The sequence below is a fragment of the Procambarus clarkii genome, chromosome 37 (genome assembly GCF_040958095.1).
Source record: "Procambarus clarkii isolate CNS0578487 chromosome 37, FALCON_Pclarkii_2.0, whole genome shotgun sequence".
NCBI classification, from domain to species: domain Eukaryota; kingdom Metazoa; phylum Arthropoda; class Malacostraca; order Decapoda; family Cambaridae; genus Procambarus; species Procambarus clarkii.
In genome coordinates, this window is record NC_091186.1 from 21767418 (window position 1) to 21834917 (window position 67500).

General features: G+C 49.1%; 1 non-coding gene across 1 annotated transcript; it reads right to left on the bottom strand.

The window, feature by feature from the left end:
* Window positions 1-32890: 32890 nt before the first annotated feature.
* On the bottom strand, window positions 32891-32963 carry TRNAV-CAC (transfer RNA valine (anticodon CAC)). Its single transcript has one exon. It is a non-coding gene; the product is annotated as a tRNA-Val (tRNA).
* Window positions 32964-67500: the final 34537 nt, after the last annotated feature.

The following is a 67500-nucleotide window of genomic DNA, read 5'->3' on the forward strand; positions in this document are numbered from 1 at the left end:
TGGGACAAGACCCGAAGGAGGGTAAGAGCCTTAGAGCACTCAACACGGAGGTAAGAGATATGGGGAGACCAAGACAAACGAGTGTCAAGGAATAACCCCAAAAGCTTCGCGGAATCTTTGTATTCAAGGGGATGACCATAAAGTGACAAAGAGGGACGAAGAACAACCCGTTTCCGCGTAAAAGTCATGGCACAAGTCTTAGAAGTAGAGAACTTGAAGCCATGACCTGTGGCCCAAGACGACACGGCATCAATTGCAAGTTGAAGCCGGCGTTGAAGGAGAGGCGAATCATCACCCTGACAACAAAGGGTAAGATCATCGACATAGAGAGCGGAGAAGACACCAGAAGGAAGAGAGGAAAGAAGACCATTGAGGGCAACCAGAAAAAGAGTAGTGCTCAGAACACTACCCTGGGGCACACCTTCGTATTGCTGAAAAGAGGGAGAGAGAGCGGTACCAAGGCGCACCCGAAAGGAACGACGAGAGAGGAAGCTGCGGAGAAAGAGAGGGAGATGACCACGAAGGCCAAAAGAATGAAGTTGAGATAGGATATGATAACGCCAAGTGGTGTTGTAAGCCTTTTCTAGGTCAAAAAGGACGGCAACAACGGAGGTCTTCGCAGCAAAAGCAGTACGAATATAGACCTCCAAGTTCACCAGGACATCTGTCGTGCTGCGGCACTTGCGGAAACCAAATTGAGAAGGGGAGAGGAGGTGATGGTGTTCCAGGAACCACATCAGACGAACGTTAACCATACGTTCAAAGAGTTTGCAGACACAACTTGTGAGAGCAATAGGGCGAAAGTCCTTAGGGGAAGTACCCAGAGACCCCGGTTTGCGAACAGGGAGGACAACGGCATCGAGCCAGTCCTCAGGGACTGACGACGACTCCCAGATCCGATTATACAGACTCAGTAAATACTGAGACGTGCTCGGAGGGAGATGGCGAAGCATCTCATAATGAATACCATCGGAGCCCGCCGCCGTAGAACCGCAGAGGGCCAGGGCAGAACGAAGTTCAGAGAGAGAGAAGGGATCATTATAGGGAAGCTGAAGATGAGTGCAGAAATCTAAAGGACGAGACTCAAGGACAGGTTTACGAAGAAGGAAAGATTGGGGAAGATGAAGACCAGAGCTAACAGAAGAAAAGTGGGAACCCAGTTCGGAAGCGACCTGCAACGGGTCCGCCACAAGAGTATCATGGAGGTGAAGGACCGGTGAAACATCGGGAACGAACTTACCCGCTATCTTGCGAATACGCTTCCAGATCTGGGCCAGAGGGGTTTCGGACGTAATTGTTGAGACATAAGATGCCCAACATTCACGTTTAGCCGTACGGATGGCCCTACGGGCCACCGCACTCGCTCTCCGAAAGAAAAGAAAAGAATCGGTCGTCTGCCTACGGCGGTGCCTCTTCCAGGCTGCACGCTTACAGCGGACAGCCCGAGCACAGTCCGCATTCCACCAGGGAACGCACTTCCGTGGACCCCGAGAGGAAGAGCAAGGAATAGAGCGGAGGGCAGCGTTGAAGACAGTGTCATGAAAAAGGAGGAGAGCGCGAGAGAGGGGCAGAAGGGAGAGGTCAGAGAGAGTAGCACTGAGGGAAAATAGGGTCCAGTCCGCCTTAGCAAACTGCCACCTAGGGAAAGAGAGGGAAGGGCGAAAAGAGAAAAAGGAAACAAGGATGGGGAAATGATCACTTCCATGGAGGTCATCAAGAACCTGCCACGTGAAATCTAAGTAAAGAGAAGAAGAGCAGAGAGAAAGATCAAGACAAGAAAGGGTGCGAGTCCGAGAGTCCAAATGAGTGGGCTCACCAGAATTCAGAAGAGACAGGGAAGAAGAGAGGAGAAACGGCTCAAGGAGGCGACCCCGGGTATTCGTCAGAACGTCACCCCAAAGAGAATGACGACAATTGAAGTCACCCAGCAGGAGCACAGGCTCCGGCAAGGAGTCTAGGAGGTGTTTCAAATCAGGAAGAGAGAGCGGGACACTCGGGGGGAGATAAATGGAACAAACTGTGTACCATTTCCCCACAAAGATACGAGCAGCAGAACAATGGAGAGGCGAAGGAAAAAGTAAAGGAACAAAGGGAACATCAGCCCGAATCAAGAGAGCAGAAGAATTAGAAGCCCCAGCAATGGCTGGGGGGGGGGGAGAGAAAGGAATAGCCACGAAAACGACCAGGACGAGCACCAAGCATTGGCTCCTGGAGACAGACACAAAGGGGCGAAAACCGCGAAATCAGAAGTTGGAGTTCGAGGAAATTGGCGTAATAACCTCGAACGTTCCATTGAAGAATGGACAACGACGAGAAGAGAAAGGACAAAAACAGAGAACAAGGAAGAAACAAAGGCGAAAGAGCAACAGAGCACGTTAAAGAATATCAGGGTCGGGATCAGGGTCAGCAAAGTCAGGGTTAGGAGGCATGGGTAAACTGAGCAAAGACGGAGGGAAGGAAACGGGAGAACAGATCAGAGGTGGGCGGGCAGGGTCCGGAGGAGGAGGAAGAAGAGGAGGAGACAACGGAGAGGAGCAGTCAAGGACAGCAGCAGGAAGAGGGGGAGTAGAAAGAGGGGAGCGCACCCCAGCAAGAGCAGCAACCGAAAGGGAAGCAGGGGCCAAAGAAACCTCCATAGCAGGAACAGGGGGCGCAAGCACTGAAACGGGAGGGGAAGGAGCAACAGAGCCAGAAGGAGGAGCTGAGGAAGAAAGCGAAGCCTTCTTACCCGCCGGGGAAGAGGAAGGAGAGGAGCCAGGCTTACGCTTCTGACTTAAAGAGACCGGTGTCCCAGCAACTACGTACCGGGCAACGGATTCCAGTGTCTCAACAGGAGAAGCCGAACGAGAGCACACACGACGGCCGTTAGGAGAGCGATGGACATCCGCCCGCACCGACAGGCGGTGGGGAGAGCCGATAGATGGAGGAAGAGGATGGGAAGGAGGATCGGAGGGGGACGAGGAAGAAGACACAGAAGACACGACAGACCGGGTAGAAGGAAGGGGAACCCCAGACAGAGGACCAGGAGGAGGATCCTTTGGGAGAGAACCCAAAGGGACAGAGGAGGGGGCAGTGGGCGCATCAGGGTCCAAGGCCCGGAAACGGTTGTGAGTCTGAGGAAGGCGGAAAGGACGAGGAGAGGAAGAGCGCAACACGCGAGCATAAGAGATATTAGCATAAGGCAGGAGCCGGCGAACCTGGCGCCTCGCCTCAGGAAAAGATAAACGCTCCCGGTGCTTCAAGTTGAGGACGGCTGCCTCAAGCTTGTAATGGACACACGCACGGGAGAAGGTAGGATGGGCCTCACCGCAGTTGAGGCAACGAGCCTGGGAAGAAGCGCACTCCGACTTAGAGTGACCTTCGCCACCACACAAAGGACAGAGAGAGACAGTTCCGGAGCAGCGGAGGGCACCATGCCCAAACCGCCAGCACTTGTTGCAGAGCCGAGGAGAAGGAATGTACTCCTGGACAGAGCACCTGGCACCAGCAAGAATGACAGAGGGTGGAAGGGTCCTACCATCAAAGGTAATCTTCACAACCCGGAGGGGTTGACGGCGACTACCACGAGGGGGACGAGTAAACGTGTCCACCTGGAGAATAGAATGGCCCTGGGCAGCGAGGATATGCCGAATATCGTCGTGGCAGTCGCGCAGGTCCCGAACACCGGTCGCAACATGGGGCAGGAGCAAAATAGTGCCAACACTGGCATTCAACTGAGCGTTCTTCGAGACCCGAACGGGGGTCTCGCCAAGGCAGGATAAGGCAGCCAAGCGGGAAGCAGCATCCTGAGAAGGAGCAGCAACGACACGTGTACCGAGACGAGTGGGGTTGAAAGTAATGGAGGCATCCACGGAATCAATGAGATGTCGATGGAGGGAGAAATCGTCAGGAGGCGCAGAATCAAGAGGGAGGAGATCAAAATATTTGGCCCACGAAGCGGGACCAAACAAGGCTTGATAGGTAGCAGAACTGGAAGGAATCGAGCGAGGGCGGCCGTGACGAGGACAGCGGTGAGAACCCCCAGAGAGAGAGGGGTTAAAAGGCGCAGTAGTTACAACTAGAGAAGGAGCCGCGCCAGGGGACGAGGTAGTCACCACTGGGGGCTTGGGGCTCGACCCAACCACAGAGGAGGGAGGGGAGCCAGGGGAAGGAGTCAGAGAGGCCAAAGGAGGAGCAAGGTCGGGGCCCAATGCAGCGGAGGCTACAGAGCCCGGTCTTCCAATACGGACCGACTCGGGGGCTTGGTCGCCCACCCCACGAGCCTGAGAAGGTAAACCAGAAGAAGCCGAAACAGGGGTTATCATCTTGACGAAAAGAAGAATTCATTCACGAATGTGCCCCCACACCCACCATGGAGCCACAATTAGAGGCAGGACACCCAACAAGAAGCTATCGCCGATCTTGTCGGGGCCTCCTAGGGGTGCGTCGTGAGTATACGCCCCACAAACGCCACCTTAAGAAACCGACAGTCCGTCGAGATTGGGTTCAGTGACGAAGTGGGGATTGACAATAAAAGGTTCCCCTCGCTCTTGACGTCGGGTACTGCAGTTCTACGGGTGGAAGAGTATGCCTCCTCAAGCACACGGCGTCAAAATAGAAGAAGTCCAAGGGAAGAACCATAACAAGCAAAAGGTCGGCAGGAAACGGCAAGCAGATAGGAGAAGAGGGGGGAGAAAAACGAAACAGAAGGAAAAGGAAAAGGTGCCCAGCAGAATTGGAGAGGACAGCAGCAGGAGCACATGGCTAAAAAAGGGCAGAGGACTGTCCCAAGGAGCATCACACTTCGGCAGCCGCCCACTAAGCCCCCACACGGTGACAACGAGCTGAGCGGGGAGGGGGTTAATATCTAAAATATTCAATGATTTAGATTTAAGAAAGGGGGGGGGGCAGAATGCTGTCTGTGGCTTCAGTTTGTTATTGTTCTAATTGATGATTTGTCTTGAATAATTAGAGATCATAGATAATTTAGGGAGAACCCCAGGCAATGATACCAAAATTGTGATAAGGACAAACGAGAGGCCAGTAAAGCTTAACCAAGGTAGAGGGTGACGTACATAATATCTGATTTAGAAAAGAATGCCACGTGATTTTAAAATATTTTTTAGCTATAATTTGTATGTGACACTGGAATTTCAGCTTTTTATCAATGAGAACATCATGGAATTTACCATCTACTTTATTACCAATCTGGATACTGCCAATTCTTAGGATTGGAGAAAATGAGGGTTGTGTAAACAGCCAATAAAACTGGCTTGAGGTATTGAGAGGTATTTGGAATGTCATTAATGTAGATGAGAAAGAGTACGCAAGTAATTATCAAAAGAGGGCACCAAGCCCGGAAGGCTACGAAGCACCATCAACTGTGTGGGATATAAAAAAATGGTATATATCACTAAGGATGCCAATTCGAGAACAAAAGTGCATAAAGCAGACAATATCAAAGGTATCTGATTCCTCAAGGATTCTATCGAGGAACAAGTGACCACGAGGGACAGTCAGGAAACAAGACACACACACCTCCTGGAAGTCAGGACATTCAACAAGGATATGCACGACCGTAAGAGGGACAATGCAGTTTGAAAAATAAAGAGCAGGGCGGCGCTTCATTAAGTGCCTATGAATTAAACATTTATGGATAATACGTAATCTCATCAGAGCCATTTCTCACCACCAATTATGGTGATGGGAGGAGGGCCATGGGGACACACTACCTTCAAGAGTATGCTGTTTGTCACGAGTAACAGAAGACCAACAATCCTGCCAATGGGTAAGGATGGAGGAATGAATAACTGGGTAGAAGTCAGAATAAGGAACACCTTTAAGGGAGATGGGGGCAAGTGCAGATAGCCTCCTTAGTGACAAGAGTCCGCACGCTCATTTAAGGACACACAAATATGGCTGGGAAACCGGCAAAATTCCACTGTCTTAAACCTATTGGAGATAAGAAACAGCCAATGTTGAATTTTGACTACAACTGAATGAACTGGATTAAAGGCTCCAGAGCCATGAGGGCACTGTGAGAGTCAACTACAACAATAAAGGAAAATTGACAACAAGAAAGCTGTTGACAAAGAGCATACAAAAAAAGCACAAAGTTCTGCTGTGGAGATGCTAGTCTCTGGATGCAGGCGACACATAGGTGTGGTCAGGAAAAACAACAGAGTAGGCTACACCATCTGCAGACTTTGACCCCATCTGTGAAGACGGAAATGGAGCGGAAGTGTGAAGAAAAGTGTGCAAGGAAAAGTACGACATAAGCGAGAGTGAGGAGGGTGTTGTAGGGACTGTGCAATGTAGTAAAGACAGTAGTGATCATGGCGATCCTGTAGATACAGTATGCCTGTTTCATCATACCGGCTTAGGGTAGAAGTCAAATGCAAGGCACCAGAGCTGAGGTATAACCCATTATGGTGCAGAGCATCAAGACACCATAGAGTAGAAGGAGAGGCAGACGAGTAAGCAAGACAACCATACTTGAGTTTAGACAGTACGAAGGTGGAGTGTGCTCGTATCAGCTCCCCAGGAAGTATAACTTACCTTAAGTAAGTTAAGGACCTTAGAGCATTCAACTCAGAGGTTAGAGATATGGGGAGACCAAAACAAACGAGTTTCAAAGATTAACTCCATAAGTTTAGCAAAACCTTTGCACAAAAGGGGATTACCATAAAGCGACAAAGGGGGATGAAGAACGACCTACTTCCGAGTAAAAGTCATCACAAAAGTTTTAGTTGTAGAGAACTTGATGCCATGATTGGTGTCCCAGGATGACACGGCATCAATTGCAAGTTGAAGTCGTCGTTGAAGGAAAGGCAAGTCATCACCTTGACAGCAATGGGTAAGATTGTCAACATAGAGAGCTGATGAGATTCCAGAGGGAAGGGAGTAAAGAAGACCACTGAGGGCAACCAGGAAAATTAGTAAGTGCTCAGAACACTACTGTGAGGTACACCTTCATATTGCCGTAAAGAGGCAGAATGGTACAAACCATCACTAAAGGAATGATTAGAGCGGAAGCTTCGTAGGAAGAGGAAGAGATTACCACGAATGGAGTTGGGACAAAATATGTTATCTCCAGGTGGTGTCATATGCCTTTTCCAGGTCAAAAAAAGGACAGCAACAACAGAGGTCTTTGCAGCAAAAGCAGTACATATATAGACCATGTTCACCAAGACATCAGTCATGACATTTGTAAAAGCCAAATTGAGAAGGTAAGTGGTGGCGATAGTGTTCTAAGAACAACATCATAAGGACATTGAACATACGTTCAAAGAGTTTGCAGACGCAACTCGTGAGGGCAATGGGGCAGATGTCCTTAGCAGCTATCCCTGGAGACCCTGGATTCTGAATAGGAAAAACCACCACCTGAAGCCAGTTCTCAGGGACAGATGATGACTGCCAGATAAAGTTAAACAGATTCAGTATATACTGAAACCATGCATTGAGAGAGGTGACATTCATTAGGAGATGTTTCGCTTTCTGAGCCCGCTGCCATAGAACCGCAGAGAGTCAGGGCAGACTGGTGTTCGGAGAGAGAGATCATTATAGAGAAGCTGGAGACGCATGCGAAAATCTATAGGACAAGATTCATGAAGGTGCTTATGAATAAGGAAAGATGGAGGAAGACTAGAACTGGAGCCACCAGTCGAAAAAGGGGAACACAGTTCAGTAGTGACTGACACAGGATCCGCCACAATAGAATCATGGAAGTGAAGGACTGGTGAGACATCTGGAACAAACTTACCCACAATCTTATGGGTTTTCTTCCAGATCTGGGGCAGAGGAATATCAGACGTAATGGTGGAGACAAAAGATTTCCAACTCTCAAGTTTAACCGTACGGACCGCAGTTACCTTATAAAACAAAAGAAAACAGCCGTCTGTCTGCATCTGTCTTTCTTCCAGGCTGCACTCTTACAGAGGACAGTCGAAACACCCAGCATTCCACCTGGGAACGCACTTCCGCATGCCCCTGGAGGTAGAGCAAGGAATAGAGTGGAGGGCAGCGTCTAATATGGTGTAATGAAAAAGGAGTAGGGCTCGACGGTGAGGCAGATAGGAGAGGTCAGAAAGAGTAGCATGTAGAGTGAATAGATTCCAGTCAGCCTTGGCAAACTGCCACTTAGGGAAGGAGAGAGAAGGGTGAAAAGAGAAAAAGGTGACAAGGATGGGGAAATGGTCACTGTTATGGAGTCACGAAAAACCCACCACGTGAAATCTAAATAAAGAGAAGACGAAAAAGAGGGAGGTGGTGATGAAGAAGAGGAACTACAGGAGGGGTAAAAGTCAAAGCATGACAAGAGGCGAGAGGAAGGATGTTGCAAGGACCGCGCAAGATATCAAAGACAGTAGTGATCACGGCGATCCTGGAAAGATAGGAAGGCAGTATCAACATATAAGTTGAGGGTGGGAGTCGAACGAAAGGCACCAGAACTGAGGCACAACCCAGTACGGTGCAAAGCATCAAGACGACGAAGAGTAGGAGACGAGTAAGCAGGGCAACCATAATCGAGTTTAGACAGGACGAGAGACGAATGTAAAGAGAGGAGTGTGTGGCTATCAGCTCCCCAAGAAGTATGGGACAAAACCTTAAGGATGGTAAGGGTCTTGGAGCATTCAACTTGGAGGTAAGAGATATGAGGCGACCAAGACAAACGAGTGTCAAAGATTAACCCCAAAAGCTTAGTGGACTCCCTGAACACAAGGGGATGACCATAAAGCAAAAGAGGGACAAAGAATGACATGCTTTTGAGTAAAAGTCATAGCACAAGTCTTAGACATAGAGAACTTGAAGCCATGATCAGTGGCCCAAGATGACATGGCATCAATCACAAGTTGAAGCCACCGTTGAAGGAGAGGCGAATCATCATCCTGACAGCAAAGGGTAAGATTGTCGACATAGAGAGCGAAGAAAACGCCTGAAGGGAGGAAAAAAGACCATTGAGGGCAACTAGAAAAAGAGTAGTGCTCAGAACACTACCTTGGGGTACACCCTCATATTGCCTAAAAGGGGCAGAGAGAGTGGCACTAAGCCTAACTCGAAAGAAACGAGAGATAAAGCTTTGGAGGAAGAGAGGGAGATTACCACGAAGGCAAGATGAATGAAGTTGTGACAGAATATGATATCTCCAGGTGGTGCCGTAAGCCTTTTCCAGGTCAAAGAAGACGGCAACAACAGAGGTCTTCGCAGCAACAGCAGTACAAATATAGACCTCCAAGTTTGCCAGGACATCTGTTGTGCTGTGGCACTTGTGAAAACCAAATTAAGAAGGGGAGAGGTGGTGAGTGTTCTAAAAACCACATCAGACAAACATTAACCATACGTTCAAAAGAGTTTGCAGACAACTCATGAGGGCAATAGGGTGGAAGTCCTTAGGGAATGTTCTGAGAGACCCTGGAAACATAACAGGGAGGACGGGGAGGACAACGGCATCGAGCCAGTCCTCAGGTACTGAAGATGACTCTCAGGCCCGATTATACAGACTCAGTAAATACCGAGACATGCACAGATGGAGATGGCGAAGCATCTCATAATGAATGCCATCGAACCCACTGCCATAGAACCACAGAGGGACCGGGCAGACTTAAGTTCAGAGAGAGAGAAGGGATCGTTATAAGGAAGGCTGAGATGAGTGCAGAAATCTAAAGGACGAGATTCAAGAACAGGCTTACGAAGAAGGAAAGAATGAGGAAGATGAGAACCAGAGCTAACAGACAAAAAGTGGGAGCCCAGTTTGGTCGCGACCTGCAACAGGTCCACCACAAGAGTATCACGGAGGTGGAGGACCGGCGAGACATCGGAAGCAAACTTACCAAACTTAAGAGGGGGCCTCATAGCCTGGTGGATAGCGCGCAGGACTCGTAATTCTGTGGCGCGGGTTCGATTCCCGCACGAGGCAGAAACAAATGGGCAAAGTTTCTTTCACCCTAAATGCCCCTGTTACCTAGCAGTAAATAGGTACCTGGGAGTTAGTCAGCTGTCACGGGCTGCTTCCTGGGGGTGGAGGCCTGGTCGAGGACCGGGCCGTGGGGACACTAAAAAAAGCCCCGAAATCATCTCAAGATAACCTCAAGATAACCCACTATCTTGCGGATACCCCTCCAGATCTGCAGCAAAGTATTTTCGGACGTAATGGTGGAAACATAAGACTTCCAACACTCACGTTTACCTGTACAGATGGTCCTATGGACCACTGAACTCGCCTTCCGAAACAAAAGACAAAAATCAGCCATCTGCTGGCGGCGGTGTCTCTTCCAGGCTGCACGCTTATAGCAGACAGCCCAAGCACAGTCCACATTCCACCAGGGAACGCACTTCCATGTTTCCTGAGAGGTAGAGCGAGGAATAGAGTGGAGGACAGCATTGAAGATGGTGTCATGAAAAAGGAGGAGGGCACGAGGGAGAAGCAAAATGGAGAGGTCGGAGAGAGTAGCACAGAGGGTAAATTGATGCCAGTCAGCCTCGGCAAACTGCCACCTAGGGAAGGAGAGGGGAGGGTGAAAAGAAAAAGGTAACAAGGATGGGGAAATGGTCACTGCCATGGAAGTCATCAAGAACCCGAAATGTGAAATTCAAGTAAAGAGACGACGAGCAAAGAAAAAAATCAAGACAGGAAAGGGTGCAGTCCAAGAGTCCAAATGAGTGGACTCATCAGAATTCAGAAGAGACAGGGAAGAAGAGAGGATGAACGGTTCGAGAAGGCGACCCCGGCTGTTTGTCAGAACATCACCCCAGAGGGTATGCGAACATCACCCCAAAGGGTATGTCGACAACTGAAATCACCCAGCAGGAGCACAGACTCTGGCAAGGAGTCTACTAGGTGTTTAAGATCGGGAAGAGAAAGCGGCACATTTGGGGGGAGATAAATGGAACAAACTGTGTACCATTTACGCACAAATACACGGGCAACAGAACATTGGAGAGGTGATGGAAAAAGTAAGGGGATGAAGGGAACATCAGAACGAATCAAAAGCAGAAAAGTTATTGGCCCCAGCAAAAGCTGAAGGGGGGCGGGGGTCAGGGAGAGAGAAAGGAATAATCACGGAAGCGACCAGGATGAGCACCAAGCATCGGCTCCTGGAGACGGACACAAAGGAGTGAAAACTGTGAAATCAAAAGTTGGAATTCATGGAAATTGGCGTAATATCCATGAATATTCCATTGAAGAATAGACATAGACAAAAAGAGAAAGGACAGAAACAAAGAACAATGAAGAAACAAAGGTTAAAAAGGAACACAGCATGTCAAAGAAGTGCAGGATCAGGATCAGGGTCAGCGAAGTCAGGGATAGTGGGCATGGGTAAACTGAGTAAGGATGGAGGGAAGGGAGTGGGAGGACAGACCAGAGGCAGATGAGCAGGGTCCAGAGGAGGAGGCAACCGAGAGGGACTGTCAAGGACAGCAGGAGAGGCAGAAACCAGGAAGCACACCTCAGCAAGGGCAGGAACCAAGAGGGTAGCGGGGGCCAAAGAAACCTCCAAAGCAGGAACAGGGGGCTCGACCACCGAAATGGGAGAGGTGGAGCGATAGAGTCAGAGGTAGGGGGGCGAGGATGAAAGTGAAGCTTTCTTACCAGCCGGGGAGGAGGAAGGAGATAAGCCAGGCTTTTGCTTCTGATTCAGAGAGACAGGTGTTCCAGCAGCAACGTACTGGGCAACAGGCTCAAACGTCTCAACAGAAGAAGAACGAGAGCAAACAACACGATGATCGCTAGGAGAAGGATGGATATCAGCCCACTCAGAGAGGCAGCATGGAGAGCTAAGAGATGGAAGAGAAGGATGGGAAGGAGGATCAAAGGGAGTTGAGAAAGAAGACACAGGAGACATGACAGACTGGGTAGAAAGAAGGGGAATCCCAGACAGAGAACCAGGAGGTGGATCCTTCGGGTCAAGGAACAGGGGAGCAGGCGATGGGCGTATCTGGGTCTAAGGCCTGGAAACTGTTGAGACTGAGGAAGGTGGGAAGGACGAGGAGAGGAAGAGTGCAACACGTGAGCGTAAGAAACCCCAGCGAAAGGGGAAGGAGGGGGATGGTGAACTTGGCGCCTCGCCTCAGGAAAAGACAAACGTTCCCAGTGCTTCAAGTTGAGGACGGCTGCCTCATGTTTGTAATGGATACATGTGCGAGAGAAGGTAGGGTGGGCATCACCGTAATTGAGGCAGCGAGCCTGGGGAGAAGTGCACTCCGACTTAAAGTGACCTTCGTTCCCACACATAGGGCAGAGAGAGAGAGAATACTGGAGCATTTGAGGGCACCATGTCCGAACTTCCAGCATTTATTACAAAGCCGAGAAGAGGGTATGTACTCCTGAATGGAGCATCTGGCACCAGCAAGAATAACAGAGGGCGGAAGTGTCCAACCATCAAAGGTAATTTTCACAAGCCGAAGGGACAGACGGCGACGGCCACGAGGGGGTCGTGAACGTGTAAACCTGGAGAACAGAATGGTCTTGGGCCTCGAGGACATGTTTAATATCCTCGTGGCAGTCCATGAGGTTCCTAATACCGGTTTTAACATGGGAGGAGGAGAACAGTTCCAAAACTGGCACTTAACTGAGCATTCTTGGAGACCCGAACAGGGGGGTCACCTCAATGTAGGACAAAGTCGCCAAGTGGACAGCTGCATCCCGAAAAGAAGCAGCAACAACATGCGTACCGAGATGGGTGGGGTTAAAAGTAACAGAGGCATCTACTGAACCAACAAGGTCCCTATGGAGGGAGAAATTGTCAGGAGTAGAATCTAAATGATGGAGGTCAAAGTGCTTAGTCCACGTAGCAAGATCAAACAAGGCATGGTACGAATTGGTATGGGAAGGAAGAATGCGAGAGCGGCCATGGCGGGGACGGTGGTGAGAACCCCCTTGAGAGAGAGGGGGGTCATAGGGTGCAGTAGTCACAATGAGAGATGGAGTCATACTAGGGGACGAGGTAGTCACCACAGGGGGCTTGGGGCTCGACCCAACCACAGAAGAGGAAGGGGAGCGGGGAAGTAGTCCAGTCTGGGCCCAATGTAGCGGGAGCTACAGAGCCCAGTCTTCCAGCACAGTCCGACTTGGGGGCCTGGCCACCTACCCCCCATGAGCCTGGGAAAGAGAAGTCGTTTCATTATCCACGCAGCAGTCTTTCTAAAAGTTTGGGGCCTGGATCCAAGAGATGCCACCTACCAGGGCAGCCAGGAAGGCCGAGCGCGGGCCAGTGCAGGAAGGGTGCATCGTCCCCAGCGGTGCCCCCCCCCCCCCCCATTTTTAACAAGGAGTCCTACTGCATAGTTCATTCTCCCACACTGGTGCAAAGACCCCACTCCCCCTATTGCCCCAGCCTGGACACCCAGCCAGCCACTCAGGGCTACCCCTCCAGCGGGCGGTCCGATGGCTCACAAAGCCCCTACGTGGTGCCCATCTGCATGTACAACACACACAGAGGGGACAGGAGAGGGGGCAAAGGCAACCCTCACTAGTCCCAGGGTGGTGTACGTGAGCCCCTCACCACGACAAGGTGACACCACAGAGGGAAGAGGCGAGAAGAGCAGATCCTGAACAGAGCATCTGGCACCAAGAGTTACAGAAGACGGAAGGAACCTATCAAAAGTAATTTTCATTACACAAAGAGACTGGCCATGACGACCACGAGGGAGGGCGAGTAACATATTAATATGGAGGATAGAATGGCCTTGGGCCTGAAGGACATGTTTATTATGGTAGTCTTTAAGTTCCTTATCACCAGTCGCTACATGGTATGGAAGAATAACTGTGCCAATCATGGCATTTAATTAATCAGGTATTTTTTGATATTCGAACCGGTGTCTCCCCAATGCAGGACAACGAGGATAAGTGGACAGCTGCTTCCCGAGAAGGAGCTGCAACAACACGTGTACCAGTATGGGTGGGGTTAAAAGTGACAAAGGTATCCACCAAATCAACTATAGTAAGAGTAATTAGGTCAAGTGGAGGCGTAGGTCTGTATATTAAAGAGGAGCTGGAATGCACAGAGCTCCTGAACTTGACCAATGAGGTGGTAGAGGTACTTGGAATCATGGTAGGGAATATAGATCTAATTATTATTCTAATATACAAACCGCCAGATGCAACAGTTGAGGAATTCACTGACCAGATCCACAAAATAGAAAATAGCCTTGATAACCTAGCAAACCCAGTACTAGATTTTATCTTCCTTGGAGACTTCAATCTACCCAGTTTACAATGGAGAATAGTAAACAATAATACTATAGCATGAAATCAACTTGGAAATAATGAATCACAGGTCAAAGAACTACTGAGATTCTGTGACAAATTCTCTCTCAGTCAGCAGATTACAGAACCGACTAGGAATGAGAACACACTAGACCTCATATTCACCAACAATGATGATAGCTAATCAGAGACATTACTGTCTCGGACACTACGTACTCGGACCACAAGCTCATTGAAGTGCAAACTAACATTAATAACGGTAGTAGGCCCAAGAGAAACAACAAGCGAGAAGGGCTATTCAATAAATTAAATTTTAATAATAAAAGGATAGACTCGGAGAAAATAAACAGGGAACTTACAACATTCAATGGGAAAATGTTTAAGTAATAAAAATCCTACACAAGGTCCAACGTTTAAAGAGAACGCAGACGACATTACAGAAGAAAAAATTTAACAGAAATGCTGAAGCAGACACGACTTTCCATACAAAGAAGGAATAATTTAAACAGGGAGATTGAAGAAATCGAACAGAGACTGAAGCATTCATATCAGATTGAAGAACGGCAACTAAAACAGAAAGCAATTCAAGAAATAAAGAAAAACACAAAATATTTCTTCACATATGCTAAATCAAAAGCAAAAACCACTGCCAGTATTGGACCTATTCATACTAGTGAAGGTTCATACACGGAGGATGACAAAGAAATTAGTGAAATCCTTAAAAGCAATATGAGGACATGTTTAGCACCCCGATACACAGCATGAAAGTGGAAGATCCGGACACCTTCTTTATGTGTGATATACAAACCCCTGTAAATATAACTGATATCAACACGAGCATGGCAGGTTTTGAAAGAGAAATTGACAATATGCCCATGCACTCAGCCTTGGGTTCAGACTCATGGAATTCAATATTTATAACGAAATTCAAAGTGCCAGTAGCACAGGCATTCAGTATAGTGTGGAGGAAGAGCTTGGACACGGGGGAGATACCAGATGCGCTTAAAGCAGCAGACATAGCCCCTCCACACAAGGGAGGTAGCAAAGCATTGGCAAAGAATTATAGACCAGTTGCACTAACGTCCCACATAATAAAAGTACTGTATTTGAGAGTGACCAGGAGTCAGGTCACTAGTTTAATGGAGAACAATGACATCCACAATTCAGGCCAACATGGATTTGGAGCAGGAAGGTCATGCCTCTCACAGCTACTTGACCATTACGACAAAATCACTGAGGCATTAAAAGAAAAACAGAGTTCAGATGTAGTATACACGGATTTTGCAAAGGCATTCGATAAATGTGACCATGAAGTGATAGCACACAAAATGAGGTCACTGGGAATAACTGGTAAAGTAGGACGCTGGATACTCAGTTTTCTGTCGAACAGAACACAGAGAGAGTAACGGTTAACCATATAAAATCGAGTCCAAGAGCAGTTAAAAGCTGCAGTACCTCAAGGTAGTCCTTGCACCACTGCTTTTCCTTATTCTCATATCAGATATAGACTCAAATACAAGGCTCAGCTTCGTATCATCCTTTGCAGATGACACAAAAATCAGCATGAAAATTACCTCTGCTGAAGATATTGAAAAACTACAAGCAGATATTAATAAAGTTTTCGACTTGGCAACAGAAAATAACGTGATGTTTAACAGCGATAAATTCCAGGTACTCGGATACGGTAAAAGTGAGAACCTTAAACATAATACAGGGTACAAAATACAATCAAATTTGCCCATAGCAGGAAAGAAACATGTAAAGGATTTGGGAATAATGATGTCTGATGACCTAAATTTTAGGGAGCATAACCAAGCAAATATTGAGGCAGACAGGAAAATGATAGGATGGATTACGAGAACTTTCAAATCCAGGGATCCCATCACAATGGTTGTACTCTTGAAATCACTTGTGCTGTCCCATCTTGAGTACTGCTCAGTACTCACTTCCCCATTTAGAGCAGGAGAGATTGCTGAAATAGAGGAGTACAGAAAACATTTACGGGATACATAAACGAGATAAAGCATCTAAATTATTGGGATCGTCTCAAAGCTCTCCGAATGTACTCGCTAGAAAGACGATGGGAGAAATATCAAATAATATACAAGTGGGAAAATACTGGAGGGCCATGTCCCAAATCTGCACAGTAAAATAACAACATACTGGAGTGAACAATATGGTAGAAAATGCAGAGTACTGTACAACCAGTGAAGAGCAGGGGTGCCATAGGCACAATTAGAGAGAACTATATAAACATCAGAGGTCCATGGTTGTTCTACATCCTCCCAGCGAGCATAAGAAATATTGCCTGAACAACCGTGGACATATTCAAGAGGAAACTAGATAGTTTCCTCCAACGAGTGCCGGACCAACCGGGCCGCGGTGGGTATGTGGGCCTGCGGGCTGCTGCAAGCAACAGCCTAGTGGACCAAACTCTCACAAGTCAAGCCTGGCCTCGGGCCGGCCTTAGGGAGTAGAAGAACTCCCAAAACCCCATCAACCAGGTATCAACTAGGTGTTTATGGATGAATAAACCATCAGGACGAGTAGAATTAACATGACCGAGATTAAAATACTTAGTCCATGTAGCAGGACCAAACAAAGCTTGGAAGGTATTAGAACCGGAAGGAATCGTGCGTGTGACTGCAGAGAGGACGGCACCGAGCACCCCCAGTAAGAGAGGGAGGGGGGGGGGGGTAAAAGGCGCAGTTGTTACAATGAGAGATGAAGCCACTCCATGTGATGAGGTGGTCATCACTGGGGGCTTGGGGCTCAACCCTGCCACAGAGGTAGAAGGGGAGCAGAGAGGGGTAGTCGGGACCTGGTAGACCAAGCTCTCACAAGTCAAGTCTGGCCTCGGGGACTAGAAACTCCCAAAACGCCATCAAGCGGGTATCAAGCAGGGAAAGTCTGGAGTTGCTTGGTTTGGGACCAAAGTAGCAGGGGGCTACAGAGCCCGGCTTTCCATCACAGTCCGACTCGGGGCCCTGGTCTCCCACCCAACATCTGAGAAGTTAAAAATAAGGGTCAGATATCAGCATGTAAATGAACAGGTAAACATTTCATCAACAAACAAGCCCCCATACCCACCATGGCGACACAATTAGAGGATAGGACACCTGATAAGACGTGGGCCCCCCAAGGGGTGCATCATGGATATATGCCCTGCAATCACCACTTTAAGAACCATCAGTCCATCAAGGTTGCGCTCAGCAACAAAGGAAAAGAGTGACAATAAAAGTGTCCCTTTGCTCAACAATTTCGGGTACCACAGTTTTACGGGCGAGAGACTGTGCCTCACCTAACACCCAGTGTTAAAACAGAAGACGACATCTAAAAGAATGATCAAGAACAGCAAAAAGTCGCTGGGAAATAGCAATTAAAAAGAAGAATTGGGAAGGAAAATTAAACTCAGTAGGAAAAAGCATTCACCACAATTAGTGAAGAAGGCAGCAGGAGCATAAGGCTTCAAAAGGACAGAGGACACTGTCCCATGGAGCATCACACTCTAGCATCCGCCAACCAAGCCCCCTCACGATGGCAACAGGCTGGAAAGGGAGGGAGAGATGAAAAAGATGAGAGGGTGAAGAATACTGCTCGGTGAGACACCAGTGTTAATGGGTAGAGTGGGAAAATTGGAATCATTCACAGAGATATACTGGAGCCTGTCACTGAGGTAAGATTGTAGGTACTGGAGGGAGTGACCTCTTACTCCGTAATGTTGCAATTTAAGAAAGTTAATGTGTTTACAGTGTCAAAACGTCTTATGTAGGTCAACAAATAAATGAATAAGGTACTCATTTTTTCCAAGAGCTGCATAAATTAAATTAATCATACTAACTGGGCATGATTGGTCCTTTTTTGGTCCTGAAGCCATTATGGCAAGAACTAAGTATAAATAGGAGTAAGGCTGCATGTAAATTAACTCTTTAAAATATTTTAGACAAAATCGGCAGAATTGATATTGGTCTATAATTGTTGACTTCAGTGAGATTGCTGCTTTTATGGACTAAGGTTACTCTTGCTTTTTTTCTCAAAATATCAGGAAAGGTTTAGAGTTTAAATAATTTGTTGTAGAGCAATGCAATGGCTGGAGCTAAAAATCTAGAGGCTTTTTTTGTAAATTAGGGTTGGTATCTCAACATACAGTATCTATGCATGGGGTTCATTCATCCACTACAAACTACCTCAAGCCCATCATCACCCAATGAAAATCTGCTATCAGAACAATAAAACTGTCTTCAAACAACACACAATCTCTCTGTTTAAATCCCTGAACATGTTACATATACACTCGCTCTACACATTCTCTTGTGCTATTTACAAGCACAAAACCGTGTTCCTAAATGCTAACCCTGATCTGAAGTAAGTAAGTAATTATCAAAAGAAGGCACCAAACCGGGAAGGCTATGTAGCACCATCAAATACGCAAAATAATCAGAGGGCGCTAAATATCACCAAGGATGCCAATACGAGAACAGAAAAGCATAAGGCGAATGATATCAAAAGTATCCGAGTCACCAAGAATTCTATCGAGGGACAGGTGACCGCGAGGGGCGGTCGGAAAGCAAGACACACGCTCGTCCTGGAAGTCAGGACATTCAAGAAGGACATGCACAACCGTAAGAGGGACAATGCAACTAGGACAATAAGGAGCAGGGCGGCGCTCCATCAAGTGACCATGGGTTAAGCGAGTATGGCCAATACGCAACCTCGCCAGAGCTGTTTCCCACCGCCGGTTACGGTGGAGGGAGGACGGCCACGAGGAAACACAACATTTAAGAGTACGTAGCTTGTTACCAGTAACAGACAACCAAGAAGCCTGCCAATGGGTAAGGACTGAGGAATGGATAACCGGGTAAAAGTCGGAATACGGAATGCCTTTACGAGAGATGGGACAGGAGCGGACAGCTTCCTTAGCGGCAGCATCCGCACGCTCATTTAAAGACACACCAATATGGCTGGGAACCCAACAAAACTCAACCGACTTAAATTTACTGTGAACGAGAAACAGCCAATGCTGGATCTCGACAACTACTCGATGAACCGGATTAAAGGACCCGAGAGCCATGAGGGCACTACGAGAGTCAACAACAACCACAAAGGAAGACTGACAACGAGAAAGCAGGAGACGAAGAGCATAGAGAATAGCATAAAGTTCCGCTGTAAAGATGCTAGTCTCCGGAGGCAAGCGACACATATAAGTGCGATCAGGAAAAACAACAGAGTAGCCAACACTGTCCGCTGACTTAGACACATCAGTGAAGACAGAAACGGAGCGGGAGTGAGAAGAAAAGTGCTCGAGGAAAAGGCGTTTTAGAACTGTAGGAGGGGTAAAAGCTTTAGTGATACGGGTCAAGGAAGTACAAAACCGCGGAAGAGGGACCCTCCACGGGGGCAAAGAAGGAACATCACGAGGAGAAACATCAGAAATATGAACGGAGAGAGAATCCTGTAGGCGAGATAACCGGACAGAAAGAGGGAGGTGGTGAAGAGGAACAGGAACCGCAGGAGGGGTAAAAGTTAAAGCACGACAGAGACAGAGGCGAGAGGAAGGATGTTGCAAGGACCGCGCAAGATAGCGAAGACAGTAGCGATCACGGCGGTCCTGGAGAGACAGGAAGCCAGTGTCAACATACAAGCTAAGGATGGGAGTCGAACGAAAGGCACCAGAACTGAGGCGCAACCCAGTATGGTGCAAAGCATCAAGACGGCGAAGAGTAGAAGGAGAAGCAGACGAGTAAGCAGGGCAACCATAATCGAGCTTAGACAGGACGAGAGAGGAATGTAAAGCAAGGAGAGTGCGCCTATCTGCCCCCCAAGAAGTATGGGACAAGACCTGAAGGAGGGTAAGGGCCTTAGAGCACTCAACACGGAGGTAAGAGATATGGGGAGACCAAGACAAACGAGTGTCGAGGAATATCCCCAAAAGCTTAGCGGAATCTTTGTATTCAAGGGGATGACCATAAAGTGACAAAGAGGGACGAAGAACAACTCGTTTCCGCGTAAAAGTCATGGCACAAGTCTTAGAAGTAGAGAACTTGAAGCCATGACCTGTGGCCCAAGACGACACTGCATCAATTGCAAGTTGAAGCCGGCGTTGAAGGAGAGGCGAATCATCACCCTGACAACAAAGGGTAAGATCATCCACATAGAGAGCGGAGAAGACACCAGAAGGATGAGAGGAAAGAAGACCATTGAGGGCAACCAGAAAAAGAGTAGTGCTCAGAACACTACCCTGGGGCACACCTTCGTATTGCTGAAAATAGGGAGAGAGAGCGGTACCAAGGCGCACCCGAAAGGAACGACGAGAGAGGAAGCTGCGGAGAAAGAGAGGGAGATGACCACGAAGGCCAAAAGAATGAAGTTGAGATAGGATATGATAACGCCAAGTGGTGTCGTAAGCCTTTTCTAGGTCAAAAAGGACGGCAACAACGGAGGTCTTCGCAGCAAAAGCAGTACGAATATAGACATCCAAGTTCACCAGGACATCTGTCGTGCTGCGGCACTTGCGGAAACCAAATTGAGAAGGGGAGAGGAGGTGATGGTGTTCCAGGAACCACATCAGACGAACGTTAACCATACGTTCAAAGAGTTTGCAGACACAACTTGTGAGAGCAATAGAGCGAAAGTCCTTAGGGGAAGTACCCAGAGACCCCGGTTTGCGAACAGGGAGGACAACGGCATCGAGCCAGTCCTCAGGGACTGACGACGACTCCCAGATCCGATTATACAGACTCAGTAAATACTGAGACGTACTCGGAGGGAGATGGCGAAGCATCTCATAATGAATACCATCGGAGCCCGCCGCCGTAGAACCACAGAGGGCCAGGGCAAAACGAAGTTCAGAGAGAGAGAAGGGATCATTATAGGGAAGCTGAAGATGAGTGCAGAAATCTAAAGGACGAGACTCAAGGACAGGTTTACGAAGAAGGAAAGATTGGGGAAGATGAAGACCAGAGCTAACAGAAGAAAAGTGGGAACCCAGTTCGGAAGCGACCTGCAACGGGTCCGCCACAAGAGTATCACGGAGGTGAAGGACCGGTGAAACATCGGGAACGAACTTACCCGCTATCTTGCGGATACGCTTCCAGATCTGGGCCAGAGGGGTCTCGGACGTAATTGTTGAGACATAAGATGCCCAACATTCACGTTTAGCCGTACGGATGGCCCTACGGGCCACCGCACTCGCTTTCCGAAAGAAAAGAAAAGAATCGGACGTCGCATTCCACCAGGGAACGCACTTCTGTGAACCCCGAGAGGAAGAGCGAGGAATAGAGCGGAGGGCAGCGTTGAAGACAGTGTCATGAAAAAGGAGGAGAGCGCGAGAGAGAGGCAGAAGGGAGAGGTCAGAGAGAGCAGCACTGAGGGTAAATAGGGTCCAGCCTGCCTTAGCAAACTGCCACCTAGGGAAAGAGAGGGAAGGGCGAAAAGAGAAAAAGGAAACAAGGATGGGGAAATGATCACTTCCATGGAGGTCATCAAGAACCTGCCACGTGAAATCTAAGTAAAGAGAAGAAGAGCAGAGAGAAAGATCAAGACAAGAAAGGGTGCGAGTCCGAGAGTCCAAATGAGTGGGCTCACCAGAATTCAGAAGAGACAGGGAAGAAGAGAGGAGAAACGGCTCAAGGAGGCGACCCCGGGTATTCGTCAGAACGTCACCCCAAAGAGAATGACGACAATTGAAGTCACCCAGCAGGAGCACAGGCTCCGGCAAGGAGTCTAGGAGGTGTTTCAAATCAGGAAGAGAGAGCGAGACACTCGGGGGGAGATAAATGGAACAAACTGTGTACCATTTCCCCACAAAGATACGAGCAGCAGAACAATGGAGAGGCGAAGGAAAAAGTAAAGGAACAAAGGGAACATCAGCCCGAATCAAGAGAGCAGAAGAATTAGAAGCCCCAGCATTGGCTGGGGGGGGGGGGAGAGAAAGGAATAGCCACGAAAACGACCAGGACGAGCACCAAGCATTGGCTCCTGGAGACAGACACAAAGGGGCGAAAAACGCGAAATCAGAAGTTGGAGTTCGAGGAAATTGGCGTAATAACCTCGAACGTTCCATTGAAGAATGGACAACGACGAGAAGAGAAAGGACAAAAACAGAGAACAAGGAAGAAACAAAGGCGAAAGAGCAACAGAGCACGTTAAAGAATATCAGGGTCCGGATCAGGGTCAGCAAAGTCAGGGTTAGGGGGCATGGGTAAACTGAGCAAAGACGGAGGGAAGGAAACGGGAGAACAGATCAGAGGTGGGCGGGCAGGGTCCGGAGGAGGAGGAGGAAGAGGAGGAGACAACGGAGAGGAGCAGTCAAGGACAGCAGCAGGAAGAGGGGGAGTAGAAAGAGGGGAGCGCACCCCAGCAAGAGCAGCAACCGAAAGGGAAGCAGGGGCCAAAGAAACCTCCATAGCAGGAACAGGGGGCGCAAGCACTGAAACGGGAGGGGAAGGAGCAACAGAGCCAGAAGGAGGAGCTGAGGAAGAAAGCGAAGCCTTCTTACCTGCCGGGGAAGAGGAAGGAGAGGAGCCAGGCTTTCGCTTCTGACTTAAAGAGACCGGTCGGTGTCCCAGCAACTACGTACCGGGCAACGGATTCCAGTGTCTCAACAGGAGAAGCCGAACGAGAGCACACACGACGGCCGTTAGGAGAGCGATGGACATCCGCCCGCACTGACAGGCGGTGGGGAGAGCCGATAGATGGAGGAAGAGGATGGGGAGGAGGATCGGAGGGGGACGAGGAAGAAGACACGACAGACCGGGTAGAAGGAAGGGGAACCCCAGACAGAGGACCAGGAGGAGGATCCTTCGGGAGAGAACCCAAAGGAACAGAGGAGGGGGCAGTGGGCGCATCAGGGTCCAAGGCCCGGAACTGGTTGTGAGTCTGAGGAAGGCGGGAAGGACGAGGAGAGGAAGAGCGCAACACGCGAGCATAAGAGATATTAGCATAAGGCGGGAGCCGGCGAACCTGGCGCCTCGCCTCAGGAAAAGATAAATGCTCCCGGTGCTTCAGGTTGAGGACGGCTGCCTCAAGCTTGTAATGGACACACGCACGGGAGAAGGTAGGATGGGCCTCACCGCAGTTGAGGCAACGAGCCTGGGGAGAAGTGCACTCCGACTTAGAGTGACCTTCGCCACCACACAAAGGACAGAGAGAGACAGTCCCGGAGCAGCGGAGGGCACCATGCCCAAACCTCCAGCACTTGTTGCAGAGCCGAGGAGAAGGAATGTACTCCTGGACAGAGCACCTGGCACCAGCAAGAATGACAGAGGGTGGAAGGGTCCTACCATCAAAGGTAATCTTCACAACCCGGAGGGGTTGACGGCGACTACCACGAGGGGGACGAGTAAACGTGTCCACCTGGAGAATAGAATGGCCCTGGGCAGCGAGGATATGTCGAATATCGTCGTGGCAGTCGCGCAGGTCCCGAACACCGGTCGCAACATGGGGCGGGAGCAAAATAGTGCCAACACTAGCATTCAACTGAGTGTTCTTCGAGACCCGAACGGGGGTCTCGCCAAGGCAGGATAAGGCAGCCAAGCGGGAAGCAGCATCCTGAGAAGGAGCAGCAACGACACGTGTACCAAGACGAGTGGGGTTGAAAGTAATGGAGGCATCCACGGAATCAATGAGATGTCGATGGAGGGAGAAATCGTCAGGAGGCGCAGAATCAAGAGGGAGGAGATCAAAATATTTGGCCCACGAAGCGGGACCAAACATGGCTTGATAGGTAGCAGAACTGGAAGGAATCGAGCGAGGGTGGCCGTGACGAGGACGGCGGTGAGAACCCCCAGAGAGAGAGGGGTTAAAAGGCGCAGTAGTTACAACTAGAGAAGGAGCCGCGCCAGGGGACGAGGTAGTCACCACTGGGGGCTTGGGGCTCGACCCAACCACAGAGGAGGGAGGGGAGCCAGGGGAAGGAGTCAGAGAGGCCAAAGGAGGAGCAAGGTCGGGGCCCAATGCAGCGGAGGCTACAGAGCCCGGTCTTCCAATACGGACCGACTCGGGGGCTTGGTCGCCCACCCCACGAGCCTGAGAAGGTAAGCCAGAAGCAGCCAAAACAGGGGTTATCATCTTGACGAAAAGAAGAATTCATTCACGAATGTGCCCCCACACCCACCATGGAGCCACAATTAGAGGCAGGACACCCAACAAGAAGCTATCGCCGATCTTGTCGGGGCCTCCTAGGGGTGCGTCGTGAGTATACGCCCCACAAACGCCACCTTAAGAAACCGACAGTCCATCGAGATCGGGTTCAGTGACGAAAGGGGGATTGACAATAAAAGGTTCCCCTCGCTCTCGACGGCGGGTACTACAGTTCTACGGGTGCAAGAGTATGCCTCCTCAAGCACCCGGGCGTCAAAATAGAAGAAGTCCAAGGGAAGAACCAGAACGAGCAAAAGGTCGGCAGGAAACGGCAAGCAGATAGGAGAAGAGGGGGGAGAAAAACGAAACAGAAGGAAAAGGAAAAGATGCCCAGCAGAATTGGAGAGGACGGCAGCAGGAGCACAAGGCTAGAAAAGGACAGAGGACTGTCCCAAGGAGCATCATACTCCGGCAGCCGCCCACGAAGCCCCCACACGGCGACAATGAGCTGAGCGGGGAGGGGGACCCTGATCTGAAACTCTCCATTGATAGATGTAATAGAACCCACAAGCACCACAACATATATATCTCTTTGATATAATTTTTTTATATTAATTGACAGTCAGGATAATATAATTGCCAATCAGACTAATATAACTTTGAATCAGGCTTTTTCACCCACAGGGTTATTGATCACTGGAACTGCCGACCCACCAAACCCATAACTGCCAAAACTGTGCTGAATTTCAAAATATACCTGGAAAAAATCATGAAGACAAACTGGGAGGGGGAAGGGAACCGTCAACAAGCCTATGACTTCCTGTTCTCATCGAGGCCACTCGGGTTAGTGGCCCTCAGGTAAATCAGGTAAAATATTATTCCCAGACAATTACAGCATAACTGATAAAGTTAGGCTAGAGTAATAAATTTCTGGTAAATTTAGAGTGATAAATTTCTAGAGTAATATAAATTTAAATTTCATATTAACTTGACTGACAGCTATAAATGCCAGTCAGCCTTCAATATGCTCTTCGGTGAAATATTTATAATCAAGAATAGAACTCATAAATAGGCCTAAACAAAAAATAAAAAATGGACATCAGTTTGCATATGAATCTCCTGAGAAGATTCCTCGATTAATATACATTTCCTTACCAATCAAATGGTCTCACCTTAAGTACGTCTCAGATTGTCTTCTTTACCAACTCCAATGCTAAATAATATTACAACAAAAATGTCCATAACTTAGCTACAGAGTATATTACATTTTAAATAAATTTCCACAGGAAGCAAAAAAAGGAAGCACATTATTTACATAAATATGAAGAAAAACATTTAAAGCTTTGTTTTACCTTTGCTAAATTAAAGAGATATTTCTATACTTATAAGCAATTTTGAGTTTTCCTAGCGACAGCTTCTCTAGTTCTTGCTTGGTCATCTAACTTTCATAAAAGAACAATATAATAAAATATCTTCATATCTTTACCTTTTCATTGTGTATCTTTACCTTTTCATTGTGAAGTGTATTTCTGAAACAAAATGTAATTACCTCTGAAGAACATCCAACTGACATTGTGATAGCACACTGTTAGATTAAAGGTAAGATAATATACCATTGTGTGCCTCATTATCCTTCAACATTCTTTTAATTATCTTTCACACTCAAAGTGTTTAGCCTATTATCTGCATGTATCATCTTATGCCTCTTCATACTTCCGCGCTGCCTGAATCTCTTCCCGCACTCTGGACATTCATAAGGTTTGTCACCTGAATGCACTAACATGTGAGTCTTCATATGTCCAAGATGACTGAATCTCTTCCCACACTCTGGACATGCATGAGGTTTGTCACCTGAATGCACTAACATGTGCTCTATTATAGTTCCACGTTCTCTAAATTTTTTGCCACACTCGGCACATTGAAAAGGTCTCTCATCCGCATGTATCATCCTGTGTCTCTTCATATATCCAAGCAGACTGAATCTCTTCCCACACTCTGGACACTCGTGAGGTTTGTCACCTGAATGCACCAACATGTGCTCTATTATAGTTCCACGTTCTCTAAATTTTTTGCCACACTCGGCACATTGAAAAGGTCTCTGATCCGCATGCACCATCCTGTGCCTCTTCATATTTCCACGCCAACTGAATCTCTTCCCACACTCTGTACATTCATAAGGTTTGTCACCTGAATGCACTAACATGTGCTCTATTATAGTTCCACGTTCTCTAAATTTTTTGCCACACTCGGCACATTGAAAAGGTCTCTCATCCGCATGTATCATCCTGTGTCTCTTCATATGTCCAAGCAGACTGAATCTCTTCCCACACTCTGGACACTCGTGAGGTTTGTCACCTGAATGCAATAACATGTGTGTCTTCATATTTCCACGCCGACTGAATCTCTTCCCACACTCTGGACACTCATGAAGTTTATCACCTGAATGCTCTAACATGTGCTCTATTATAGTTCCACGTTCTCTAAATTTTTTGCCACACTCGGCACATTGAAAAGGTCTCTGATCCGCATGCACCATCCTGTGCCTCTTCATATTTCCACGCCAACTGAATCTCTTCCCACACTCTGGACATTCATAAGGTTTGTCACCTGAATGCACTAACATGTGCTCTATTATAGTTCCACGTTCTCTAAATTTTTTGCCACACTCGGCACATTGAAAAGGTCTCTCATCCGCATGTATCATCCTGTGTCTCTTCATATATCCAAGCAGACTGAATCTCTTCCCACACTCTGGACACTCGTGAGGTTTGTCACCTGAATGCACCAACATGTGCTCTATTATAGTTCCACGTTCTCTAAATTTTTTGCCACACTCGGCACATTGAAAAGGTCTCTGATCCGCATGCACCATCCTGTGCCTCTTCATATTTCCACGCCAACTGAATCTCTTCCCACACTCTGTACATTCATAAGGTTTGTCACCTGAATGCACTAACATGTGCTCTATTATAGTTCCACGTTCTCTAAATTTTTTGCCACACTCGGCACATTGAAAAGGTCTCTCATCCGCATGTATCATCCTGTGTCTCTTCATATATCCAAGCAGACTGAATCTCTTCCCACACTCTGGACACTCGTGAAGTTTGTCACCTGAATGCACCAACATATGAGTCTTCATACCTCCCCGCTGACTGAATCTCTTCCCACACTCTGGACACTCGTGAAGTTTGTCACCTGAATGCACTACCATGTGACGCTTCACATCTCTATAACGGGTGAATACCTTCGGACACTGTGGACACTGGTGAGTCTTCATCTTCTTTATGACAGGTGCAGTTTGTGTGAAGGTTTTCTCCCCCGGATGTTGGGAGAAGCGTCAAGGCTTGAGTGTTGTTTCTTAGAGTTAGACTTGATGTGAGCACTTGGCGGTCAATGGTGGTGCTTCTTCTTTATGATAGATACAGTTTATGTCAAGATTTTCCCTTATTGCTCGTGCTTGACCTCACCGGCGGGCGCTACTAAAATGGCGGCGGTTGTTTACTCTCTCATAACCTAAGCGTTCCAATGTTTTGGTCTGGTTCCACATATCATTTTTCCAACCACTTATTTTTGTTTATATCTAGTCATTTGAAATTAACACTTGTATTTATTCTCATGTTTTTTAATCAAAGAATGTACTTGGAATTGTTTCTTTAAACATAAGGCCACACGATTATACTTTTTGAAGGAAACAGTTCTCCCAAAGGGATGCAAGATACTACTTACATTGACAACACTAATTTTTTTGCCATTTCGGAAACCAGTTTTGGACGTTTCGCTTATGTGCACGTGTTCAATATTAAATCGACTATATAATGCTATTAATAATTAAATTATTATAAATTAAATAATTAAATTATTTGTTATAAATAAATACTTTTGGTCTCACATCACTCATCACAAAACTACATCACTCGGTACCCCTACTCAAATCTCTGAATATGTTAGACATTAAGTCACTGCACATTCTCTCATGTGTATTATACATATATAAAACGCTAAACTGTAATGCCAATCCTGACCTCAAAAGCTTCATTGAAGGTTGTACCCATGAGCACCACACCAGAAATAAATACAGTTTTGATATTCCTAGAGTACGACTTAATCAAACTAGAAATGCTCACCAAATCAAGGGGCCCAGAATGTGGAATGACCTTCCCAACCATGTTAAGGACTGTACCTCTCTCAACCAGTTTAAGACAAAAACGAAGCTATACCTAATAAATTCCCTGTAACCTACCTTACCCCTCTATTGTCAACCAATGTCTTTTTTTTTTTTAAAGAGCGCTGTTTGTCGACAGAATTGTATTTGTGCTGCTTTTTCAGCCATGTTTTCATTTCATGTTTTCATTTTACTCTTTATGCTCAATTAGTATTAAGCTATAGTCATTTAAGTTTTTCATGCCCGAAACGTTTTGCGTAATAGTGGCTTTAGGCATTGTATGTACTAGCTCTACCTATAAGTCCACCAATCTTTGTAAAAATTTCTTGTATGTATGTACCTTACCTAAATAAACATTTATTTATTTATTTATTTTATTTACTTAAAAAATGTATTATGTATGTTGTATTAAAAATTAAAAATACGGATGTACACTATTTCACTCGGAGATATTTGCATAATACGAATTATAATCTGAAAATATATACATATAACAATGTATAATCATGAATGAAAAATCAAACAGGAAATTACTTAAGCACTTACGTGATAATCAATTCAATTTCTTTCTTTATTATGCACCCCATACCCATCTCGTGTGCGGTGGGGTAAAGGATTACACAGACACATAATCGGTTCAGGAACTGCACGAACCCTCTAGTTCGTTTAGCTAAGCAAATAACAATGTTTGACGCTAGTTACAAAATTATCAATGTTGCATACACATGTACACACCCTCATATATACATGTATATATATATATATATATATATATATATATATATATATATATATATATATATATATATATATATATATATATATATATATATATATATATATATATATATATATATTTATATATATATATATATATATTTCATATATATATATATATATATATATATATATATATATATATATATATATATATATATATATATATATATATATATATATATATATATATATATTATTAAATATGACCAAAAAAGTAAGATTAATAATTCTAACACGAATTTTCTCAATCTTTCGTACATTTCTTTTCACTGTTGGAGGTAAATCAAAAATCAATTCTCCAAAATTCATTTTTATTTCTAGTCTGACGCGACACGAGCCCGTTTCGTAAAACTTATTACATCTTCAAAGACTTTAGTTTACAAATACACAACTGAATAGAACTGATTGATGAAGATTAAGCCACCCAAAAGGTGGCACGGGCATGAATAGCCCGTAAGTGGTGGCCCTTTTGAGCCATCACCAGTATCAAATAGATGATACTGGAGATCTGTGGAGGTGCAACTGCACCCTGCGTGACGGGAGATGTCTCCCATGAAAAAGGAGAAGGATTGATTGATGAAGATGAAGCCACCCAAAAGGTGGCACGGGCATGAATAGCTCGTAAGTGGTGGCCCTTTTGAGCCATCACCAGTATCAATAGATAATACTGGAGATCAAAAGTGAATAGAACTGATTGATGAAGATTAAGCCACCCAAAAGGTGGCACGGGCATGAATAGCCCGTAAGTGGTGGCCCTTTTAAGCCATTTTCCAGAAGGAAAAGTCTCTGAGGAAGCGAGGTAAGGTAAGGTAATTATGAGGTGAAAGTACTAGGCCAGTATGATTATATAGCACTTGGAAGGGATATTAAGATCATCTGGGATATGTAAGGACGAAGTGAAGGAATGGAAAGCTACCACTTGGATCATCGGGGATCGAACGTGGATCTTGCAAGAAGCGAGAGGACGGAGTGGAGTAACGGTGCCCAAGCACTGGGACCATCGGGGATCGAACACAAACGTATTTCATAAGCAACACAGCTCTAATAAATTTCAGCAAACTGAAGTGTACACAGTTGTTCTCACCAGTTCTTTAAGGTTTATCAGTTAGTTATTGAACTTAGTTAATGAATCAATATTAAAGTTATGTTTATCAGTTAGTTATTGAACTACGCGTGGAACCCGTAGGTGCGGGACTCTGAAGTCCTCCATGGGCTCTAGCAGCCCCAGGCTCTGCTTCAGGAGGCTGGGGTCGTTCTTGCCCTTGCTGGGGTGGTTCTTCTCCGGCCCCGACCACGGCGGTCTCCGGGTTATGAGTCCCTTCACCAACTTCCAGGTCAACTCCGGAGCTCACAGTTCCTGCGACGGCGCTGGAACCAATCGTATTGGCGTACGTTTGCCTTTCCATTGGAGACTTTCGGCGCCGTGGAGAGGGGGGGGACCTGCTGCATGGGTGACAGCTTCTCCCCCGTATCACCCTACCCTGGCTTTGTGCCCTGGAGAGGCCACTCCAGACCGACAACCAGAGCACAACTCCATAGTCTCCTGAGACTGATGAATGCCTGCTACTACTACGACTAGAAGATATAGGTAATAATATATATGTAATAGTATTAGTTAACACAAAAACTATATATTGGAGGAACTCTACAACCTGTAATAAGAAGTCTTCTACTTTGAATGTAACCAATGTTGTAACCCTTTTTGTGTAATGACATTTTAAATAAAACAAAATGACAAAAAAGGGGGGATGGTATGAGAAGACAATATGTAAGTGTACGCGGGTGCCCCACAAGGGTTCCCCGGATGCTGCATGTCGTCTTCTACGAGGTCGAGGGTCCTACAAACGCAACCAAAGATGGTACCCCCTATATATTTATATAACCTATATCTATAAAATAGAATGTTTATCCGAGGATGGTGACCAGACACTTGGTGGGACCAGCCTCGCCCAGCTTTCCCAGATGAGTCATGTTGGGTAGGGGAGCGTCATAGCCTAGTCGGTGTCCGCCGAATTGTAATACTTTAAGAAATATCGGCATTTATATTAATAGCCTAAGACAACCGTGCAGTAATAACATCTATGTAGGAGAAATCCACAAGGGCCGTGACGAGGGTTCGAACCTACGTACGAGAGGATCCTAGAAAATGAAGTAAGGGCGAAGAGGTAGAACGGCTTATTGACAGAGCTCGGGTGCATGGGGGGAAATGTGTAAAATCCTGGTTTGTGTCTCGGAGAGGCTGCAGGATCCAAGTAAGGTCAGTAGAACTTCTGGTTGCAATTCTTTTACCATGTCGCAGCTCAGTCGATTAAGGCAGCGTCTGGGATCCTCTCGGACGTAAGTTTGAACCCTCGTCACGGCCCTTGTGGATTTGTTCATTTGATGCATCAGGCTATTGTGATTTCTGTGTGTAATCTATGTAGGAGCTTATGATATATTATTAGCAGTGCTTATAAGCAACACATCCATGCTCCATCGTACATATATTGATGTAATGGACAATTGGATAGTAGAATTTGGTATTATTGAATTTGTATAAACCGGCAAAGGTTTTGTCAAATCAAATGTTTATTCAGGTAAAGTATATACATACAAGGTCAGATACAAACATGTTGTTGGATTTATAGATAGAGCTTGTAAATACAATGTCTAAAGCCACTATTACGCCAAGCGTTTCGGGCAAGGTTGGCCCGAACCTTTGTATTTGTTTCTCATAAAACCTAACCTAACTTACCATCCAAGGTCTAATACATGCTAACTGAGGCCAAATATAGTACATATATATGTTATACTAGGCCTAGGAATATATATGTTTGGTTTTAGCTGTATTTTTTCCGGACTATAAGGTGAATAGTACCAAATTCTACTATGTTATTGTCTATTACGTCAATATTTAATTTATATGTACGATGCTCTTCATAGTTACAAAATGTACAGGAGGATGGATTGCATTACCTTACCTTGAGGTTACCTTGACGTGCTTCCGGGGCTTAGCGTCCCCGCGGCCCGGTCGTCGACCAGGCCTCCTGGTTGCTGGACTGATCAACCAGGCTGTTGGACGCGGCTGCTCGCAGCCTGACGTATGAGTCACAGCCTGGTTGATCAGGTATCCTTTGGAGGTGCTTATCCAGTTCTCTCTTGAACACTATGAGGGGTCGGCCAGTTATGCCCCTTATGTGTAGAGGAAGCGTGTTGAACAGTCTCGGGCCTCTGATGTTGATAGAGTTCTCTCTCAGAGTACCTGTTGCACCTCCGCTTTTCAACGAGGGTATTCTGCACATTCATTAAAGATAAAAACATTTTTTTTTATGGCAGGAGAAAATTAGACTGTAGCAGAGCGTAGTTTCGATCTATGGACCTCTAGTTGGATTATGGGTCCAGCACGCTTCCACTGCGCCAGTCTGCTCCACAATACATAGTTATATGACTCTCAATATTAATAATTAGTATAATGTAGCATTAGCAAATTACAAAATGGTATAAGTTTTATGATTTAATAAATATTGTCAATATACTTTGTTATTAATTTTAGCTCTTTGAAGGGAAGGGAACTTTGAAGGGAAGGTCGAGGATTGAACGCCGACCTGCAAGAAGCGAGACCGTCGCTCTACCGTTCGACCCAAGTGGTTGGACACTCTGAGTTTATTTCAATGGGTTATGAAAACAAACATTTAAAAGTCAAATGTTTCCGCCCGGGATCGAACCGGGGACCTTGCGCGTGTGAGGCGCACGTGATAACCACTACACTACGGAAACCTGATGAATAGTGACCTGTTATTATATGGACCAAATCCGGTTAATTGCTACCGAAGATGCACATAGTTTTTCTTCAGCGATATAATATGATCAAAACACATTGCTTGAGTAATAATATAAATTATAAAAGGTTTAATAACGAAAATAGAGAGAAAATCCTGTTTTATGTGTGTACGGGGTGTGTGACGTCACGATAACATGAGAGGTTAAGTTTAGTTTAGTTCACTTATTATGCACCCCATACCCATCTTGGGGGCGGTAGTGGAAGGGGTTACAGGGGCACATAATGGGCTCAGGGACTGAACCCCACAATTCACTTAGCTAAGCAAGTTACAATCTTGATGAGCGAGTTACAAAATTCAGTATAAGTCGTCACATCATAAACGGGTTCGTGATTGACCACAAGTACGGTTTTTAAATTATGCAACTGACATGTGGAGAGCTAGTGTCACAATTGATATGTTTGTCCTGCACACCGCCCCCCATCCAGTGGGCAGCGGTGGATAGCTTACAATCACTTTGGTACTACCTACAGTTAGCAAACTGGGGATATTTGGCCAAAAATTTCTGGTAGCAGATCATTTTGAATTAAATATTTACACATCTCTGGAACATTTGTTATAGGAAGCAGGAGGAAGTGTTATTAGGGCTTCAGAGTGCGGGAGTAGGTGTTTTTAAGGCTTCAGAGAACAGGAGCGAGCGGGAAAAAGCAGGAGAAAGTGATTTTAGGGCTTCAGAAAGGGGAAGGAAGCAGGATGAAGTGTTTTTAAGGCTACAGAGAGCGGGATGAGACAGGAGGAAGTATTTTTATGGATTTGGAGAGCGCGGAAGATATTGTTGTTAGGGCTTCAAAGAGCGGGAGCGAGTTGCAGGAAGCAGGATAAACAATTTGTAAGGCTTCAGAGAGCGGGATCGAACGGGAGGAAGCAGGAGGAAATGATTTTAGGGCTTCAGAGAGCAGGAGCCAGTGGTAGGAAGCAGTAGAAAGTATTTGTAAGGTATGTGCTTCATGAGGAAACAGGATCCAGGTGGTGTTATTAGGGCTTCAGAGAGCGGGAGAAAGTGGGAGGTAGCAGGAGGAAGTGTTTTTAGGGCTTTCGATGGCGGGAGCGAGCGGTAAGAAGCAGGAGGAAATATTTGTAAGGTTTTAAAGAGCGTAGCCTCCGTAACACAGTTGGTTAGCATACAAATGTTTCTCGCTGTAGGGCTCTCCACATGTCAGTTGCTTAATTTAGAAACTGTACTTGTTGGCGGTCTCGAGCCCATTGTTGATGTGATGATGTGCATTGAATTTTGTAACTCTCTCAGCAAAATTAACTTACTCAGGTAAATGAATTGTGGTGTTCAGTCCCTGAGCCCATTATGTGCCTCTGTAACTCTTTTCACTACCGCCCACAGGACGGGTATGGGGTGCATATTAAATGAACTATACTATAAACTAAGGTTATCCCATGGAATTGTCTAACCGGCGAAGTCGTTAAATACCAAGATATTACCTCAGTTCAAAATCCAAATACAAACAATCCTCATGAACCATGGGGGGGGGGGGATCTTTGACAAGCCGATGGCTTCCACTATCCGTCGAGGACACTAGGGACAGGTAAATTCAGGTACAAATCTCCCACGTTCGTTATTGTTTCTTTATTTTGTAACATATAGCTAGCTCAACCTGTACTTTGTAATTACTTATATTGAAGGGGGTAGCAAGACTCTGTTATGTACCTACATTTGTAATGAAAAAGATTATTAATACATTAAAACAATATCGTAGCAGAGCGTAGTTACGATCTACGGACCTCTGGGTTATGGGCCCAGCACGCTTCCACTGCGCCACTCTGCTGCTCATATTATTTGGATGATACATTTTATACATCTTTTATAATATTATAATTGGTAATATTTTCTTCATAAATAAAAGTATCAGTGTTTCTGCGCAGTAACGCACCAGTACGTACTGATCTTGCGCATGTGATGCGCACATCATGGCTACTGTGCACAGCCAGCTGCGTATGACATACATGATAGCATGGGTATGTGATCACTGCTGCACACGATGGGTATGGGTTCACTACCACTCATGAACAGGACAAGTATTGGAGGCACTAACGCTCACAGGATAGGTATACATGGGGTCTACAGGATAAGTATGGGATCCACTCAGCCCTGGAGGCTGATCTGTCGTGTTTGTTGAGGTCTATAGCAACTCTTCTTGCATGTAAACATTCCAAGCATAAGAATTATATTTAGTGTCTGGACCGAGATTCATCAGTCAGTTACGCAAGTACTTACGAACATGTTATCTCAATCTTTGGCGACTTTACACATATTAAACAGTTGATGAGCTCCAAAGGACTGGGAGGCAGTTTATAATTATATATTATTTTCTAAATTGTTGTGTTATGCCGCCAAAACTCGGTATGTAGATGTTCATCCCGTCCTCCTAATAGAACGGCGCCTTTTGACGAATACTCTTCCCAAGACCAACAATTGTCGTACTAGAAAATGGTAGCGGCTCGTGAAACTGCAGCCCATCCTCTTGTGTTGGTAGTACTTATAGTAACGGTGAGGACCAAAGTTAATATATCGACGAACAACGCTATTAGAAAGTAGAAATCTGTACTGTACACGCTATCTGAGACCCAATATCGTACTTATGTGTGCTATACTAGAGCAAGGAATATATACATTTCTTTAGCTTTATTTTTTCAGACTATAAAGTGATTAGTACTATATACTTCACTTCCGACTATAAAGCGTCTATAATTAAGACTATAATTAAGAATTCAGACAATAAAGTGATTAGTAAGTACTATTATGTAATGACATAGTACGTCAACGTTTGTACTATGGAGCATATACAACAACTACTGTGTAAACAGGAGGATGGGTCGCGACGTTGACATACTGTGCCGTTCTCTGTTGTGTTAGGATAAGGTCACTTACGCGCGAGAGTTTGTTGACGTTGGCAGACTTGAGGAGGACGGGCTGGATCACGGGGCCAAGTTTTATTTATTTATTTTATTTATTTATTTATTTATTTATGCATATACAAGAATGTACATAAGGAATGTGAGGATACAATTATGGTAATTACAGTCTTGTAAAGCCACTAGCACGCGCAGCGTTTCGGGCAGGTCCTTAATCTAAGAAAATTTTAAGGAGGTAAATACTTGCAAAATTTATAGACAAAAAAATGATAACAGATTACATGGAATGAAAAAAAAAAAAAAGATGAGAGAAAATTATAGGTACAGTATATTAAAGCACATAGGTAGCTATGATTGATTGCAATGACAGCTTAAAATGGTAGTTGACAACAAATTGGTAGGCACAATACAGCAGAAACAATATAAGATTGATTGCAATGACAGCTTGAATGGTAGTTGACAAAAATTGGTAGTCACAATACAGCATATGGCTAGCACATAAAAGAAGACAGCAATGAACACAATGATAAGGTTTGATATCACATAAAAATTAGGAGATTGGGTACCACTAGGTACAGAGCAAATTTAAAGCTCAGTGTAGGAAACTAAATAGATGAAGTTAGGTACTTTTTGGCTTTGCTTTTAAATAAGGCAAAAGTTTTACAGTTTTTCAATTCACTAGGGAGTGAGTTCCATAGACTAGGTCCCTTAATTTGCATAGAGTGTTTACACAGATTAAGTTTGACCCTGGGGATATCAAAGAGATATTTATTTCTGGTGTGGTGATAATGGGTCCTATTACATCTGTCCAGGGAGAGTTTCAGAGCATGGTTTGCATTTAAGAACAGGGTTTTGTAAATGTAGTTGACACAAGAGAATGTGTGGAGGGAGTTAATATTTAGCAAGTTTAGAGATTTAAACAAGGGAGCTGAGTGTTGTCTGAAAGCAGAGTTAGTTATTATTCTGATAGCAGATTTTTGCTGTGTGATGATGGGCTTAAGGTGGTTTGCAGTGGTAGACCCCCATGCACAGATACCATAATTAAGATAGGGGTAGATTAGTGCATAATATAGTGAGAGGAGAGCAGAGTTAGGAACATAATATCTGATTTTGGAGAGTATACCAACTGTCTTAGAGACTTTCTTAGTTATGTGTTGAATGTGGGTGCTGAAGTTGAGTCTCTTGTCTAGGAATAGGCCAAGAAACTTGCCATCATTTTTATTACTGATGTTAATGTTGTCTATCTGTAGCTGAATTGCATTTGATGATTTGCTTCCAAATAAGATGTAGTAAGTCTTTTCGATGTTTAATGTTAGTTTGTTCGTTGACATCCATAAGTGGACTTTTTTTAATTCATTATTCACAACATTATTTAGTGTATGTGGGTTGAGGTTTGAGTAGATAAGGGTAGTATCGTCAGCAAACAATATAGGTTTGAGAATATTAGAGACATTAGGCAGATCGTTTATATATATAAGAAATAGAACAGGTCCTAAGATGCTGCCCTGTGGCACTCCAACGGTAATTGGTAGAGTGGAAGAAGTTGTATCATTGATGGTTACATATTGGTGTCTGTCACTAAGATAGGATCGGATGTAGTCAAGGGCAAGGCCTCGGATTCCATAATGCTGGAGTTTAAGTAAGAGGTAGTTGTGATTAACAGTATCAAAGGCTTTTCTTAGGTCAATGAAGAGTCCAATCGGAAACTCATTTTTGTCAAGGGCTGAGTAGATAATGTCAAGGAGACTAATGATTGCATCATTGGTACTCTTTTGGGACCGGAAGCCAAACTGGCAGGGGCTGAGTATGTCGAATTTTACGAGGTAGGAATAGAGCTGTTTGTAAATAATTTTTTCAAATATTTTTGATAGAATGGGTAGATTTGATATTGGTCTATAATTGTTTATGTCCGCCGGATTGCCTCCTTTATGGACTGGCGTTACTCTTGCTTTTTTGAGGATATCAGGGAAGGTGTGACACTCTATAGATTTGTTGAACAGTAGTGCTATGGGTGGGGCAAGGGCATGGGAGGCTCTCTTGTACACAATGGACGGAATTTCACTGGTGTTCCCTGCCTTGGTTTTTAGAGAGTGTATGATGGACACAACATCTGCCGGGCTGATTGGTGAAAGGAGAAGAGAGTTTGGATAGCTGCCTGAGAGATATGTGTTAATATGTGTCTGAGTCTGTGGGATTTTACTGGCAAGATTAGCACCAACCGATGAAAAGAAACTATTAAATTCATTTGCCATTTCTAAATCAGTTGACGGTATATCCCCATCCTTGTAGAGTTTTATTTGGTTATGTGAGTGTTGTTTAGTTCCTAGGATACTAGAGATAGTTTTCCAAGTGTTTTTCATGTTGCCTTTTGCTTCATTGAATCTATTCACATAATATGCAAGTTTTGCCTTTCTTATGATACTGGTAAGCATTGATGAGTACCTTTTAGCTACTTCCTTTGAAACTAGGCCAATCCTAACTTTCTTTTCATATTCATGTTTCTTGTTGATTGAGTTGAGAATGCCACTTGTGAGCCATGGATTGTTTAATCTTTTGTCAGTTACTTGCTTTGTAAGAAGGGGACAATGAAGGTTGTAGAGGCTTAGAGTTTTGGAGAGGAAGAGGTTAGCTAATGAATTTATATCATGGGTATTATTGAATTCAGAATCCCAGTTAATATTGTGAAGTGCCTCTGTAAGATTGTCTAAAGCTGATTCACTGTGTAGCCTAAATGAAAGTTTCTTGCTTTTTGGTGGTGTTATGTCCATGTTCGCTATGAGAAAGGTAGGATAGTGGTCAGTTGTTCTGTCGTAGATTATACCAGATACAAGGGGAGCTGTTATGTTTGTCCATATGTGGTCCAAGGTAGTGGCTGATGTTTGAGTGACTCGGGTAGGTTTGGTGATAGTGGGGATTAGCATACAGGAGTTCATGCTGTTAAGGAAATAGTCAACTTGAGAGCAGTTTTGTTGACCCAGGTCAATATTAAAGTCTCCTCCCAGAATGAAGTGGTTTTTGTTGAGATTGTTGTTTATAATAAGATTCCTTAGGTTGTCTGAGAAAGAAGCTATGTTAGTATTAGGAAATCTATAGATGGCTCCAATAGTCAAAGAGGATTTAATTGTAAACTGAGCAAAAGTATATTCACAGTAGTCATCTCTGTCACTAATAACACTGTTGCAGATAAATGTATCTCGGTAATATATAGCTGTGCCACCACCTTTTTTATTAGGCCTACAGTTATGAATGGCTTTATAACCAGCTAAGTTGTAGAGTTGGGTATAGTCTTTATTTAGCCAAGTTTCTGTTAAAATAATGAACGATAGGTTAGTACCTAGTGCTGTGAGTAGTGCATTTAAATCGTCAAAATGTTTACCAAGTGATCTAACATTTTGGTTATAAACTGATAGACAGGTGCTATTTTGGAGTTTGTTTTTAGCCTGGTGTGCTGTGAAATACTTGCAATAATGATGATCAATGTGCTGGTTGGTATAGATATGAGACAGAAGATTTTGATCAGGATCAATATCAGTGTGCATAGAGATGCAGAGGGATCACGATACAAGATACACGATAAAGCAAAACACAAGAATAAGAGCAGATACAATAAAATAGTAACAATTTAGAAGTAAAATAAAGATCCAATAGATAGCCAGGGAGGACACAGAAGTTACATAAAATAAAACTCAAAAAATCAGTAGAGACTGACAATATAAATGTAAAATAAAAAAAAATAAGAAAAATAATAATCATAAAAAAAAATGATCTTGAAGATAATTAGCTTAGTAATGGTTAATTAACAGGGAAATAAAAAGCCCTAGGTTTAGTGACAAGGGGATTAACTAAGAACAAATAATTAAGAGTATAAAACAGGCAAAGATGACAAACAAAAAATAAAGTAAAAATTAAAATAAAAATAAAAATAAACACCTTTGGAAAGGAAAGGCAGAGCTTAAGTACACTTTGGTTGTATGTGAGACTACAAATTATGTTCTGGTTATTCAGCTGATATCCCACAGTCAAGTGTGACATCGCTGTCAAGTGTGTTATGTCGGTCTTGTCTGAGGTCAACCCCAAGAGTTGGCCTAAATAATCGCCCCCGGGTGGGCTCGAACCACCAACCTTTCGGTTAACAGCCGAACGCGCTAACCAATTGTGCCACAGAGGCATGAGAAAAATTCTCAACAAATTTGTAATAAGGCGGAATTACTTAGATATCGAAGTGTAATAATTATCTGAGTTTACTTGAGAGCTACTTATAGTTGCCTCGATGAGGACAGGAGGCCGGCGGCTTGTCGACGGTCCCCCATTTGCTTTGATGATATTTTCCTGATGATGATAATTCCAATAGTGTCCTAATGCCTAAAGTAACCTTGTGTCTAGTGGCCACGATGGAGACGGGAAGCCGGCAGCTTGTCAATGGTTCCCCCATTTTTCCTAAGTTTCCTCCTTTTCTTTCTTCCCTAATTTTCCTCCTTTCCCCCCACAAAAAAGAGTAACAACAACAAAAAAGACTCTGGGGTTGGAGTCCCTGTGCCTTCTTTTACCAACTTCGAGGTTAACTCCGGAGCTGGAGCCCCCTGGGGGCAGTTCCTTGTTGCCTTCAACCTCGTCCTGACAGTTCCTGTGACGGCGCTGGAACCTGTCTTAGTGGCGTTTACCTTTCCAATTGAGACGTTCTGTGCTGTGGAGTGGGGGACCTGCTGCATGGGTGACAGCTTCTCCCCGTATCAACCTACCCTGGCTTAGCACCCTGGAGAGGCCACTCCAGACCGACAACCAGAACGGAACTCCATAGTCTCCTGAGACAGATGGACGCCTACTACTTGGATGGTCCAACAGTTTTTACATTCTTGTAAAGCCACTAGCACGCATAGCGATTCGGGCAGGTCCTTTATCCTAATACGCCTAAGTCCTAAGATTAATATTAATCTTAATTAATAACTCCGGAATACGACCCGCCAAATCGTTTCACTGCTGGGTGAAGAGAGGCGTAATGTTAAGGATTGGAACCCAGTCAATCCTCCCCGGCCAGGATACGAACCCAGACTAAAATGTTCGCGAAGTGCGGGGGCTAGTGTTTCACCACTGCTCAACGGGGACCAGTCATTGAAAGTTGCAAAAAAATTGGGAACTCTAATAAGAAAGTCAACTTTATTTTCAAGGAAAATAAAGTTATTGAACTGTAAACATCTCTGGTGCGGCCACATTTGGACTGCTGTATCAAGCATAGAGGCCTCAGCTTCACAACATATCTGCTGTGGAGAAAGTACAACACAGAGCGACAACAAGCATCTCAGAACTATATCGGCTCCCATACCAGGAACGGTTGAGGGCCCCAGGACTAACACAGCAAGCCAGACGGGGCATGGTGGCTCCCATACCAGGAACGGTTGAGGGCCCCAGGACTAACACTGCAAGCCAGACGGGGCATGGTGGCTCCCATACCAGGAACGGTTGAGGGCCCCAGGACTAACACAGCAAGCCAGACGGGGCATGGTGGCTCCTATACCAGGAACGGTTGAGGGCCCCAGGACTAACACAGCAAGCCAGATGGGGCATGGTGGCTCCCATACCAGGAACGGTTGAGGGCCCCAGGACTAACACAGCAAGCCAGACGGGGCATGGTGGCTCCCATACCAGGAACGGTTGAGGGCCCCAGGACTAACACAGCAAGCCAGACGTGGCATGGCGGCTCCCATACCAGGAACGGTTGAGGGGCCCAGGACTAACACAGCAAGCCAGACGCAGCATGGTGGCTCCGATAGAAACTTATAAAATACTGAACAAATTGGAGGATTTAGTGAATCCAGACCACTTTTAAAGGTCGCATGTAACATATACATGATGCAACAGCTTAATGAAGCTCAACAGGTCACAGTCACACCCCGCCATCCATCCACACAGCTCTAGTATCAGCTAAATATTGGTACTGGTAATGGCTCGAAAGAGCCTCCTCTTACGGGCTATTCATGCCCGAGCCACCTTTAGGAAGGCTTAATCTTTATCAATCAATCAAGTCAAAATATAGGAAAAAAAAAGGTTTTCCCCCCAAAGAGCTATAGACCCCTGGAACAGCCTACCTGCCAATACCTTAAACCCCACCACTCACGTTGGGTGTATTATAGGCGATTTTTTTATTTATAAAATAAACACAAAATGTACAAAAAAAAAGACAGAATAATATTATATAAACATGGAGCATGAAACAGACATGAAGGAGAAAAACACATAGCGCAGAGAACCCAGAACCCCGTACAGTATACAGAACCCCCGTACTGTATACAGAACCCCCGTACTGTATACAGAACCCCCGTACTGTATACAGAACCCCCGTACTGTATACAGAAACCCATACAGTATACAGAACCCCATACTGTATACAGAAACCTGTACAGTATACAGAACCCTGTACAGTATACAGAACCCCGTACTGTATACAGAACCCCATACAGTACACAGAGCCCCATACAGTATACAGAACCCCATACTGTATGCAGAAACCTGTACAGTATACAGAACAGCGTACAGTATACAGAATCCCATGCAGTATTCAGAACAGTGTACAGTAAACAGAACCCCGTACAGTATACAGAACCCCGTACAGTAGATAAGGGAGTACTTAAGCAACAGGAAACAGCGAGTAACGGTGAGAGGGAGACATCAGAGTGGCGAGATGACACCAGCGGAGTCCCACACGGCTCAGTACTTGGACCCATCCTGTTTCTAATATATGTGAACGATCTTCCGGAGGGTATAGACTCGTTCCTCTCAATGTTTGCTGATGATGCAAAAATTATGAGAAGAATCAAGACGGATGAAGATAGACAGAGACTACAGGATGACCTAGACAAACTGGAGGAATGGTCTAGAAAATTGCTGCTAAAGTTCAACTCAGGAAAGTGTAAGGTAATGAAATTAGGCAAAGGGAGCAGGAGGCTAAACACAAGGTACCATCTGGGAGGTAAAATCCTGCAATAGTCAAATAGAGAGAAAGATCTAGGGGTTGATATCACACCGAACCTGTCCCAAGAGGCCCACATCAAAAGGATATCATCAGTGGCATATGCTAGACTGGCCAACATAAGAACTGCCTTTAGAAACTTGTGTAAGGAATCGTTCAGGACCCCGTATACCACTTATGTCAGACCAATCCTGGAATATGCAGCTCCAGTCTGGAGTCCATACCTAGTTAAACACAAGACAAAGTTAGAGAAGGTTCAGCGGTATGCCGCCAGGCTCGCCCCGGAACTGAGAGGTATGAGCTACGAGGAAAGGCTAAAGGAGCTGAACCTCACGTCCTTGGAAAACAGAAGAGTATGGGGAGACATGATAACCGCCTACAAAATTCTCAGGGGAATTAACAGGGTGAACAAAGACAAACTCTTCACCACAGGTGGGACACGAACAAGGGGATACAGGTAGAAACTTAGTACCCAGATGAGCCACAGAGACGTTAGAAAGAATTTTGTCAGTGTCAGTGTAGTTAATAAATGGAATGCACTAGGAAGTGATGTGGTGGAGGCTGACTCCATACACAGTTTTAAATGTAGATATGATAGAGCCCAATAGGCTCAGGAATCTGTACATCAGTTGATTGACAGTTTAGAGGCGGGACCAAAGAGCCAAAGCTCAACCCCTGCAAGCACAATTAGGTGAGTACAGTTAGGTGAGTACAGACAGCACAGTTTCGCCTCCTTCTCCGGGGCGAGACAGCATGCTTCACCCTTGTGTTTTGAGCTGAACAAATACCTGCGTTCTCAGTTCATCCTCGTCGCCAATGTGATGTTGTGTGTTGCTGAGGAAGTCTTGGTTGTAGGGTTTATATAAAGCCAATGCCAGGGTTGATATAAAGCCAAAGCCAGGGTTTATATAAAGCCAATGCCAGGGTTGATATAAAGCCAATGCCAGGGTTGATATAAAGCCAAAGCCAGGGTTGATATAAAGCCAATTCCAAGAGTACGACTTAGTCAAACTAGAAATGCTTTACAAATCAAGGGACCTCGAATGTCGAATGACCTTCCCAATTATGTTAAAGACTGTACCTCTCCCAACCAGTTTAAGATAAAAACTAAGTACTACATAATTAACTCAATGTAACCTACCTCACCCCCAAAATGTCAACCCATGTCTTCTATTTTAAACAATGCTGTTTTGTTGACCAAATTGTATATTTGCTTTTTTTCTGCCATGTTCCCCCTTTTTATATTTTTTTCTTATTTTTCTCAACACAATTTATACTTTAATCTCAATTAGTATTAAGTTTTAGTCTTAGTGTTTTTCCTGCCCGAAACGCTTTGCGTAATGGTGGCTTTAGGCATTGTATGTACCAGCTCTATCTATAAATCCATCAACTTTTGTATCTCACCTTGTATGTATGTACTTTACCTGAATAAACATTTATTTATTTATTTATTTATAATGCTTGGCTACTGACTTTAATACTTATAAAGATACATGACTAGCAGCATCCAAGCCTGGCGGGCGTCCTGTACGCTCTCTGTTGTTAGCATACTGCTGGCGTATGAAACAGCGCATACAAATGGATGGTGCCTTTTGCTATGAACATAACATCGTCCAATCTCAGTTAGGCGCTAGAGAAACTTACAAGGAAACGTCTCTTGGAACACTTAAAAAATGAAGATTTCTCTCAAAGCACCAGCATGGATTTAGTTAAGGTTGATAATGCCATACGATTTTCTAAAGGTTATGATTAAATACAAATGATAAAACTAATGGAAGAAGGGTTAGCTGCCATTATTTTCATTGTTAATCAACAAATGAGAAGGCACCAGGAATAGTACAGGCTGGAAAGCTATTTCTTGATTCTGTTAACACAACAAGGTTGTTATAACTGAAAAATGCTGCAATGGGGGATCTAGTGTTACTCTGATGTAGGGGCAGTTAGAATTAAGATGTATCTCTAGTTGTGGAGATCAGTAAGGCCCGGCCCCCAATAAAAATATAAATCATGATAAATAATTGACTACAAGGCAATGTCAGTTTAGAGGTAGATCATAGTTCTCCTACCCAGGAAGAATGGATACTCCTTTAAAACTAACTTATTTATTAACCCCTTAACAACCCCCCATATACATCCACACCAATAACAATAATAATAATTACTTTACCACCCTACCTTACGTTAAAAGCCTTGGTCCACATAAGCAGGATGCAAGGTTTTACACTGAGAACAAGCTAGGGTAAAGTTTACTTGGGAAGCACTTGAAGCTTGAGGCAGCTTAGGGGTAGTGAGCCCACGTGGTACCTTAACACAACACAACACTAATGGGTACCCAAAACACTGGCAAATACTACCCCAAGGCCTATGCCAATCTTACAATCCCACAGTAGGCAAACTTAAATATACCATACTAAACTTAGTACACTTAGACTAGAAATAGGTAAGGAAGAGCAGAAGGAAGAAGGGGAGAGAGGTGCAGAGCCCCATAGTCCAGATGTTTACACCTCGAACGCCACCAGAGAAGACCGCATCCAGCGACCAGATCAGGGCTCCCGAGTTGTGTGGTGCCGGGAAGAGCCTAATTGATCGTGCAGCTATACACATTACAAATCCTCACCAATGTACAATATTGTTTACTTTATTCATTCTAAGGATAGTTAATAATTACTACAAAGTTATACTTAATCCACAACAAGCTCAAGAGTCTGAATGCTTGTGAGCAACAATTAAGATTCGTCTTACGTCTGGCAAGGAAGATACGAACAAATACACCTCGCCATGCGTCCCAAATAATATAAAGTAGTTTATTTAGCTCAATTTGACCTTTGGTTTCCACTGTTGAACCCAGGGTCGTAACAAAGGTGAAGACTGCTAGGATGGTACACACGCACATGGACATATAATTTACATCAAAGTTGTGAGAAACGTTTAGGCGACCAAAAGACTATTATCTAGGCAACGCAGTGTCCCAGACTTACTAATGTTCCATAGTCACATCCATATTGATTGAATTATTTATTTATTTATTTATTTAATTAATTTTTTATTTAAGGTAAGGTAATTATCAAAAGAAGGCACCAAACCAGGATGGCTATGTAGCACTATCAAAGCGTGAAATAATCAGAGGGCACTAAATATCACCAAGGATGCCAATACGAGAACAAAAACGCATAAGGCGAACGATATCAAAAGTATCCGATTCACCTAGAATTCTATCGAGGGACAAGTGACCGCGAGGGACAGTCGGAAAGCAAGACACACGCTCGACCTGGAAGTCAGGACATTCAACAAGGATATGCACAACTGTAAGAGGGACAACGCAATTTGGACAATAAGGAGCAGGGCGGTGCTCCATTAAGTGACCGTGGGTTAAGCAGGTATGACCAACCTGCAGCCGTGCCAAAGCAGTTTCCCACCGCCGGTTACGGTGGCAGGGGGAAGGCCACGGGGACACACTATGTTTGAGAGTACGCAGCTTGTTACCAACCACAGAGGACCAACAACCCTGCCAACGGGCAAGAATGGAAGAATGAATAACAGGATAAAAGTCGGAATAGGGAATACCTTTACGCGAGATGGGACAAGAACGGAAAGCTTCCTTAGCGGAAGCATCCGCACGCTCATTGAAAGAAACACCAATATGGCTGGGAACCCAGCAAAACTCTACTGATTTAAATTTACTAGAAATAAGAAACAGCCAATGTTGAATCTCGATGACCACCGGGTGGACAGGATTAAAGGACCCTAGAGCCATGAGGGCACTACGAGAATCAACTACAACCACAAAGGAGGAATGAGAATGAGAAAGCAAGAGACGAAGAGCATAGAGAATAGCATAAAGTTCTGCCGTAAAGACGCTAGCCTCCGAAGGGAGGCGACACATATAAGTACAGTCAGGAAAAACAACAGAGTAGCCCACACCATCCGCATACTTAGACCCATCAGTGAAGATGGAAATAGAGTGAGAGTGCGAAGAAAAGTGCTCAAGGAAGAGGCTTTTCAGAATTGTATGAGGGGTAAAGGCTTTAGTAATACAAGTCAAGGACGTACAAAACTTGGGAAGGGGGACTCTCCACGGAGGTAAGGAAGGAACAATACGAGGAGAAACATTAGAAATATGAACAGAAAGAGAATCCTGTAAGCGAGATAACCGGACAAAAAGTGGGAGACAATGAAGAGGAACAGGAACACAAGGAGGAGGAAAAGTCAATGCACGACAGAGGCGAGAGGAAGGATGTTGGAAGGACCGCGCAAGATAGCGAAGACAGTAGCAATCACGGCGGTCCTGAAGAGAGAGAAAGCCAGTGTCAACATATAAACTAAGGGCGGGAGTCGAACGAAAGGCACCAGAGCCGAGACGCAACCCAGTATGGTGCAAAGCATCAAGACGGCGAAGAGTAGAAGGAGAAGCAGAAGAGTAAGCAGGGCAACCATAATCGAGTTTAGACAGGACGAGAGAGGAGTGCAAATAGAGGAGCGTGCACCTATCCGCTCCCCAAGAAGTATGGGACAAAACCTTAAGGAGGTTAAGGGCCTTAGAGCATTCAACTCGGAGGTAAGAGATATGGGTTGACCAAGACAAACGAGTGTCAAAGACTAACCCCGAAAGCTTCGCGGAATCCCTATACACAATGGGATGACCATAAAGCGACAAAGAGGGATGAAGAACGACATGCCTCCGAGTAAAAGTCATAGCACAAGTCTTAGACGCAGAGAACTTGAAGCCATGATCGGTGGCCCAAGACGACACGGCATCAATCGCAAGTTGAAGCCGCTGTTGAAGGAGAGGCGAATCATCACCCCGACAGCAAAGGGTAAGATCATCAACGTAGAGAGTAGAGAAGACGCCAGAAGGAAGAGAGGAAAGAAGACCGTTGACGGCAACTAGAAAAAGAGTAGTGCTCAGAACACTACCCTGGGGTACACCCTCATACTGCTGAAAAGGGGCAGAGAAAGCAGTACCAAGCCGCACACGAAAGGAACGACGAGAGAGGAAGCTCCGGAGGAAGAGAGGGAGGTTCCCACGAAGGCCAAAAGAATGAAGTTGAGACAGAATATGATACTGCCAGGTAGTGTCGTAAGCCTTTTCCAGGTCAAAAAGGACGGCAACAACGGAGGTCTTCGCAGCAAAAGCAGTACGAATATAGACCTCCAAGTTCACCAGGATATCCGTTGTGCTGCGGCACTTGCGAAAACCAAATTGAGAAGGGGAGAGGTGGCGATAGTGTTCTAAGAACCACATCATACGAACGTTGGCCATACGTTCAAAGAGCTTGCAGACACAACTCGTGAGAGCAATAGGGAGGAAGTCCTTGGGGGATGACCCGAGAGACACTGGTTTCCGAACAGGGAGGACAACAGCATCGAGCTAGTCTTCAGGGACTGACGACGACTCCCAGACCCGATTGTACACTCAGTAAATACTGAGACTTGCATGGAGGGAGATGGCGAAGCATTTCATAATGAATGCCATCGGAGCCCGCTGCCGTAGAACCACAAAGGGCTAGGGCAGATTGAAGTTCAGAGAGAGAGAAGGGATCATTATTGGGAAGGTGAAGATAAGTACAGAAATTTAAAGGACGAGATTCAAGGAGAGGCTTACGAAGAAGGAAGGATTGGGGGAGATGAGAACCAGAACTAACAGAGGAGAAATGGGAACCCAGTTCGGTCGCAACCTGCAACGGGTCCGCCACAAGAGCACCATGAAGGCGAAGGACCGGTGAGACATCGGGAACGAACTTACCAGCAATCTTGCGGATACGCTTCCAGACCAGTGGAAGAGGAGTTTCGGACATAATGGTGGAGACATAAGACTCCCAGCAAGCACATTTAGCCGCACGGATGGTCCTACGGGCCACCGCACTCGCGTTCCGAAACAAAAGAAAAGACTCAACCGTCTGCCGGCGGCGATGTCTCTTCCAGGCTGCACGCTTACAGCGGACAGCCCGAGCACAGTCCAAACTCCACCAGGGAACCCACTTCCGCGTTCCCCGAGAGGAAGAGCGAGGAATAGAGTGGAAGGCAGCGTCAAAGACAGTGTCATGAAAAAGAAGGAGGGCGCGAGGGAGAGGTAAAACGGAGAGGTCGGAAATAGTAGCACAGAGAGTAAAGAGGCGCCAGTCAGCCTCGGCAAACCGCCACCTAGGGAAGGAGAGAGGAGGGCGAAAGGAGAAAAAAGTGACAAGGATAGGAAAATGGTAACTGCCATGGAGGTAATCAAGGACTCGCCACCCGAAATCTAAGGAAAGGGATGACGAGCACAGAGAAAGATCGAGACAAGAAAAGGAGCGAGTCCGAGAGTCCAAATGAGTGGGCTCACCAGAATTAAGAAGGGACACGGAAGAAGAGAGGATGAAAGGTTCAAGGAGGTGACCCTGGGTGTTTGTCAGCACATCACCCCAAAGGGCATGACGACAATTGAAATCACCCAGCAGGAGCACAGGCTCCGGCAAGGAGTCTAGGAGGTGTTTAAGATCGGGAAGAGAAAGTGGGACAGTGGGGGGTAGATAAATAGAACAAACCGTGTACCATCTACGCACAAAGATACGGGGGGCAGAACACTGGAGAGGCGAGGAAAAAAAGTAAGGGGACAAAGGGAACATCGGAACGAATCAAGAGAGCAAAAGAATTATGGACCCCAGCGGGAGGGGAGAGAAAAGAATAGCCACGGAAGCGACCAGGACGAGAACCAAGCATCGGCTCCTGGAGACAGACACAAAGGGGCGAAAACTGTGAAATGAGAAGTTGGAGGTCAAGGAAATTGGCGCAAAATCCACGGATGTTCCACTGGAGAAAAGACATCAGCAAAGAGAGAGAGGGGAGCAACAGAGAGCAAAGAAGAAACAAAGGTGAAGAAGGAACACAGCACACTAAAAAAACACAGAGTCAGGATCAGGGTAAGCAAAGTCAGGGTTAGGGGGCATGGGTAAACTGAGTAAAGAAGGAGGGCCAAAAGCGGGAGGACGGACCAGAGGTGGACGAGCAGGGTCTGGAGGAGAAGGAAGGGTAGGAGGGGGGGCAGAAAGAGGGGAGCGCACCTCAGCAAAGGCAGTAACCGAGATGGAACCAGGGGCTAAAGAAACCCCCACAGTAGGAACAGGGGGCACCACCACCGAAACGGGAGGGGAAGGAATGATAGAATCAGAGAGAGGGGGTGAAGAAGAAAGCGAAGCTTTTTTACCGACAGGGGAGGAGGAAGGAGAGGAGCCAGGTTTCCGCTTCTGACTCAAAGATACAGGCGTCCCAGCAGCAACATACTGGGCAACAGACTCCAGTGTCTCGATAGGAGAAGAAGATCGAGAGCGAGCAACACAACCATCAGGAGAGTGATGGACGTCGGCCCGCACAGTCAGGCGGCATGGAGAGCCAAGAGACGGAGGAGAAGGACGGGAAGGAGGACTAGAAGGAGAGGAAATAGAAGACACAGGAGACGTGACAGACTGGGTAGAAAGGAGGGGAGCCCTAGACAGAGAACCAGGAGGGGGGACCCTTCGGGACAGAACGGAGGGAAACAGAAGAGGTGGTGGTGGGCGTGTCCGGGTCTAAGGCTCGGAAACGGTTGTGAGACTGAGGAAGGCGGAAAGGACGAGGAGAGGAAGAGCGCACCACGCGAGCATAGGAAACACCAGCGAAAGAGGGGAGACGATGAACTTGGCGCCGAGCCTCAGGAAAAGACAAACGGTCCCGGTGCTTCAAGTTGAGGACAGCCGCCTCAATTTGTAACGAATACACGCATGGGAGAAGGTAGGGTGGGCCTCACCGTAATTGAGGCAACAGGCCTGGGGAGAAGTGCACTCCAACTTAGAGTGACCCTCGCTTCCACACAGGGGACAGAGAGAGACATGACTAGAGCATTTGAGGGTACCATGCCCAAACTTCCAGCACTTACCGCAGAGCCTCGGAGAGGGAATATATTCCTGAACGGAGCATCTGGCACCAGCAAGAATAACAGAGGATGGAAGGGTCCTACCATCAAAGGTAACCTTCACAACCCGAAGAGGCAGACGGCGATGACCACGAGGGGGACGAGTAAATGTATCCACCTGGAGGATCCAAATGATCCAGGATCATTTGGATCCACCAGGATCCAAATGATCCTGGGCCTCGAGGACATGCTTGATATCCTCGTGGCAGTCCCTGAGATCCCTAACACCGGTCGCAACATGGTGCAGGGGGAGAACAGTGCCAACACTGGTATTCAACCGGGCGTTCTTCGAGACCCGAACAGGGGTTTCACCAAGGCAGGATAAGGCGGCCAAGCGAGTGGCCGCATCCTGAGAAGGAGCAGCAACAACACGGGTACCAAGACGAGTGGGGTTGAAGGTGACAGAGGCATCCACGGAGTCGACAAGATGCCTATGAAGGAAAAAATCATCAGGAGGAGTTGAGTCCAAAGGTTGGAGATCAAAGTATTTAGTCCATGTAGCAGGACCAAACAAAGCATGGAACGAAGGCGGATGGGAAGGGAGGATACGAGAGCGGCAGTGGCGGGTACGGCGATGAGAACCCGTAGAGAGAGACGGGTTGAAAGGTTCAGTAGTCGCAAGAAGAGATGGAGCCGTGCAAGGGGACGAGACGGTCACCACAGCAGGCTTGGGGCTCGAACCAACCACAGAGTAGGAAGAGTCCAGTCTGGGCCTAAACCGGGCTCTGTAGCAGAGGCTACAGATCCCGGTCTTCCAGGACGGTCCGACTCAGGGGCCTGGTCGCCCACCCCATGAGCCCGGTTAGGAGTAGTCAAGTCGTCATCCATATAGCAAACCAACACAAAAGTTTGGGACCTGGAACCAAGAGATGCCACCTACCAGGGCAGCCAGCGAGGCCGAGCGCGGGCCAGTGCAGGAAGGCTGTGTCGTCCCCAGCGGTGCTCCCCCTTTTCAACAGGGGAGTCCTACTACTTCGTTCATTCTCCCACACTGGTGCTAAGACCCCAGTCCCCCTATCGCCCCAGCCTGGATACCCAACCATCCACTCAGGGCGGCATCTCACAAGCGACCCCTCCAGCGGGTGGTCCAATGGCTCACAAGGCCCCTACATGGTGCCCTTCAGCACGTACACCACCCAAAGAGGGGGCAGGAGAGGGGGCACAGGCAACCCACACCGGTCCCAGGAAGGTATACGTGAGCCCCTCACCACGGCAAGGAGGCACCACGGAGGGGATTTTTTTTTTATTTATTTAATAATAAATAAATAAACATTGAGTTTATAAGAGTATATTGCATTGATGCTTTTACATTCATGTAAAACCACTAACATGCAAAGTGTTTCAGGCAGGTCCTGTTTTAATAGATTGTTTTATGTAGGTAATTTGTAGGAAAAATTTAAGATTTTATATATTTATTTGCTCTGCAATGTTCTCTTCAATTTGTCTGATAATTAAAATCTGATAAAAATTAATTAAACTAATTAAAGTCTGATAATTAAAAAATCACAATTAATACTTAAGTCTTAGGAATAAAAGAAACAAAAAAAAAAGATTTATTGCTTGAACAGTAAAAGAAGCTTTTTGTCCTCCGTGGGTAGAACTCCGGACTGTGAGGCCGCGGAGGACGCTCCCACAGCTGGACTGTGAGGCCGTGGAGGACGCTCCCACAGCTGGGCTACGAGGCCGCGGAGGACGCTCCCACAGCTGGACTGTGAGGTCGAGGAGGACGCTCCCACAGCTGGGCTACGAGGCCGCGGAGGACGCTCCCACAGCTGGGCTACGAGGCCGCGGAGGACGCTCCCACAGCTGGGCTACGAGGCCGCGGAGGATGCTCCCACAGCTGGGCTACGAGGCCGCGGAGGACGCTCCCACAGCTGGGCTACGAGGCCGCGGAGGACGCTCCCACAGCTGGGCTACAAGGCCGCGGAGGACGCTCCCACAGCTGGACTACGAGGCCGCGGAGGACGCTCCCACAGCTGGACTACGAGGCCGCGGAGAACGCTCCCACAGCTGGGCTACGAGGCCGCGGAGGACGCTCCCACAGCTGGGCTACGAGGCCGCCGAGGACGCTCCCACAGCTGGGCTACGAGGCCGCCGAGGACGCTCCCACAGCTGGGCTACGAGGCCGCGGAGGACCCTCCCACAGCTGGGCTACGAGGCCGTGGAGGACGCTCCCACAATTGGGCTACGAGGCCGCGGAGGACGCTCCCACAGCTGGGCTACAAGGCCGCGGAGGACGCTCCCACAGCTGGACTACGAGGCCGCGGAGAACGCTCCCACAGCTGGGCTACGAGGCCGCGGAGGACGCTCCCACAGCTGGGCTACGAGGCCGCCGAGGACGCTCCCACAGCTGGGCTACGAGGCCGCCGAGGACGCTCCCACAGCTGGGCTACGAGGCCGCGGAGGACCCTCCCACAGCTGGGCTACGAGGCCGTGGAGGACGCTCCCACAATTGGGCTACGAGGCCGCGGAGGACGCTCCCACAGCTGGGCAACGAGGCCGCGGAGGACGCTCCCACAGCTGGGCTACGAGGCCGCGGAGGACGCTCCCACAGCTGGGCTACGAGGCCGCGGAGGATGCTCCCACAGCTGGGCTACGAGGCCGCGCAGGACGCTCCCACAGCTGGGCTACGAGGCCGCGGAGGACGCTCCCACAGCTGGGCTACGAGGCCGCGGAGGACGCTCCCACAGCTGGACTACGAGGCCGCGGAGGACGCTCCCACAGCTGGATTACGAGGCCGCGGAGGACGCTCCCACAGCTGGGCTACGAAGCCGCGGAGGACGCTCCCACAGCTGGGCTACGAGGCCGCGGAGGACGCTCCCACGGCTGGACTACGAGGCCGCGGAGGACGCTCCCACAGCTGGGCTACGAGGCCGCGGAGGACGCTCCCACAGCTGGACTGTGAGGCCGCGGAGGACGCTCCCACAGTTGGACTGTGAGACCGTTTAGGACGCTCCCACAGCTGGACTGTGAGGCCGCGAAGGACGCTCCCACAGCTGGACTACGAGGCCGCGGAGGACGCTCCCACAGCTGGACTGTGAGGCCGGGGAGGACGCTCCCACAGCTGGACTACGAAGCCGCGGAGGACGCTCCCACAGCTGGGCTACGAGGCCGCGGAGGACGCTCCCACAGCTGGGCTACAAGGCCGCGGAGTACGCTCCCACAGCTGGACTACGAGGCCGCGGAGGACGCTCCCACAGCTGGACTACGAGGCCGCGGAGAACGCTCCCACAGCTGGGCTACGAGGCCGCGGAGGACGCTCCCACAGCTGGGCTACGAGGCCGCCGAGGACGCTCCCACAGCTGGGCTACGAGGCCGCCGAGGACGCTCCCACAGCTGGGCTACGAGGCCGCGGAGGACCCTCCCACAGCTGGGCTACGAGGCCGTGGAGGACGCTCCCACAATTGGGCTACGAGGCCGCGGAGGACGCTCCCACAGCTGGGCTACAAGGCCGCGGAGGACGCTCCCACAGCTGGACTACGAGGCCGCGGAGAACGCTCCCACAGCTGGGCTACGAGGCCGCGAAGGACGCTCCCACAGCTGGGCTACGAGGCCGCCGAGGACGCTCCCACAGCTGGGCTACGAGGCCGCCGAGGACGCTCCCACAGCTGGGCTACGAGGCCGCGAAGGACCCTCCCACAGCTGGGCTACGAGGCCGTGGAGGACGCTCCCACAATTGGGCTACGAGGCCGCGGAGGACGCTCCCACAGCTGGGCAACGAGGCCGCGGAGGACGCTCCCACAGCTGGGCTACGAGGCCGCGGAGGACGCTCCCACAGCTGGGCTACGAGGCCGCGGAGGATGCTCCCACAGCTGGGCTACGAGGCCGCGCAGGACGCTCCCACAGCTGGGCTACGAGGCCGCGGAGGACGCTCCCACAGCTGGGCTACGAGGCCGCGGAGGACCCTCCCACAGCTGGGCTACGAGGCCGTGGAGGACGCTCCCACAATTGGGCTACGAGGCCGCGGAGGACGCTCCCACAGCTGGGCTACAAGGCCGCGGAGGACGCTCCCACAGCTGGACTACGAGGCCGCGGAGAACGCTCCCACAGCTGGGCTACGAGGCCGCGGAGGACGCTCCCACAGCTGGGCTACGAGGCCGCCGAGGACGCTCCCACAGCTGGGCTACGAGGCCGCCGAGGACGCTCCCACAGCTGGGCTACGAGGCCGCGAAGGACCCTCCCACAGCTGGGCTACGAGGCCGTGGAGGACGCTCCCACAATTGGGCTACGAGGCCGCGGAGGACGCTCCCACAGCTGGGCAACGAGGCCGCGGAGGACGCTCCCACAGCTGGGCTACGAGGCCGCGGAGGACGCTCCCACAGCTGGACTACGAGGCCGCGGAGGACGCTCCCACAGCTGGATTACGAGGCCGCGGAGGACGCTCCCACAGCTGGGCTACGAAGCCGCGGAGGACGCTCCCACAGCTGGGCTACGAGGCCGCGGAGGACGCTCCCACGGCTGGACTACGAGGCCGCGGAGGACGCTCCCACAGCTGGGCTACGAGGCCGCGGAGGACGCTCCCACAGCTGGACTGTGAGGCCGCGGAGGACGCTCCCACAGTTGGACTGTGAGACCGTTTAGGACGCTCCCACAGCTGGACTGTGAGGCCGCGAAGGACGCTCCCACAGCTGGACTACGAGGCCGCGGAGGACGCTCCCACAGCTGGACTGTGAGGCCGGGGAGGACGCTCCCACAGCTGGACTACGAGGCCGCGGAGGACGCTCCCACAGCTGGGCTACGAGGCCGCGGAGGACGCTCCCACAGCTGGGCTACGAGGCCGCGGAGGACGCTCCCACAGCTGGGCTACGAGGCCGCGGAGAACGCTCCCACAGCTGGGCTACGAGGCCGCGGAGGACGCTCCCACAGCTGGACTGTGAGGCCGCGGAGGACGCTCCCACAGCTGGGCTACGAGGCCGCGGAGGACGCTCCCACAGCTGGACTACGAGGCCGCGGAGGACGCTCCCACAGCTGGGCTACGAGGCCACGGAGGACGCTCCCACAGCTGGACTACGAGGCCGCGGAGGACACTCCCACAGCTGAGCTACGAGGCCGCGGAGGACGCTCCCACAGCTGGGCTACGAGGCCGCGGAGGACGCTCCCACAGCTGGGCTACGAGGCCGCGGAGGACGCTCCCACAGCTGGACTCTGAGGCCGCGGAGGACGCTCCCACAGCTGGGTTACGAGGCCGTGGAGGACGCTCCCACAGCTGGGCTACGAGGCCGCGGAGGACGCTCCCACAGCTGGACTGTGAGGCCGCGGAGGACGCTCCCACAGCTGGACTACGAGGCCGCGGAGGACACTCCCACAGCTGGACTACGAGGCCGAAGAGGACGCTCCCACAGCTGGACTGTGAGGCCGCGGAGGACGCTCCCACAGCTGGGCTACGAGGCCGCGGAGGACGCTCCCACAGCTGGGCTACGAGGCTGCGGAGGACGCTCCCACAGCTGGACTGTGAGGCCGCGGAGGACGCTCCCACAGCTGGACTGTGAGGCCGCGGAGGACGCTCCCACAGCTGGGCTACGAGGCCGCGGAGGACGCTCTCACAGCTGGACTGTGAGGCCACGGAGGACGCTCCCACAGCTGGACTGTGAGACCGTGGAGGACGCTCCAACAGCTAGACTGTGAGGCCGCGGAGCACGCTCCCACAGCTGGACTACGAGGCCGCGGAGGACGCTCCCACAGCTGGACTGTGAGGCCACGGAGGACGCTCCCACAGCTGGGCTACGAGGCCGCGGAGGACGCTCCCACAGCTTGGCTACGAGGCCGGGGAGGACGCTCCCACAGCTGGACTACGAGGCCACGGAGGACGCTCCCACAGCTGGGCTACGAGGCCACGGAGGACGCTCCCACAGCTGGACTACGAGGCCGCGGAGGACGCTCCCACAGCTGGGCTACGAGGCCGCGGAGGACGCTCCCACAGCTGGGCTACGAGGCCGCGGAGGACGCTCCCACAGCTGGACTACGAGGCCGCGGAGGACGCTCCTACAGCTGGGCTACGAGGCCGCGGAGGACGCTCCCACAGCTGGGCTACGAGGCCGCGGAGGACGCTCCCACAGCTGGACTACGAGGCCGCGGAGGACGCTCCCACAGCTGGGCTACGAGGCCGCGGAGGACGCTCCCACAGCTGGGCTACGAGGCCGCGGAGGACGCTCCCACAGCTGGGCTACGAGGCTGCGGAGGACGCTCTCACAGCTGGTCTACGAGGCCGCGGAGGACGCTCCCACAGCTGGACTGTGAGGCCGCGGAGGACGCTCTCACAGCTGGGCTACGAGGCCGCGGAGGACGCTCCCACAGCTGGACTGTGAGGCCGCGGAGGACGCTCCCACAGCTGGACTGTGAGACCGTGGAGGACGCTCCCACAGCTGGACTGTGAGGCCGCGGAGCACGCTCCCACAGCTGGACTACGAGGCCGCGGAGGACGCTCCCACAGCTGGACTGTGAGGCCGGGGAGGACGCTCCCACAGCTGGACTACGAGGCCACGGAGGACGCTCCCACAGCTGGGCTACGAGGCCGCGGAGGACGCTCCCACAGCTGGACTAAGAGGCCGCGGAGGACGCTCCCACAGCTGGGCTACGAGGCAGCGGAGGACGCTCCCACAGCTGGGCTACGAGGCCGCGGAGGACGCTCCCACAGCTGGGCTACGAGGCCGCGGAGGACGCTCCCACAGCTGGACTGTGAGGCCGCGGAGGACGCTCCCACAGCTGGGCTACGAGGCCGCGGAGGACGCTCCCACAGCTGGACTACGAGGCCGCGGAGGACGCTCCCACAGCTGGGCTACGAGGCCGCGGAGGACGCTCCCACAGCTGGACTACGAGGCCGCGGAGGACGCTCCCACAGCTGGGCTACGAGGCCGCGGAAGACGCTCCCACAACTGGGCTACGAGGCCGCGGAGGACGCTCCCACAGCTGGGCTACGAGGCCGCGGAGGACGCTCCCACAGCTGTACTGTGAGGCCGCGGAGGACGCTCCCACAGCTGGGTTACGAGGCCGTGGAGGACGCTCCCACAGCTGGGCTACGAGGCCGCGGAGGACGCTCCCACAGCTGGGCTACGAGGCCGCGGAGGACGCTCCCACAGCTGTACTGTGAGGCCGCGGAGGACGCTCCCACAGCTGGGTTACGAGGCCGTGGAGGACGCTCCCACAGCTGGGCTACGAGGCCGCGGAGGACGCTCCCACAGCTGGGTTACGAGGCCGTGGAGGACGCTCCCACAGCTGGGCTACGAGGCCGCGGAGGACGCTCCCACAGCTAGGCTACGAGGCCGCGGAGGACGCTCCCACAGCTGTACTGTGAGGCCGCGGAGGACGCTCCCACAGCTGGGTTACGAGGCCGTGGAGGACGCTCCCACAGCTGGGCTACGAGGCCGCGGAGGACGCTCCCACAGCTGGACTGTGAGGCCGCGGAGGACGCTCCCACAGCTGGACTACGAGGCCGCGGAGGACGCTCCCACAGCTGGACTGTGAGGCCGCGGAGGACGTCCCACAGCTGGGCTACGAGGCCGCGGAGGACGCTCCCACAGCTGGGCTACGAGGCCGCGGAGGACGCTCCCACAGCGGGACTGTGAGGCCGCAGAGGACGCTCCCACAGCTGGGTTACGAGGCCGTGGAGGACGCTCCCACAGCTGGGCTACGAGGCCGCGGAGGACTCTCCCACAGCTGGACTGTGAGGCCGCGGAGGACGCTCCCACAGCTGGACTACGAGGCCGCGGAGGACGCTCCCACAGCTGGACTACGAGGCCGCGGAGGACGCTCCCACAGCTGGACTGTGAGGCCGCGGAGGACGTCCCACAGCTGGGCTACGAGGCCGCGGAGGACGCTCCCACAGCTGGGCTACGAGGCAGTGGAGGACGCTCCCACAGCTGGGCTACGAGGCTGCGGAGGACGCTCTCACAGCTGGGCTACGAGGCCGCGGAGGACGCTCACACAGCTGGACTGTGAGGCCGCGGAGGACGCTCCCACAGCTGGGCTACGAGGCCGCGGAGGACGCTCCCACAGCTGGACTACGAGGCCGCGGAGGACGCTCCCGCAGCTGGACTGTGAGGCCGCGGAGGACGCTCCCACAGCTGGGCTACGAGGCCGCGGAGGACGCTCCCACAGCTGGACTACGAGGCCGCGGAGGACGCTCCTACAGCTGGGCTACGAGGCCGCGGAGGACGCTCCCACAGCTGGGCTACGAGGCCGCGGAGGACGCTCCCACAGCTGGACTACGAGGCCGCGGAGGACGCTCCCACAGCTGGACTGTGAGGCCGGGGAGGACGCTCCCACAGCTGGACTACGAGGCCACGGAGGACGCTCCCACAGCTGGGCTACGAGGCCGCGGAGGACGCTCCCACAGCTGGACTAAGAGGCCGCGGAGGACGCTCCCACAGCTGGGCTACGAGGCCGCGGAGGACGCTCCCACAGCTGGGCTACGAGGCCGCGGAGGACGCTCCCACAGCTGGGCTACGAGGCCGCGGAGGACGCTCCCACAGCTGGACTGTGAGGCCGCGGAGGACGCTCCCACAGCTGGGCTACGAGGCCGCGGAGGACGCTCCCACAGCTGGGCTACGAGGCCGCGGAGGACGCTCCCACAACTGGACTACGAGGCCGCGGAGGACGCTCCCACAGCTGGGCTACGAGGCCGCGGAGGACGCTCCCACAGCTGGACTACGAGGCCGCGGAGGACGCTCCCACAGCTGGGCTACGAGGCCGCGGAGGACGCTCCCACAACTGGGCTACGAGGCCGCGGAGGACGCTCCCACAGCTGGGCTACGAGGCCGCGGAGGACGCTCCCACAGCTGTACTGTGAGGCCGCGGAGGACGCTCCCACAGCTGGGTTACGAGGCCGTGGAGGACGCTCCCACAGCTGGGCTACGAGGCCGCGGAGGACGCTCCCACAGCTGGGCTACGAGGCCGCGGAGGACGCTCCCACAGCTGTACTGTGAGGCCGCGGAGGACGCTCCCACAGCTGGGTTACGAGGCCGTGGAGCACGCTCCCACAGCTGGGCTACGAGGCCGCGGAGGACGCTCCCACAGCTGGGTTACGAGGCCGTGGAGGACGCTCCCACAGCTGGGCTACGAGGCCGCGGAGGACGCTCCCACAGCCAGGCTACGAGGCCGCGGAGGACGCTCCCACAGCTGTACTGTGAGGCCGCGGAGGACGCTCCCACAGCTGGGTTACGAGGCCGTGGAGGACGCTCCCACAGCTGGGCTACGAGGCCGCGGAGGACGCTCCCACAGCTGGACTGTGAGGCCGCGGAGGACGCTCCCACAGCTGGACTACGAGGCCGCGGAGGACGCTCCCACAGCTGGACTGTGAGGCCGCGGAGGACGTCCCACAGCTGGGCTACGAGGCCGCGGAGGACGCTCCCACAGCTGGGCTACGAGGCCGCGGAGGACGCTCCCACAGCTGGACTGTGAGGCCGCGGAGGACGCTCCCACAGCTGGGTTACGAGGCCGTGGAGGACGCTCCCACAGCTGGGCTACGAGGCCGCGGAGGACTCTCCCACAGCTGGACTGTGAGGCCGCGGAGGACGCTCCCACAGCTGGACTTCGAGGCCGCGGAGGACGCTCCCACAGCTGGACTACGAGGCCGCGGAGGACGCTCCCACAGCTGGACTGTGAGGCCGCGGAGGACGTCCCACAGCTGGGCTACGAGGCCGCGGAGGACGCTCCCACAGCTGGGCTACGAGGCAGTGGAGGACGCTCCCACAGCTGGGCTACGAGGCTGCGGAGGACGCTCTCACAGCTGGGCTACGAGGCCGCGGAGGACGCTCCCACAGCTGGACTGTGAGGCCGCGGAGGACGCTCCCACAGCTGGGCTACGAGGCCGCGGAGGACGCTCCCACAGCTGGACTACGAGGCCGCGGAGGACGCTCCCGCAGCTGGACTGTGAGGCCGCGGAGGACGCTCCCACAGCTGGGCTACGAGGCCGCGGAGGACGCTCCCACAGCTGGGCTACGAGGCCGCGGAGGACGCTCCCACAGCTGGGCTACGAGGCCGCGGAGGACGCTCCCACAGCTGGGCTACGACGGCTTCTCATTACTCTTTCATAAACACAGATCTTATCTTGCATAAACACCAAGAATCTAATAAGCAAAATTGAATCTAGTGTTGCTTGTTTTGTGAGGGTTAGTGAGTTACCAAATTAACAGATGAGTAAACTGTAAATGAATAATGTTTGTTGAATTATTACCGTTTCATGAACTTTGGGAAGTGTTTGGATAAGTGAAAGCAAAGTAAATGATGTAAATATGTATGGTCCAGGCATAATTAGCACACACACACACACACACACACACACACACACACACACACACACACACACACACACACACACACACACACACACACACACACACACACACACACTCACACACACATACACATACACATACACATATACACACACACACACACACACACACACACACACACACACATACACACACACATACACACACACACACACACACACACACACACACACACACACACACACACACACACACACACACACACACACACACACACACACACACACACACACACACACACACACACACACACACAAAGAACTAGGAATCAAAAGGCTGGCATACCGAAAGGGGAATTATGAACAGATGAGAAGTTTCCTAAATGAAATACCTTGGGACACAGACCTCAGAGACAAGTCTGTACAGGGCATGATGGACTATGTTACCCAAAAGTGTCAGGAGGCAGTAAACAGGTTCATCCCGGCCCAAAGGGAAAAATCCGAGAAGCAACAGAAGAATCCATGGTATAATAGGGCATGTATGGAAGCGAAGAAACTGAACAAAAAGGCGTGGAGGAACTTCCGGAATAACAGAACACCAGAAAGCAGAGAGAGATACCAGAGAACCAGGAATGAGTACGTCAGGGTGAGAAGAGAAGCAGAGAAAAATTTTGAAAATGATATAGCAAACAAAGCCAAGACCGAACCAAAGCTACTCCACAGTCACATCAGAAGGAAAACAACAGTGAAAGAACAGGTATTGAAACTTCGAACAGGCGAGGACAGGTATACAGAGAATGACAGAGAGGTGTGTGAGGAACTCAACAAGAGGTTCCAGGAGGTCTTCACAATAGAACAGGATGAGGTCACTGTGCTAGGAGAAAGGGAGGTAAACCAGGCGGCCTTGGAGGAGTTCGAAATTACGAGAGAGGAGGTCAAGAGACACCTGCTGGATCTGGATGTTAGAAAGGCTGTTGGTCCAGATGGGATCTCACCATGGGTACTGAAAGAGTGTGCAGAGGCACTTTGCTTGCCACTCTCCATAGTGTATAGTAAGTCACTAGAGACGGGAGACCTACCAGAAATATGGAAGACGGCGAATGTGGTCCCAATATACAAAAAGGGCGACAGACAAGAGGCACTGAACTACAGGCCAGTTTCCTTGACTTGTATACCATGCAAGGTGATGGAGAAGATCGTGAGAAAAAACCTGGTAACACATCTGGAGAGAAGGGACTTCGTGACAAATCGCCAACATGGGTTCAGGGAGGGTAAATCTTGCCTTACAGGCTTGATAGAATTCTACGATCAGGTGACACAGATTAAGCAAGAAAGAGAGGGCTGGGCGGACTGCATTTTCTTGGATTGTCGGAAAGCCTTTGACACAGTACCGCATAAGAGGCTGGTACATAAGCTGGAGAGACAGGCAGGTGTAGCTGGTAAGGTGCTCCAGTGGATAAGGGAGTATCTAAGCAATAGGAAGCAGAGAGTTACGGTGAGGGGTGAGACCTCCGATTGGCGTGAAGTCACCAGTGGAGTCCCACAGGGCTCTGTACTCGGTCCTATCTTGTTTCTGATATATGTAAATGATCTCCCGGAGGGTATCGATTCATTTCTCTCAATGTTTGCGGACGATGCTAAAATTATGAGAAGGATTAAAACAGAAGAGGACTGTTTGAGGCTTCAAGAAGACCTAGACAAGCTGAAGGAATGGTCGAACAAATGGGTATTAGAGTTTAACCCAACCAAATGTAATGTAATGAAGATAGGTGTAGGGAGCAGGAGGTACAAGATACAAGGTATCATCTGGGAGAGGAAATTCTTCAGGAGTCAGAGAAGGAAAAAGACTTGGGGGTTTATATCACGCCAGACCTGTCTCCTGCAGCACATATCAAGCGGATAACATCAGCGGCATATGCCAGGCTGGCCAGCATACGAACGGCATTCAGAAACTTGTGTAAAGAATCATTCAGAACTTTGTATACCACATATGTCAGGCCAATCCTGGAGTATGCAGCCCCAGCATGGAGTCCATATCTAGTCAAGGATAAGACTAAACTGGAAAAGGTTCAAAGGTTTGCCACCAGACTAGTACCCGAGCTGAGAGGTATGAGCTACGAGGAGAGACTACGGGAATTAAACCTCACTTCGCTGGAAGACAGAAGAGTTAGGGGGGACATGATCACCACATTCAAGATTCTGAAGGGAATTGATAGGGTAGATAAAGACAGTCTATTTAACACAAGGGGAACACGTACAAGGGGGCACAGGTGAAAACTGAGTGCCCAAATGAGCCACAGAGATATTAGAAAGAACTTTTTTTGTGTCAGAGTGGTTGACAAATGGAATGCATTAGGGGGTGATGTGGTGGAGGCTGACTCCATACACAGTTTCAAATGTAGATATGACAGAGCCCGATAGGCTCAGGAATCTGTACACCTGTTGATTGACGGTTGAGAGGCGGGACCAAAGAGCCAGAGCTCAACCCCCGCAAACACAACTAGGTGAGTACACACACACACACATACTAGTGGGAGACAACGACGGATAACCATCGTCATCATACATCGCTCATCTGGTTGTGTGAGCGGGAGTCAGACTGGTATGTACCCCTCTCTGGTCAATTAATCAGGTGTACAGATTGAGGTAAAAGATTATCAAATTCTCGTTCAGGATATCATATATATTTAAAAATCTCAGAGTGGCTCATTTAGGCAGAGGTAACGCATAAGGGATATCTTGACACATACACGCACACAAGTGTGCACACGCTAAAACAGACACACACACGCGTGCACACACACACACACACAATTGTCCAGTCAGGGGAAAAGGCATCTGGGATAGGACCTTACTATCCCCCCCCATCTTGACCCCACCATCGGACCTGACCTGACTTAGTCGCCATCTCCCCCCCCCACCCCCAGTCCCCAGCATCGCCCATACACACACTCTTCCCCTCCCCACTCTCCCTCTCTCCCACTCCCTCTCTCCCTCTCCCACTATCTCTCTCCTGCTCTCTCTCTCCTGCTCTCTCTCTCCTGCTCTCTCTCTCTCTCTCCTGCTCTCTCTCTCTCTCTCTCTCTCTCTCTCTCTCTCTCTCTCTCTCTCTCTCTCTCTCTCTCTCTCTCTCTCTCTCTCTCTCTCTCTCTCTCTCTCTCTCTCTCTCTCTCTCTCTCTCTCTCTCTCCCTCCCTCTCTCTCTCCCTCTCTCTCTCTCTCCCTCCCTCTCTCCCTCCCTCCCTCTCTCCCTCCCTCCCTCTCTTTCCTTCCCCCTCCCTCTCTTTCCTTCCCCCTCCCTCTCTTTCCTTCCCCCTCTCTCCCCCTCTCCCTCCCTCTCTTTCCTTCCCCCTCCCTCTCTGCCCACACACACACACACACACCTCACCCGCTCTCTCCCTCACCCGCTCTCTCCCTCACCCGCTCTCTCCCTCACCCACTCTCTCCCTCTCCTCTCTCTCCCTCCCGCCTCTCTCTCCATCTCCTCCCCCCCCCTCCCCTTCTACTTTCTTCTCACTTCAGTGGAAGGGTCGGGTCCCCCCCACCCACCCATTTATCTCTCCCTTTATCACTCCCTTTCTCTCTCTCTCTTTCTCTCTCTCTTCCTCTCTCTCTCTCTCTCCCTCCCCCATCCCAACAGGGTCAAGCATGGCAGCCAAAGGTCCCAGGGGAACAGGAAAGAGCCAAGGTGACGAGATGAAGGAAATGTTCGCCCAGTTTCTGGAGGACATCAAGAGTGAGATGCAAGAAATGATGCAGGAAATGAAGAACGAAATAAGCAACCTGAAAAGAGAGCTGACAGCAGCAAAGGAGGAGATTAGAGCCCTCAAAGAAAATGGTATCGAGGCTGAGAATCAGAAAACCACCCAGGGAGAAGGTGGTAATAGTTTTCTGGATGAGAATGCCACAATAAAAGCAACATTTGCGGAAATACTAAAAAAAAATAACTCTGAAGTAATGACTGCAGTGATGGAGGTGGCCATGAAAGCAGCCACCTCGCAGGAGGCGGCACGCTCCACTAGCCAACTGCTGGAAAGGAACAGATCAGTGGTTGCTGTGGGTATTAAGGAGCAGGAAGGATCTAATAGGACAGAGTGGAGTGACAAGGACAAAGCAGCAGTGAATGAAGTACTAAAGGCACTAGACATGGAAGGGGCTGAGCATAGCATTGAGAAGGTTTTCAGGCTAGGCCGGTACAACAAAGACCGAGACCGAATGATAAAGATAGTGTTTGCAAACGAGAACACAAAGGAGAAGATCCTATCAAGGAAGAGCTCCCTGAAAAACGTGGGAAAATTAAAAAATGTATTCCTCCAGAGAGACATGACAAGGGAGGAGAGAGCCGTGGTGGCAGAAGCAAGGAAGAGGCGCAGGGTGAGAGGGGAAAACCAGGAAGTCACAGCTCCCAACCCAACACCCCCAGAGGCGAGGGGGGAACCCACAACCAGCTACCCAGTAACACCAGAAGGGAGGACAACCCCGCCTCCCTCCACTGCATAGAAAACCCCCCTACCCCAAACCCTCCCTGCCCCCACTCAAATGTTCAGCAAAATCTCCCTCCCCCCACACCCAATCCCCACCCTTCTACCCCTCCCCTCCTCCCGAGTCCTCCCTCCCCCCCTTTCCTTCCCGTCCTCCCTCCCCTTTCACCCCATACCCTCCCTGTCCCTCCCCCTTCACTGGATCCCCCGCCCCTCATCCCAGTATCCTCTGAGACCTTGTTATCCACCTCACAGGTCCTCACACCCATGGAACAGCCTCCCCCACCAGCAGAACACTCACCAAGGAGGCGATTTGAGAAGGGACAGAAGAAAGTGAGCCTCAAAGCGATGTACACAAACATAGATGGAATTACAAATAAAGCAAATGAGCTTGGAGAACTGGTACTAGAGGAAAACCCAGACATAATAGCCCTCACAGAAACAAAGATCACGAAAACGATAACAAATGCAGTGTTCCCACAGGACTATTATGTTATGAGGAAAGAGAGGGAAGGAAGAGGTGGGGGTGGTGTAGCTCTGCTGGTAAGACAAGGCTGGGATTTTGAGGAGATGGATATTCAGGGCTGCGAAGGTTTCAGTGACTACATAGCAGGTACTGTAACAAATGGAGGGAAAAAATTATAGTCGCAGTCATATATAATCCACCACCAAATGACAGAAGACCTAGACAGGAATATGATAGAAACAACATGGCCACCATTAACATAATAGAAAGAGCAGCTTCTGTTGCTAGCAGGAATGGATCTGGACTACTAATTATGGGAGACTTCAACCATGGGAAGATAGATTGGAAGAACAGAGACCCGCATGGAGGACCAGAAACATGGAGAGCTAAGCTGCTGGACGTGGCAACAAGAAACTTTCTAAGCCAGCACACCAAAGAACCAACAAGAATGAGAGGAGAAGATGAACCAGCAATGCTTGATTTGATATTTACCCTAAATAAATGGGATATAAGGGAAGTTAAGATGGAAGCGCCCTTGGGAATGAGTGACCACAGTGTATTGAACTTTGAGTACCTGGTAGAGCTAGGACTTATCTCCCCCCAAAAAGAACTAGGAATCAAAAGGCTGGCATACCGAAAGGGGAATTATGAACAGATGAGAAGTTTCCTAAGTGAAATACCTTGGGACACAGACCTCAGAGACAAGTCTGTACAGGGTATGATGGACTATGTTACCCAAAAGTGTCAGGAGGCAGTAAACAGGTTCATCCCGGCCCAAAGGGAAAAATCCGAGAAGCAACAGAAGAATCCATGGTATAATAGGGCATGTATGGAAGCGAAGAAACTGAACAAAAAGGCGTGGAGGAACTTCCGGAATAACAGAACACCAGAAAGCAGAGAGAGATACCAGAGAACCAGGAATGAGTACGTCAGGGTGAGAAGAGAAGCAGAGAAAAATTTTGAAAATGATATAGCAAACAAAGCCAAGACCGAACCAAAGCTACTCCACAGTCACATCAGAAGGAAAACAACAGTGAAAGAACAGGTATTGAAACTTAGAACAGGCGAGGACAGGTATACAGAGAATGACAGAGAGGTGTGTGAGGAACTCAACAAGAGGTTCCAGGAGGTCTTCACAATAGAACAGGGTGAGGTCACTGTGCTAGGAGAAAGGGAGGTAAACCAGGCGGCCTTGGAGGAGTTCGAAATTACGAGAGAGGAGGTCAAGAGACACCTGCTGGATCTGGATGTTAGAAAGGCTGTTAGTCCAGATGGGATCTCACCATGGGTACTGAAAGAGTGTGCAGAGGCACTTTGCCTGCCACTCTCCATAGTGTATAGTAAGTCACTAGAGACGGGAGACCTACCAGAAATATGGAAGACGGCGAATGTGGTCCCAATATACAAAAAGGGCGACAGACAAGAGGCACTGAACTACAGGCCAGTGTCCTTGACTTGTATACCATGCAAGGTGATGGAGAAGAACGTGAGAAAAAACCTGGTAACACATCTGGAGAGAAGGGACTTCGTGACAAATCGCCAACA